This window comes from Nicotiana tomentosiformis, chromosome 3 (assembly GCF_000390325.3).
Source record: "Nicotiana tomentosiformis chromosome 3, ASM39032v3, whole genome shotgun sequence".
Classification (NCBI taxonomy): Eukaryota; Viridiplantae; Streptophyta; class Magnoliopsida; order Solanales; family Solanaceae; genus Nicotiana; species Nicotiana tomentosiformis.
The window spans coordinates 67795180-67867268 of record NC_090814.1 but is presented as its reverse complement, the minus strand read 5'-3'; the positions used below and the strand labels follow the sequence as shown (position 1 = coordinate 67867268).

Genomic DNA, 72089 nt, shown 5'->3' with positions numbered 1-72089 from the left:
ACTTGAAGCTCATTTTTTAGCCAAAAATCTGATATTTTAGAGAGAGGTGAGAGCATTTTAGAGAGAGAAATTGAAGACTTAGTCATTTATCCATCAATTCTTGTTCAAGGATTGAAGATTTCACAAGGATCTTGCTAGGGTTTCGAAGAGGTAAGAATTTCTTTCCCTAATTCTTCATTTTCGGGTTTGGAGTAAAGATGGGTGATTAATAGTATAATTCTTGGGTGTAGAGTATTATGTATACATACCAATAAGGTTGTGTAAAGATTGTTAAGTTCAAATGGTTAAGGATTGGGTTGAAAATAGTAGAAATCTTCATAGACTTTAATTGAAGATTTAAGGGTCGAGTTGGTGTTAGATTTTGGTGAAATTTGTATGGTTGTACTCGTGGTTGGATGGGCATTCATATTCTGTAACTTTTGTCGGGTTCCGATACGTGGGCCCCACGAACGATTTTTGAGTTAATTTTGGATTTTATTGGAAAATTAGTATCTCCTTATGGAATTAATTACAATGATTGGTATCGACTGAATCGAATTAATTATGGCTAGATACGAGGCTTTCAGAGACCAATTCGCATGGCAAGGGCATAACGGAATAAAGAATTACACGGGTTGAGGTAAGTAACAGTTATAAATCTGGTCCTGAGGGTATGAAACCCCGAATTTTGTGTCATGTGATTATTTTGGAGGTGACGCACATGCTAGGTGATGGGCGTGCACCGAAGGGATTGTGACTTGGTCCGTCCCGTGAAACTGTAAAGTTGAATAACCCCGTTGTTAGCTATAAGCTCTCTTTGTATTGAAGAAATTTGACTATAAATCATGTTAAAAATCATGCTTAGGCTATGTGATAGTACTGTTAGGACCCACAGAGGTCACGTACTTGTTGAATTATTTGCTAATTGCTATCTTGTGCTCAATCATGATTTTACTATCGTATCATACCTCAATCTTTCTTGATATTTGTTGATGCACTAAGTTATCTTTATTTGGGCTGATCTTTGTAATTTCTGAGAGGCCGAGAGATTAGAGAGGTGAAGGACTAAGTAAGGCCGAGGGCTTGTTAGTGAGGTAAGGATATTATGGCATGCGAGTTGTCCGTGCAGAATATTATAGCACATGAGTTGTCTGTGCAGCACATGAGTTGTCCATGCAGATTATGGAGATTGGGTTGTAGGAGCCCCTCCGAAGTATGTACACCCCCAGTGAGCGCGGGTACCCATTGAGTGTGAGTGCTGAGGGCTGAGAGCCAAGTGATGAGTTGAGTGACTGTTGCCTATGAGGCTGTACTTTCTTTGCATTTGTTGTTGCACTTGGTTGCTATCTGTCATTGTTGTGAAATCTATGAAAGATTTATATCCGGATTACATGAAATTGAATTGTATAAATTAATTTGACTTAAACTGCCGGATTTGAAAGCATGTCTATTCTTTGCTGGAATTACTGAAACTGAACTATAACTGTGTAGCTCGTCATTATCTTCAGTTCCTTAGTTATTATTGTTACTTGCTGAGGTTGTTGTACTCATACTACACCATGCACTTCGTGTGCAGATCCAGGTGTTCACCGGACATAGCGGGTGTTTACCATTTTGCGCAGTTAATTTTCAGGAGATTTTTAGGTAGCTGCCGTGTTCCGCAGACCTTGTCTCTCCTTCTCTATATCTTTGTATACTGTATTTGGTCTCAGACTATTATAGACCATATTTTCCAGACTTGTATTCATATTAGATACTCATGCACTCAATGACACCAGGTTTTGGGGAGTGTTCGTGTCAGTATTCGTGGAATTTTGTATTGTATTTTTAAACTTAAGAGAAATTGTGGTTTATCGAGATCATTGGCTTGCCTAGTACCGAGATAGGCGCCATCACGACAGGTTGGGGTTTTGGGTCGTGACATTACTCCACCGAGGTTAGTCTTGATACTTACTAGGTACCGTTGTGGTGTACTCATACTACGATTCTGCACATTTTTGTGCAGATCCAGGTGCCTCGGTTATTGTTGATTATAAGCTAGCTGGTCGAGCACTGCTGTGGAGACTCAATGTAAACCTGACGTCACATTCGCAGGCCTCGGATTCACCTTTTGTTATTGTACTTATACTATTTAATTCTATTCCAAACAGTTGTATTTAGGGGCTTTCTAGCAAACTCAATAGAGCTTATGACTTGTACTACCGATTTTGCGATTGTAAGTTGTGTATAAAGATTTATATTTCATATTTATCAATTGATGGTTGAATTTTTCTATTAATTCAGTAAGTGTATATAGAAAGCGCCTGTAAAACGATTACATGAAAAATATTAGACGAATCTTTTAAATGTTGAAAACCCAATATTGTTACACTAACATTATACTTAAAATAGCACAAACTTTTTATCTCTTAATATATAAAATCTAAACTAAATACTATGTCAATGTATAAGCTTTGATATGCAAAACTAAAAACTATGAAACAAATAAAGAATTTCGACACAAAAATAATTAGAATAAAAGTTAAGATGTCATTGTTTTACCTTTTATAGAATTTCTAAATCACGTTATTTCTCTCTTATTCATACACATGACATTAAACCAAATCTTTACTCAACTATGAAAAATGGGAACAATAAAGAGAATTAACAATACCTTTGGAGAATTTTGCTTCTTTCTACATCAATACCATATAATGAATTATATGGAACAATGGTGTCTTTTATAGAAATAATTAGCTTATTCGTTTTCTATATGGATTCTTGCAATAAATTTGAATCCCATACAAACCGGACAATAACTGAACCAAACATATTATTGTAAAAAAAAAAAAGGATGGCTACTATACGAAGCATAGAAGTAGGCGGTGAAGAGTAGAGTCCATTTTATGGAATACCATAAGTATATTTTATGGAACATGAAGTTTGGTTCCTCTATGTCTTTATTTTATGGAATACCATAAGCATATTAACCATCTGCAAACTACAAAAAGAAAAATAATTAAACATATTTGTGGAAGAATACAGTCCCATTAATAAGAAAATAAGTCTTACTATACAATGAAAACCTAAAAAATAAAGCATACCACAAGCATAGTTGAGACAAGCACATACTATTGTCCAAGAATAAGTAGGCTACCAAGAAGGAGGTGGTGAGGAGTATAGTTCAAAACGATGGAGTTCAAAAAGGAATTTGACCCAAAATCGTCTTTGTAAGGTCGACTTTGTAGGCTCGGGTATGTGTAGTTTAAATGAAAAAGATGTTCAATCTTAGGTGATTTATAATTATATCCTTAAATTATAAAAATATTTAAGGTTATAAAAATCGATTAATATTTCGGAGATAGTTTGGTCGTTCAACATTTAGCATAAATTATTCGTACTTTTATAATAATATAAATATAGATAGATATAAATATAGATATACTAGATAGTATCTCAACGTAAAAAATTAAAAGTAAGAAGCATACCCATATTTGAAATATAAAAAAATCGTGTAGAAAGACCCCCTCCTCCCAACTCCCCGGAAAAAAAAAAGGGGGGAAACAAGAGAAAGGAATATGAAAACAACATGAATAATATAATTGCTTGGAATCTTCTTTGGTCCAATAAGCCGTGCTACTAGAATAACTTCTCTTTTGGTTTTAATATTCTGCACTTCCACTCTATTTTCGGGAGCACTCAACCAGCCAAAATGTCAAATATTCCTAGCTGGTTTTCTTCTCCCTTGAGAACTATCGATGTACCATATTATCATAGTATAAACCACAAATGTACCAAATATCAATTCGTTCTGTTACTTACTTTATAAAGTAGTTTTTATAATTTTAATATTTTAAATTTCTCGAAAACAACTGTATGTTAATATTGTAAGGAATAATCTAGTGAAATTATACAGGAGATATTTTATAAAGGAAATCCGAAGCCACACTGAAAATGAGTAATTTGAATTTTTACCCTTAAGAATTGTAATGAACCCATTGAATTGATTAGTTAGTAGAAAGTTGAGATGGCTGGTGAGACGTACATGATAGTATTATATACTGGTAGATTGGGATTGTATCCATTCTATAGTACATTTTAGTTTTAGTTTTCTTACGTTGTATATATTCATACTTGGTAATAAAAGTTTTAGTTACGAAAAAAATCTAGTGAAATTGAGTTACAATATTGAGGTTTCAAGAGAATGAGGCTATTGAGTTCAAATCTTGCCTTTGCTTGTGTACTACTATTATTTTTTTAATGTTCTCACCCAATGTCCAATATTCATATTAAATTTACACTAGAAAATCAATTATTAGAGGGTAAAATATTTCCTAACAAAGATAACTTTATATTTAGAACTCGAAAATCAAGACTTCTGATAAAAAATAAAAGAGTAATTATCATATCACAACCACATTTGTTGGTCATATGGATATTATGTTGCTTGACTTATAAAAACAAATCTTTGATTTCATAGGACCAAGCTGGCAACGAGCTGGCACATTTCTTCCAAATCTATGCGTCTGAACTCTGAATATTTGACCCTTCCTCCAAAGTTACAGAACTTTCTTAATGCAACACTTTTTACTGCAACAAATTAATCGAGCTTGATTAACAACCAAAAGTTTCGAAAGGAGCACGAATTGGTTGTTATAACCACGTGTTAGCTACCAAATAACCCATTTTTTGTTGCAATAGGAGATCTTTAGTCAATCCACTCAATGTCACGATTCAAACGGGAGGTTTTGACAACCGAAAACTTGTTTCATCGTTTGCCAAGACACATACATTAGCCATTTCTTCTTGTTCCTGCAATTACTCTGTCATTGTTCTTATAAACTTATGTAAGACATATGTCTTGCTCTTGCATAAGCACTTTCAATACTTAACCATGATTAAATAATATATATTTTTACTTTGATTTGTTGACTCTTAAGATTAATTATTTTATTAGGTATAAACATCCGATATGGATAAATATTTACCACACGTGAATACCACATGTAATTTAAGATATCCACTCAGCTATTGTAAGGTTCTATTTGGTTAAACTTCTAAGTTCTATTTGTTTATTTGAATTTATTTTTTTCCAAAAGTGTTTTTCATTACTTTGGAGCTATAATTGTTTGTCTTTGGTTAAATCATTTGAAAATTACTTTTGTTTGTATTAAAAAATATGTTTATGTTTAACCAATTCTTTAAAAAAAAAAAAATTAACCGTCAAATTATGAAACAAGACAAATACAATCAATATTACAACTAATATTATTTTAAAGAAGTATTATTTATTATTAGAGCTAAGTTTTTGAATCTTAATTTAAAATACATTTTATCTTTTGTTAGATTTATGAAAAGAACGAGTGGTAGAGAGAACGGAAAAAAGTCATGGGAAGTAAGAGAAAGGGACATTGTACTAATTGTTGATTATTATTTTTTTGGAAAAAATAATTTCTTATTTCTGCTTATAAAAGAAGTACTTTATAGTTTCTTTCCAATCGTTAAAAAAACATAAGAAGAATTATTCTGCGGTTCAAAAATCCTTTTTTCTAAACATCTTCATTCTAAACATAAAAAGTCATTTTAGCTTCCTAATAAAAGTTTGGACAAACAATTTTCTTACTGGTATAAATAGAATTGTATTCTAGGTGAATGTCTATATTTTAGAGAGTTTATTACTTTGTGGCTAAGTCATTTTTTCCTATAAATAGAGGAATTTAATTGATCTCAAAATCAATAGAATTCTCTCTTTTTCTTTGCAATATTCTTTTATTTATTGTTTGTAATGACCCGACCGGCCGTTTTGAACATTTGCGTTCCGTTCAGCTATTTGAAGTCTTGAGTAGCATCGTATGATGCATTATAACTTGCGTGAATCGTCGGTTTTGGTTTTCAGGTTATTCATAATTAATTTGGAAGAATGAATTTCATGTTTGAAGTTTTAAGTTGGAGGCGTTAACCAAGTTTGACTTTTGTGTATTTGACCTCAGACCGGACTTTTGATGGTTCTGTTAGGTCCTGATTGTGATTTTGGACTCGGGCATGTGCCCGGAATTACATTTGGATATTTCTAGAAGGTTTCGGCGCTAATTGACGAAAATTAGAAATTTAAAGGTTTGGAAAGTTCGTACGTTTGACTGTGAGTTGACTTTGATGATATCGGGTTCAGATTGTGGTTTCAGGAATTTGAATAGCTTCGTTATGTTATTTGGGACTTGTGTGCAAAATTTGTGCTCATTCCGGGTTGATTTGATATGTTTCGGCACGAGTTTTGGAAGTTGAAAGATTCAAAGTTCATTAAATTTGATTTGAGGTGCGATTCGTGGTTTCGATGTTGTTATGCGTGATTTGAGGCCTCGAGTAGGTTCGTGATATGTTATGAAACTTGTTGGAATGTTTGAACGGGGTCCCGAGAGGCTCGGGCATGTTTCGGATCGATTTCGGACCATTTTTCTTCATAATTGCATTGTTGGTTCCTGCTAATATCTGGTGCACTAAGTGTTCTTCGCGATCACGAAGTTAGAGGTGCGATCGTGTAGAGGGAAAATCTGGAGCTGAGTATTTCTTCTTCGCGTTCGCGAGTAATTATCCGCGTTCGCGTAGGTTGCTGGAGATTGGGTATCGCATTCGCATAGAGTTGAACTGAGAGCTGGGACTTGGAAGCTTCTTCATCGCATTCACGTATGAGGGGGCGAGTTTGCGAAATGTGGGCGCCTATGTGCTTCACGTTCGCATGATTTAATTCGCGATCGCGTAGCATATTTGTGGAGGCAGTGTAGGTTGTTCTTCGCGAAAGTTGAGTTTTGAACATCGATTCAGAGTCAGATTTGAGTGAAACTAGTATGATTGGACTCGTAATTGAATAGGTTGTCGGATTTTGTGAGTTTTTTTGGGTTCCGAGGTGCGGGCCCGGGTTTGACTTTTTTGGTTGTCTTTGGACTTTTAATTAAATATTCGACCTTTATCGATTGGGTTTATTTTCTTTGGCATTATTTGATGTTCTTGAGTTGCTTTTAGCTAGTTTCGAGCGGAGGTCAGTACACGCGGGATGGCATTTTTGGAGCATCGTTTGGCTTGCTCGGTATTGGATTTGGCTTATTCGAGGTAAGTAACACTTCTAAACTTTGTGCTGAGGGTATGAACCCCTGAATATAAGTGTTATGTGTTTGACGTTTAGGTGACGCACATGCTAGGTGACGGACGTGTGGGCGTGCACCATGTGAATTATGACTCGGTTGTTTCTGTGGTACTATGTAGTTACCTAATCTTGTTTTTATCCATGAGATTTCTACATGTTAGAGTAATTGAGTTGTGATCCATGTTAGAAACCATGTTTAGGATATATGCTTATTCTGTTGGGACCCACTGAGGTCATATATGATGTGGAGTTATTTATTTAAATTGCAGTTACATACTCAGTCATACTCATTCATTTGCATATTATATCTCAGTCTCTGTTGCCATTTATTGATACATCATATCATCATTTTTGGGTTGATCTTCATGACATTGTGAGCTAGAGAAACTAGAGAGATTGATGACTGAGTGAGGCCGAGGGCCTGTTTGTGAGTGATATTTATGGGATCAGGCTGCACGTCACAACAGGCTTTATTGATTCATGCCATGATTGGCTTATTATAGCGCTTGGGCTGGATCTGCCTCTCCGGAGTTTGCACACCCACAATGAGAGCGGTTGCTATTAATTCACGATGGGATCGGGCTGTGCGCCGCAGCAGGATTTATTAGCGTTTGGGTTGGATCTGCCCTATACAGTGCTGAGTGACTGAGTATGTTGAGTGATTGAGCATGATAACTGGGAAGTGTGAGAGTGTGAGTACATGAGTTCATCATTGTGATGCATTGCATTTGACATGCATACTTGACATGCATGCATAGAGATGCATTTCCTCATGCTACCCGGTTTTGGTGACATTCATGATTTCACGTGTATACTCACATGTAGGCATAGAGAAGTACTTTCCTCATGCTATCTGATAATGAAATATCTTATTTATTGTTGAAAGGTTTTGGGAAAAATCACAGTTTTTCTGACTTGCTCATACGTTGGTGTTTTCGATGAAAGATTTATGTTTTACTGTTATACCTGAGAAGCATGACTATTTTTCCGTAACTGGGAACGAGCGGAGCAACATATTTTTGAGTCATTGCTTGTACTGTTTTTCTTATATTGTTACGAACTGTTCTTGGCTATTGGTGTTTGACTCTGACCTTTGTCCAAGCTCGTCGCTGATTTCAAACTAAGGTTAGGTTTGTTGCTTATTGAGTACATCGGGTTGGTTGTACTCATACTACACTTCTGTACCTTGCGTGCAGATATTGGATGTTGATGTTGTTGTGTATGGGGGGGAGCTAGATTTGAAGATGTACCTGCGTTCCGGTCATAGCTGCCTCTTGTTCTTGGTAGCTTTAGAATTTTTAATATGTTCGTGTATATTTCAAACAGATGATGTATTTATTTCATTCCAACTTTGTAAACTCTAAATCTTAGAAGTTCATGATTTGTACTACCAGTCCTTAGGAATTCTTTGTATAGAAGTTCAGTTATATTATCATTATATTTCTCAATAAATCTCAATGAATTAGATTATTATTGCTAATTGGCTTACCTAGAGGGTTGAGTTAGGTGCCATTATGACTAGTTAGATTTTGGGTCGTGACATTGTTTTATTTCACGTTATCAGCACGAGACTCTACCGTTTCAAGAAGCTCTTTGAGAACACTAAGTATAACTTTTTTTTTCCTCTTTTAACTATGACTGGTATTATGAAACGAAATTTGTTGTCCTTGAAATTTTGGGCAAAACTATATGTCATGAATGTTGGATGTTGAAATTCATTTAGATGCAATGGGTCTTGAAGACGCCATTAAAGATAAAAATAAAGCATCTACCCAAGACCGTGCTAAGGCCTTGATTTTCTGGCGCCATCACCTTGATGAATGGTTGAAAATAGAATATCTCACAGTCAAAGATCCACTTATTTTGTGAAATAGCATAAAGGAAAGATATGACAACTTAAAGCTGGTCACACTTCCACAAGCACGATATGATTGAGCTCAACTAAGGCCCCAAGACTTTAAGTCTATTATGAATACAATTAGGCGATGTTCAAAATTATTCTAAAATGAAGCTTTGTGGAGATATGTGATGACCCAGTAGGTCATTTTGAGATTTAGCCTCTATTTTTATGGTTCGAGACCTCGATTAGCTCTATTTAATACTTCTCGAGTTGCGTGCTCAGTCCGTGTCTTATTCCGAGAAGTCTTTTATGCGAAAAATTGGAGAAAATGTGAATTTTTGCAATAAGAATGATTTGAGTTGACGACTGTCAACATTTTGTATAAACGGATCTGGATCGGTATTTTGATGATTCTCGTGAGTCTGTATCGTAATTTGAGACTTGGGTGTATGCCCAGAATTGAATTCGAAACTCCATAACTTGTTTTGACTCATTTTGCTGAAAACTAGCATTTTTGAAAGTTGAAAATTACTAAGTTTGATCGTAAGTTGACTTCTTAGCTAACGGGTTCAGATTATAATGTGGAAAGTTGGAATAATTATGTAATGCTATTTGAAACCTGTCTGCAAAATTTGGTTCAATTCGGAATTGATTTGACATGATTCGGACGCTTAAAAGTGATTCTAGAGTTCTTGAGTTCCATTTTGAAATTTCATTCGTTTTGATAATAGATTTGGAAATTTACATGTTATTTTGGTGATTGGATTGTGCGAGCAAGTTCGTATGATATTATTAAACTAGTTTGCATGTTCGGTTTGGATCCCGAGGGGCTCGGGTGAGTTTCAAACGTGTTTCGGATGAGTTTGGTTAATGATAGGATTGCTGGTGCACTTCTGTTATTGGTGCTCTGCTGCAGGTATTACATTTGCGAGGTCTGGCTCGCAATTGCGAGCCTCGCTTTTGCGAACAAGTGTTCGTAATTGCGAGAAGTATGTTCGCATTTGCGAACTGTTAGTGATCGCAATTGCAATCTTAGAGTCGCATTTGCGACTCAGTATGTCCTTGAGCAGTCTTCGCATTTGCGAAGAAATGGTCCGCATTTGCGAAGGTTGGGAGTTCCAATCTGCGAGCCAAATGTCGCATTTGTGACTTCTCTGGCTCTAAGATAGGTTCGCATTTGCGATCCTTGTCTCGCATTTGTGATGTTCGCAATTTGGAACAAGATAATGTACTTGCAACATCCGCAACTCGGTAAATGAGAGAAAAATGGGACTTAGCTCATTTCTCACAATTTCTCAACCCTAAACACCCTAGAGGCGATTTTCCAAGAGACTTTTCTTCCCAAATTCATTGGTAAGTGACTTTAATCCATTTCTTTTCAATTACTCATTACATTTCATGAGATTTCAACATCAAATTTAGGATTTTCATGGTAGAAATTAGGAATTTGGGTAGAATTGGGAATTTTTGTAAAATTGAGATTTAGACCTCGAATTGAGGTCGGGTTTCGAAACAAATCACATAACTGGGCTCGAGGGTGAATGGTTTATCGGGTTTTGGTCTGAATCTCGATTTAGACCAAGCGAGCCCGAGGTTGACTTTTGTTGACTTTTCAAAAATGATCTAAATTGAACCACTTTCATTTGTGGGTAGTTTCTAAAATTATTTTGAATCATTTGGTCAATAATTTGCTAGATTTGATTGGTTTGGAGGCTTGTTCAAAAGGTAAGGTTGTGGTTGATTGATCGCTTAAATTGCGAAGTGAGGTAAGTGTTGGGTCTAACCTTGATTTGAGGGAATTAGGAACCCTTGAACTACATGTTATGTGAATTATGTGTGAAACAGTGTATATGCGAGGTGATGAGTATATATACGTTGTTGTGTTACTTGCTTCCATGTTTTCGCTACTTCTTAGTATATCTTGTTACATGCCTTAATTGCTATATGCTTATTTGACTTCCATGCCATTATTGTTACTTGTCATTTAGTTATCCTTGTATTAAATTGTCCACCCCTTCCATAATTCCATGCTTATTTGCTAATTGTCTCTGTTTGCTTTTCTTGCATATCAAAATTGCCCTATGTCTTGCTTGTTTTATAGTTTTGTAAGATTTGTTGCCTTGTATAATGTAGATCCACTTGTATGCGTTGCTAATTGGTAGTTATCGATGAGTTGGTAAAGTTGAGGCATTCGAGTTATTTGAGATTCCTTGAGTATTATGTGATTCTTCATTGTCTCGTACATTTACTCTATTGATATAGAGCTTCTTGTAAATTTTGGTTGTTGAATTGCTATTGTTGATTGAAATTATTTGGGGAGCGGGTTGCACGCCGCAATGGAAATTGAAAGGTAATGAATTAAAATGGTTGAATAAGGACGGATTATGATAATGACAAATGATGATATGGTAGGATCGGGTTGCGCGCCGCAATGGATTGTACAAGTTGTATTTATTTGTGACTATCGGATTTGCCTCGGTATTTGAGATGAGTTTGTAAGTCTTGTTATTCCGGGCTCTCTGGTAGTTGAATTTTGAGTTCGTTGTTATGAGTTAACTGCATTATTTCCATTCCTGTCTTTTCTGTTATTATTATTATTATTATTGTATACAGGTTATTGTAAGTGACCCGCCTTAGCCTCGTCACTACTTCGTCGAGGTTAGGCTCGACACTTACAAAGTACATGGAGTCAGTTGTACTCATACTACACTCTCCACTTCTTGTGCTGATATCCGAGTTGGTCTTAGCTACGATGAGTGAGGTTCGCTCGGATCTAGCTATCAGTGGAGACTTGATGTATAGTTGCACGATGTCCGCAACCCTGAAGTCCCTTTCTACATCATTTTAGTTGTTTATTTTGATTCAGACAGTTATATTTTATTCAGACCATTATCTGTAGTACTATAGATGGTTATGTATTCGTGACACCAGATCTGGGATTGTATTTGGATTTTATCGTTTAATAGTTTATCACCTTATTTCAGGCTATTCAGTATTGTTATTGTAATTAAATTTGGAATCGTTAAAAATGGTTAATAGATATACCTAACGTTGGCTTGACTAGTAAGTGAAATGTTAGACGTCATCACGATCTTGGGGGTGGGAATTCCAGAGCGTGACAAATTGGTATCAGAGCACTAGGTTGCCTAGGTCTCACGAGTCATGAGCAAGCTTGGTAGAGTCCGGAGGATTGGTACGGAGATGTTCCTATTTATCTTTCATAAGCTATAAGGCTTTAGGAAAATTTCACTTCTTTCTTTCTCTATCGTACTGTTTATTTCCATTATTGAAGTTTGAACCATTCTAATCTTATTCTCTCACAAATGAGAACTCGTACAGCATCTACCGTTGGGCAGGAGCTAGAGCCCCCTGTCGTAGCCACTACCAGGGGTAGAGCCCGGGGCCGAGGTAGAGGCAGAGCTCAACCTAGAGCACTAGAAACAGCACCCACGGTGGAGCCGCAGCCTGACTATGAGGAGGAGAACCCAGTTCAGGTCGCACCAGTCGGACCCGCTCAGGTCCCAGAGGGATTCATAGCCACTCCTGTACTTTAGGATGCTCTAGTCCGCTTAGTTGGACTCATGGAGAGTGTGGCTCAGACCGGAGCATTTCATATGGTACCAGACGTCTCTCAGGCTGTGGGAGGAGCATAAACTCCCGCCACTCACACTCCGGAGTAGATGGCTCCCCTATATCAGACTCTGACAGCTCCAGCAGATGGAGTAGTTCAGCCCGTAGTTGCTACACAGCCCGGGGAGAGGCCCGCGATGTCTTCTGAGGGATTGATGAGGTTGGACAAGTTCACCAAGCTCTTTCCTGTTCATTATAGTGGTGCACCCTCTAAGGACCCACAGGATTACTTAGACCATTGCCACGAGGTATTGCGCAACATAGGTATTGTTGAGACAATGGGGTCGACTTTACAGTGTTCCAGATGACCGACTTTGCCAAGAGGTGGTGGTAGGATTTTGAGTGGAGCAGACCAGTCGGTTCACCTTCACTTACCTGGGATCAGTTTTCACAACTATTTTTGGAGAAGTTTATTCCTTTGACTCTGAGAGGGGAGTGCCATAGGTAGTTTGAGCGCCTTCGGTAGGGTGGTATGACCGTCACCCAATATGAGACCAGATTTGTGGACCTGGCCCGTCAGTAGCTATGTTGATTCCTATAGATAGAGAGAGGGTAAGGAGGTTTATTGATGGTCTACCTTCGGCATCAGGCTTCAGATGGCCAAGGAGACGGGGGATGATATTTATTTCCAGAGGGCCATAGAGATTGCTAGACAAATCGAGATGGTTCGTGGTCAGGATATAGGGTCGACATCTGAGAAGAGGCCCCGTTATTTCGGTGATTTCAGTGGTGCCTCGTCTAGAGGCAGGGGTTCTTTTGGTAGAGGCCATCCTCTTAGGTCGATTCAGCCAGCTCTTCAGGTAGCCCATAGTGTTTTGGGCGGTCATAGTTCTTATGGGTCTCGTCTTGAGCAGCCATCATTCAGTGCACCTTCAGCTCCTATCAATGCACTACCGCTTCAGAGTTACTACAGCAGTTATCTGGGTCGTTAGGGTCAGTCTCAGCTTCAACAGCCTCAACATCCAAGAGAGTGCTTTGAGTGTGGGGTCATAGGTCACATCATGAGGTATTGCCCTAGATTGTCGAGTAGCAGACCTCAGCAGGGTTCTCATGCCATCATGCCAGCACCGGTTTCTCTACCGCCCGCACAGCCAGCTAGAGGCGGGAGTCAGATTGTTAGAGGTGGAGGTCTGGCCATTAGAGAGGGAGGCCAGTCAGCTAGGGGTCTCCCAAGGGGTAAAGGTCAGAGTGGTGGGGCCTAGCCCTATTTTTATGCATTCCCAGCTAGACTTGAGGCAGAGTCATTTGACGTGGTCATTACAGGTATTATTCCGGTTTGCCATAGAGATGCTTCAGTTCTATTTTATCCAGGTTCTACTTATTCCTACGTGTCATCCTATTTTGCCTCATATCTGATTGTGCCTCGCAATTCTTTGAGTGCTCCTATATATGTGTCCACGCATGTCAGAGATTCCATTATTATAGATCGTATTTATAGCTCGTGTGTGGTTTCTATCAGGAGCCTTGAGACAAGTGTAGATATCCTACTTCTTGATATGGTGGACTTTGATGTTATCTTTGATATGGATTGGTTGTCACCTTATCATGCTATATTGGACTGTCGCACCAAGACGGTGACCTTAGCGATGCCGGGATTTCCCTGATTAGAGTGGAGGGGGACTCCTGCTCATTCTACTAGCAAGGTTATTTCTTATGTGAAGGCTCGACATATGGTCAAGAAGGGATGTCTAGCATATTTGGCCTATGTTCGTGATTCTAGTGCGGAGGTTCCTCCCAGGGATTCAGCACCTGTTGTCCGTGAGTTTCCAGAGGTGTTTCCTGCAGATCTATCGGGGATGTCACCCGACAGGAATATTAATTTTTGTATTGACTTGGATCCGGGCACTCAGCCCATTCTATTCCACCATACCGTATGGCGCCACCTGAGTTGAAGGAACTGAAGGAGCAGTTGTAGGATTTGCTTGATAAGGGATTCATTAGACCTAGTATCTCTCATTGGGGTATGCCCGTGTTGTTCGTGAAGAAGAAGGATGGTTCGATGAGGATATGTATAGACTATCGACAATTGAACAAAGTGACTATCAAGAACAAGTACTCGTTGCCGAGAATTGACGACTTATTTAATTAGCTTCAGGGTGCCAAAGTGTTTTCGAAAATTGATTTGCGATCTGGCTACCATCAGTTGAATATTAGGCATTGGATGTCTTTAACACTACTTTCTGGACTCGATACGGCCATTATGAGTTCCTAGTGATGTCATTTGGCTTGACAAATTCCCCAGCAATATTCATGGACTTGCTGAATCGGGTATTTAAGCCCTACTTGGACTTTTCTATGATCGTATTCATTAATGATATCTTGATCTACTCCCGCAATCGAGAGGAGCATAAGCAGCATCTTAGAGTTGTACTTCAAACTCTGAGAGATAGTCAATTATATGACAAGTTTTCAAAGTATGAGTTTTGGTTGAACTCAATCGCCTTTTTGGGGCATTTTGTATCGGTCGAGGGCATAAAAGTGGATCCTAAGAAAATTGAGGCAGTTTAGAACTGGCCTAGACCTACTTCAGCTACAGAGATTCGGATCTTCCTAGGTTTGGCAGGGTATTATCGCCGGTTCGTGGAGAGGCTTTCATCCATCGCAGCCCTATTGACTAGATTGACCCAGAAGGGTTCCCCATTCAGGTGGTCGGATGAGTGTGAGGTGAGCTTTCAGAAGCTCAAGACTTTTTTTTACTACAACTCTGATGTTGGTATTGCCCACAGGTTCGGAATCTTATACGGTGTATTGTGATACATCGTATATTGGGCTCAGTGCAGTATTGATACAGGATGGCAAGGTGATTGCATACGCGTCGTGACAGTTGAAGGTTCACGAGAAGAATTACCATGTTCATGACTAGGAGTTTCTAGCCATTGTTCATGCATTGACGATTTGGAGGCATTACCTCTACGGCATGTCATGTGAGGTGTTCACGGATCATCGAAGTCTTCAGTATTTGTTCAAGCAAAATGATCTCGATTTGAGGCAGCGGAGGTGGTTGGAGCTGTTAAAAGACTATGATATCACCATTTTTATCATCCTGGGAAGGACAATGTGGTGGATGATGCCTTGAGTAGAAAGGTTGTGAGTATGGGTAGCCTTGTGTATATTCCAGTTGGTGAGAGGCTGCTAGCATTAGATATTTAGGCTTTAGCCAACTAGTTAGTGAGGTTAGATGTTTCGGAGCCTAGTCGGGTTCTTGCTTGCACAGTTTCTCGGTATTCTTTGTATGAGTGCATCAGAGAGTGTCAATATGATGACCCATATTTGCTTGTCCTTAAAGACATTATGCGACATGTTGATTCCAAGCAGGTTACCATTGGATATGATGGGGTTTTGCGGATGCAGGGTCGGATTTGTGTGCCCAATGTGGATGGGCTTCATGAGTTGATTCTTGAGGAGGACCATAGTTCGCGATATTCCATTCATCCAGGTGCCACCAAAATGTATCAGGATTTGAGGCAACATTATTGGAGGAGAAGGATGAAGAAGGATATAGTTGCATATGTAGCTCGGTATTTGAACTGTTAGTAGGTAAACTACAAGCATTAGCGGCCTGGTGGTTTGCTTTAGAGGCTTGAGATTCCTGAGTGGAAGTGGGAGCGTATTACCATGGATTTTGTTGTTGGGCTCCCACACACTCAGAAGAAATTTGACGGTGTATGGATAATTGTGGACAGGTTGACCAAGTCGGAGCATTTCATTCCTATAGCAGTTACCTATTCTTCAAAGCGGTTGGTTGAGATCTATATCCGCGAGATTGGTTGCCTGCACGGTGTGCCAGTGTCCATTTTTGATCGGGGCAAGAAGTTCACATCACACTTATGGAGGGTCGTATAGCGTGAGTTAGGCACACGAGTTGAGTTGAGTATAAAATTTCACCCCCATATGGACGGTCAGTCTGAGCGCACCATTCAGATATTGGAGGATATGTTTCGTGCCTATGTTATGGATTTTGGGGGTTCTTGGTATCAGTTCTTGCCGCTTGTGGACTTTGCCTACAACAACAGCTACCAATCATATATTCATATGGCTCCCTATGAGGCACTATATGGGAGGCGGTGTCATTCGCCAGTTGGTTGGTTTGAGCCGGGAGAGACTCGGTTGTTAGGCACCGATTTGGTTTAGGAATCCTTGGAAAAGGTTAAGATGATTCAGGATCGACTTTGCACAACTCAGTCTAGGTAGAAGAGTTATGTTGATTGTAGAGTTCCTGATGTTGCATTCATGGTTGGAGAGAGGGTTTTGCTCCGGATTTCACCCATAAAGGGTGTGATGAGGTTCAGAAAGAAGGCCAGGTTGAGTCCTAGGTATATTGGACCTTTTGAGATTCTTGAGAGGGTGGATGAGGTGGCCTACAAGCTTGCATTTCCACCTAGCTTATCTGCAGTCCATCCGGTGTTCCATGTGTCTATGCTCCGGAAGTATCACGATGATCTGTCCCATGTATTAGATTTCAGCTCAGTCCAATTGGACAAGGATTTGACTTACGAGGAGGATCTAGTGGCCATTTTAGCACGGCAGGTTCGGAAGTTGATGTCTAAGAGTTACCCTTTAGTTCGAGTGCAGTGGAGAGGTCAGCTGATCAAGGCAGCTACGTGGGAGTCTGAATCCATATGCGGAGTAGATACCCACACCTTTTCACTAGTTCAGGTACTTTTCTATATCCGTTCGAGGACGAACGTTTCTTTTAGAGGTGGATAATGTGATGACCCGATAGGTCATTTTGGGATTTAGCCTCTATTTCCGTGTTTCGAGACCTCGATTAGCTCTTTTTAATGCTTCTCGAGTTACGTGCGCAGTCCATGTCTTATTCTAGGAAGTCTTTATGCGAAAAATTAGAGAAAATGTGAATTTTTGTCTTAAGAATGGTTTGAGTTGACTACAGTCAACATTTTGTGTAAACGGACCCAGATCGATATTTTCACGATCTCGATAGGTCCAAATCGTGATAACTTGGGTGTATGCCCGGAATTGAATTTAGAAGTCCCTAACTTGTTTTGACTCATTTTGCCGAAAACTAGCATTTTTGAAAGTTTAAATTTACTAAGTTTGACCGTAAGTTGACTTCTTAGCTAACGGGTTCGGATTTAATGTGGAAATTTGGAATAGTTCCGTATTGCTATTTGAAACTTGTCTACAAAACTGATTCTAGAGTTCTTGAGTTCCATTTTGAAATTTCATTTGTTTTGAGGATTAATTCATAGATTTAGATGTTATTTTGGTGATCAGATTGCGCGAACAAGTTCGTATGATGTTATTACACTATTGTGCATGTTTGGTTTGGAGCCAGAGGGGCTCGAGTGAGTTTTAGACGTGTTTCAGATGAGTTTGGTTAATGCTAGGATTGCGGGTGCACTTATGTTGCTGGTGCTCTGCTACAGATCTCGCATTTGTGAAGTCTGGCTCGCAATTATGAGCCTCGCTTTTGCAAATAAGTGTTCGCATTTGTGAGCATGCGCTGAATTGGGTAGCTTCGCATTTGCGAAGAGTATGCTCGCATTTGCGAACTGTCATTGATCGCAATTGCAATATCAAAGTCGCATTTGCTACTCAGTATGTCCTTGAGTTGTCTTCGCATTTTGCGAAGAAATGGTCCGCATTTGCAAAGGTTGGGAGTTCGCATTTGCGACTTCTGTGGCTCTGAGACAAGTTGGCATTTGCGACCCTTGTCTCGCATTTGCGATGTTCGCAATTGCGAATAAGACATCGCAATTGCGACATCCGCAACTGGGTAAAAGAGGGGGGAAACGGAACTTAGCTCATTTCTCACAATTTCTCAACCCTAAACACCCTAGAGGCGATTTTCCAAGAGACGTTTCTTCCCAAATTCATTGGTAAGTGACTTTAATCCATTTCTTTTTAATTACCCATTATATTTTATGAAATTTTAACATCAAATTTAGGATTTTCATGGTAGAAATTAGGTATTTGGGTAGAATTGGGAATTTTTATAAAATTGAGATTTAGATCTCGAATTGAGGTCGGATTTCAAAACAAATCACATAACCGGGCTCGGAGGTGAATGGGTTATCGATTTTGGTCTGAATCTAGATTTTGATCAAGCGAGCTTGGGGTTGACTTTTGTTGACGTTTCAAAAATGATCTAAATTGAACCTCTTTCATTTGTGGGTAGTTTTTAATGCTTATTTTGAATTATTTCGTCAATAATTTGCTAGATTTGGTTGGTTTGGAGACTTGTTCAAAAGGCAAAGCCGTGTTTGATTGATCACTTAGGTTGGGAGTGAGGTAAATGTTGGGTTTAACCTTGATTTGAGGGAACTACATGTTATGTGAATTACGTGTAAAACGGCGTATATGCGAGATGATGAGTGTATATGCGCTGTTACATTACTTGCTTCCCTATCTTTGTTGCTTCTTAGTATATCTTGTTATGTGCCTTAATTTCTATATGCTTATTTGACTTTCATGCCATAATTGTTACTTGTCATTTAGTTATCCTTGTATTAAATTATCCATCCCTTCCATAATTTCATGCTTATTTGCAACTTGTCTCTATTTGCTTTTCTTGCATATCAAAATTGCCTTATGTCTTGCTTGTCTTATAGTTTTGTAAGATTTGTTGCCTTGTATAATGTAGATCCACTTGTATGAGTTGGTAATTGGTAGTTATCGATGAGTTGGTAAAGTTGAGCATTCGAGTTATTTGAGATTCCTTGAGTATTATGTGATTCTTCATTTTCTCGTACATTTACTCTCTTGATGTAAAGTTTCTTGTAAATTTTGGTTGTTGAATTGCTATTATTGATTGAAATTGTTTGGGGAGCGAGTTGCACACCGCAATAAAAATTGAAAGGTAATGAATTAAAACGGCGGAATAAGGACGGATTATGATAATGGCAGATGATGATATGGTGGGATCGGGTTGCGCGCCACAACGGACTGTACAAGTTGTATTTGTTTGTGACTGTTGGATTGGCCTCGGTATTTAAGATGAGCTTGTAAGACTTGTTATTCTAGGCTTTGTGGTAGTTGAATTTTGAGTTCGCTGTTATTAGTTAACAGCTTTATTTCCATTCCTATCTTTTCTGTTATTTTTATTATTGCGTACGGGTTATTGTAAGTGACCCACCTTAGTCGCGTCACTACTTCGTCGAGGTTAGGCTCTTGCTATCAGTGGAGATATGAGGTATAGTTACACGACGTTCGCAACCCTGAAGTCCCCTTCTACATCATTTTTGCTGTTTATTTTGATTCAAACAGTTATGTTTATTCATACCATTATCTGTAGTACTCTAGACGCTCATGTATTCGTGACACCAGATCCGGGATTGTATTTGGATCTTATCGTTTATTAGTTTATCACCTTATTTTAGAATGTTCAGTTTTGTTGTTGTTATTAAATTTAGAATTGTTAAAAATAGTTAAAAGATATAGCTAGTGTTGGATTGCCTAGCAAGTGAAATGTTAGGCACCATCACGGTCCCGAAGGTGGAAATTTCGGGTCGTGACAAGATAATATCAGTGACTATGATATGCTTGAAAAAATATTCACAACGTTTCATACCTCCAATATGGTCCTGCAACAGCAGTATCGAGAGAAAGATTTCAAGAAGTACTCTAAGTTGATTTCTCTTCTCCTTGTGGCTAAACGAAATAATAAGTTGCTCAAGAGAAATAAAAATAATCGACCCACTAGGTCTACACTATTGCTCGAACTGAATGAGGTTTATTCCCATTATGCTAAACGTGAAAAAGGTCGTGGCTAAGGAAAAATATTTTCTGGTGTTAATCATCTCCCAAAGAATAATAATCACCAAAAGTGAAAAGGGAAAGACAAGAAACCAAAAGCAAAGGGTTCAGAAATTGAATGTTATCGTTGCGGTAAAAAAGGGCATTGGTCAAATATTTATCGTACACAAAGACATTTGGTTGAGCTTTATCAAGCATCTCTAAAGAATAAAGGCCATGAAGCTAATTTCATCTCTCACAATGAATTTGACATCACCCACTTGGATGTGGCAGATATTTTTTGAGTACTCTGAAGGAAAAATAGACCACTTGATCGGTGATGGATTCGTGGTTAAAGATGATTTAGTAGTTTGATTTTTATTTTTGTCGTAGTAGCTAGTGAATAATCATCATGTAATCACAGTTCTTTACATGAGTAGTAGTCATTAGTATTAATTAGTATTATTTATTTTATGGAATAGTGTTAGTTCGTTTTGATTAAATAGCTCTAGTATTCGTTTTAAATAATGTTTCACTAAAGGTACAGATACATTTCTTATCGCTTCTTATGTTGGAATGGACTAAGTACTAGTATGTTCATGTGTGCGGTAGCAAGCCAACAAAGCTAATGGTAAATGTGTAGCAATAAAAGTACACAACAGTTGCACTAGCTAATTTCCAAGAAAATAAATCGTACTACAATCGGATACTTAAGGATGGGGATGTTAGCTATTTTTTCAACTCGGTGGGAGAAATTCAAAAATAGCCAGATTTACAAGTGGTCATTCAAAAATAGTCATAATTTTAAAAGTAATCGAAATTTAGCCACTTTTCATGTAAATATAAATTTGAACGAAAATACTGTTCAAAATTCGGAAAAAAATCTTCAGATGTAAACGGTCAAAATCATGCTTACCCGATTTTGTATGGTTAATCGAGACCGAGGTGGCAAATCGAGGTTCAATCCCAAGTTATATTGGATCATTACATGAATAAATATTGCCTAACTCGTGATTCAAGGATCGATCGAGATCGAGATCAGCTAAGATCGAGACCGAGAAGGATAGGGATCTAGCGAGATCGAAGGAAGCCTGCTAAGTCGAATAAGAGAAAGCTGAGAAATCCGTGATCGGGCGAGGATTGTGGCGAAGATCTCGGCATATATCAAGTCAAGACCGGTTGATTAGCCAATCAAAAGATTTTCTTCTGTATTTAGAATTGTACCATATGTAGAACTCCTCTACTATATAAAGGGGGTTCCATCATTTTGTAAGGAGATTCACGCATAACAAAGCAATATAGTACGTTTTCTCTCTTAAGCTCTCTTATTCAGTTATTCGATTCTTGCTTTTCAATAATATACTTAGTTGGTTCGAGGGCGACCTAGCTCGAGGGCCAAAGTTGCGCGTCACATTGGTTTGCTTCATATTTCTCACTTTGTGCCAAGTGAAATCACATATCCTTAAAACCACTCACAAACTTAATTGGTATCCGATTTTAAGGGTAAATAGTTTGGCGCTCACCGTGAGGCTAAGGATAATAGTGATTGCCTGGTGCTAATTTTCATAACACACACTGCTTTACACTTGTTCTTGTAAGCATTTTTTATTCTAGGATCAGCATGTCGAACTCTCAAGCAGTAACCGCACACATCGACAATGGTCTTGGTTTTCATGGCAAAAACGACAACGTAGCCGCCCCAGGAAATAAAGTGCCTCCAGTTGATCTCGAGGGAGTACCAGTTGCAGACCCCATCGACGTCAGTTCCCATGTTTCCCTGAATGCAAATCTGGGCGTCGACCCCGAAAATAGCATCCGCAGAGACGTTCGATCAGAACGCACAGGGCGGCGAAGAAGGCGGAATCAACCTTTGAATAATATTTGAAATGTTGCAGGCTCAACAAGTTGCAATAGCGCAACTTCATAATCAGAATCACGCACTGACTAGGGTCGAACCCGAGCCATCACAGGAAGTTGTTCGCAGGGCCGAACCAGTGCCAGGGAGGTCAAATGTGAATGAGTCAAGGACCGACCCCGCTATATTGAAAATCTTCAAGGAGCTGACAAAGAGAATTGAATCGGGGGAGAAGAAGATTGAAGCGAATGACAAAAAAATGGAAACATATAACTCCCGAGTTGATCAAATTTCGGGGGCACCAGCGATTTTGAAGGGTTTGGATTCAAAGAAGTTCGTACAAAAGCCCTTCCCCCCGAGCGCGGCTCCTAAGCCTATTCCGAAGAAATTCCGCATGCCATAAATTCCCAAGTATAATGGAACTACCGACCCCAGCGAGCATGTCACTTCTTACACATGCGCAATAAAGGGGAACGATCTAGAGAACGATGAGATCGAGTCTGTACTGCTGAAGAAATTCGGAGAAACTTTATCAAAGGGGGCGATCATATGGTACCATAATTTGCCATCTAACTCCATTGATTCTTTTGCCATGCTTGCATATTCCTTCGTCAAAGCACATGCCGGAGCGATAAAGGTCGAGACTAGAAAGTCGGACCTCTTCAAAGTAAAATAGAAAGACAACGAGATGCTCAGAGAATTCGTATCCCAGTTCCAAATGGAGCGTATGGATCTGCCCCCGGTCACCGACGATTGGCTCATTCAGCCTTTCACTCAAGGCCTAAATGTACGAAGTTCGGTAGCCTCACAACAGTTAAATCAGAACTTGATCGAATATCCAGTTGTAACTTGGGCCAATGTGCATAATTGGTACCAGTCAAAGATTAGGGTCAACGATGACTAGTTGGGGGCTCCTTCCGGGTCCGTTTATCCAAACAGGACCATCGACAGAGTTAAAAGGGATATTGACCGGGAACCACGGTCAAACAGAGATCGATATCAGCCATACGATGGAGATCGGAGAAACAATGGGCCTGGACGTAACCCCGTTTGAATTGATAGAAGAAATGATCGAGGATAGAGCTCTCGAGGCTCATGAGTAAGAGCAGTTTTGACAGAAATGTCGAACCCAAAGAAGCACCACGACTATCGGAATACAACTTCAACATTGATGCATCAACTATTGTATCGGCCATTTGGCGCATCAAAGACACCAGGTGGCCCCTACCTCTGCATATTGATCTGACCCAGAGAAATCCTAATCAAATGTGCAAATATCATGGCACCCATGGTCATAGAACAGAAGATTACATACAGCTGAGGGAGGAGGTAGCCTGTTTGTTTAACGAAGGGCATCTTAGAGAATTCTTAAGTGATCGGGCTAAAAACCACTTCAAGAACAGAGATTAGACAGAATGAGCAAGAAGAGTCGCAGCACGTGATCCACATGATTGTTGGAGGAATCGCTATTCCTCAGGGGTCCATATTCAAACACACCAAGGTGTCGATCACGAGGGAAAAGCGGACTCGAGACTACGTACTGGAAGAGACCTTGTCTTTCAATAACAAGGATGTAGATGGGACCTTACAACCCTACAATGCCGCACTGGTAATATCTGTCCTTATAAATAAAATTCAAGTTAAACGTGTTTTGATTGATCCAGGTAGCTCGGCCAACATTATTCGATCGAGGGTCGTAGAACAACTCGGCCTACAAGATCAAATTATGCCCGCAGCCTGAGTACTTAGCGGCTTCAACATGGCAAGCAAAACTACCAAAGGTGAAATTACTCTCAGCGAACGTGGACGGGACCAACCAAGAAAAAATGTTCCATGTGATCGAAGGTGACATGAGGTATAATGCCCTGCTTGGAAGGCCTTGGATCCATAACATGAGGGCAGTACCCTCGACCCTTCACCAAGTTCTGAAGTTCCCGACATCAGAGGGAGTCAAAATAGTGTACGGGGAACAACCCGCCGCCAAGGAGATATTTGCAGTCGATGAAGTGATAGTGGTATCGACGCTATTATCAATGAAGGGATCAGATTCAAAGGGAAAGCAGGAGGCCAAATAGCAACCACAGACACCGGCCTTGGCCCAATTACAGAAGCAAGGGATCGACGAGGATGACGACTATTGGATCCCTCGATCCTTCATAATTCCTGATGACTCCGACACCACAAATCGACGGTCGAAGATCTGGAACAAGTCACACTGTCCAAGCATCAGCCCGAACGAAAGGTATACCTGGGCACGGGGCTAACCCCCGAGCTCAAGAAAAAACTTATTCATTTCCTTAAATGACAGGGATCCCACCAGAAATTACCACTCACAAACTGAGCCTGGACCCTAAATTCCGCTCGGTGAAGCAAAAAAGAAGGCCCCAGTCCGAGGTCAAACATGCCTTCATCAAGGACGAGGTAACCAAACTTCTCAAAATAGGATCCATTCGGGAAATAAAGTATGCCGAATGGTTAGCAAACGTAGTGGTAGTCCCTAAGAAGGGAAACAAACTTAGAATGTGTGTAGATTATAAAGACCTGAATAAAGCATGCCCCAAGGAGTCTTTTCCTTTGCCTAATATTGATCGTATGATCGATGCCACGGCCGGCCACGAGACTCTCAGTTTTCTCGATGCCTACTCCGGGTACAATCAGATACAGATAAACCCGGAGGATCAGGAAAAGACATGTGGCACCTACTGTTATAATATAATGCCATTCGGTCTAAAAATTGCTGGTGCAACTTATCAACGCCTAGTAAACCGAATGTTCGAAGAATAAATAGGAAAACTAATGAAAGTTTATATTGATGACATGTTAGTTAAGTCCCTGCGAGCAGAGGACCATTTAAAGGATTTGCAGGAGACTTTCGATATACTGAGGAAGTACAATACGAAGCTCAACCCCGAAAAGTGTGCATTTGGGGTTGGCTTGGGCAAGTTTCTTAGTTTCATGGTGTCCAATCGGGGAATTGAGATCAACCCCGATAAAATCAAAGCTATCGAGGATATCACGGTAGTGGATAATGTAAAGGTTGTGCAGAGGCTGACGGGGCGGATAGCCGCCCTAGGATGATTCATTTTGAGATCCTCAAATAGGAGCCACCAATTCTTCTCGCTGCTTAAGAAGAAGAACAATTTTGCATGGACTCCGGAATGCTAGCAGGTCTTGGAGGAACTAAAGCGGTATTTATCGAGCCTGCCGCTGCTTCACACCCCGAAAGTGGACGAACAGTTTTACCTGTACTTGGCAGTCTCGGAGATAGCGGTAAGTGGAGTCCTAGTCCGAGAAGAACAAGGTATGCAATTCCCTGTCTATTATGTTAGTCGGACCTTAGGTGAGGCCGAAACTAGATATCCATACTTAGAAAAATTAGCGCTTGCTTTAATAAGCGCCTGTAGAAAACTGAAACCATATTTTCAATGTCATCCAATATGTGTTGTAACAACTTATCCTCTTCGAAATATTTTACACAAACCCGAGCTTTCGGGTCGATTGGCGAAATGGGTCGTAGATATCATTGGTTACGATATTGAGTATCGACCCCGAACCACCATCAAGTCTCAAATCTTAGCAGACTTCGTAGCTGACTTTACGTCGGCCCCCGTACCCGAGGTTGAAAAAGAACTACTGATAAAATCGGGTACGTCTTCGGGAGTCTGGACCCTCTTTACGGACGGTGCTTCGAACGCGAAGGGGTCCGGATTAGGCATCGTACTAAAATCACCCACAGGTAATGTAGTTAGATAGTCTATCAGAACTATAAAATTGACTAACAATGAGGCCGAGTATAAGGCCATGATTGCAGATCTCGAACTAGCTAGAAGCTTGGGGGTGGAGGTCATAGAGGCTAAGTGTTATTCCCTCCTCGTGGTAAACCAAGTTAACGAGACTTTTGAAGTCTGAGAAGACCGAATACAGAGGTACTTGGATAAACTACACGTGACTCTACATCAATTTAGAGAATGGACCTTGTAACATGTACCTCGAGAACAGACAACGAGGCCGACACTCTTGCAGACTTAGGTTTATCGGTCGAAGACGACTAACTCAACTCGGAGACTATCGTACAACTGATGAGATCGGTAATCGAAGAAGGTCACGCCGAGATAAACTCCACAAGTTTAACCTGGGATTGGAGAAACAAGTACATAGAGTACTTAAAGAACAGGAAGCTTCCATCAGATCCAAAGGAGTCGAGAGCTCTGCGCACAAAGGCAACACGGTTCACTTTGTCCGAAGACGGAACGCTATTTAGAAAGGCATTCGATGGACCGTTGGCAATATATTTGGGACTGGGAGATACCGACTACATCCTACGGGAAGTTCACGAGGGCACTTGTGGAAATCATTCTGGTGCCGAATCGCTGGTCCACAAAGTAATCAGAGCAGGGTACTGTTGGACCGATATGAGTAAGGATGCAAGGGAGTTCGTTCGAAAATGCAACAAATGCCAAAGGCATGCGCCCATGATTCATCAACCCGGGGAACTAATCTACTCGGTCATGTCCTCATGGACCTTCATGAAATGGGAATGGACATCGTTGGCTCTCTCCCGTCCGCCCCAGGTAAAATTCAATTTATTTTGTCTATGACTGATTATTTTCTAAATGGGTTGAAGCACAGGCTTTCAAGAAAGTAAGAGAAAAGGAAGTTATAGACTTCATTTGGGACCACATAATATGTCGATTCGGGATGCCCTCCGAAATTATATGTGATAATGGAAAACAATTCATCGGTAGCAAAGTAACAAAATTTCTCGAGGATCACAAGATCAAAAGGATCATATCAACATTTTATCATCCCAGCAGGAACGGACAAGCCGAATCAACCAACAAAACCATCATCCAAAATCTTAAGAAGAGATAGACAGACGCCAAAGGAAAATGGAGAGAAATACTACCCGAGGTTCTATGGGCACACCGCACAATATCGAAATCCAGCACCGGAGCAACACCGTTCTCGTTAGTTTATGGCATCGAAGCTCTGATCCCGGTCGAGGTCGGAGAACCTAGCATCAGGTTTCGATATGCAACAGATGAGTCAAATAACGAGACCATGAACATGAGCCTAGAATTATTGGACGAAAGACGCGAAGCCGCTCTCGTCCGATTGGCTGCTCAAAAATAGCGGATCGAAAGGTACTACAATCGAAGAGCCAATCGTTGACATTTTAACATCGGGGACTTGGGGCTAAGAAAAGCCACCCTCAACACCCGAAATCTGAATGAAGGAAAACTGGGTCCAAACTGGAAAGGACCGTACCAGGTTCTCGAAATCATCGAAAAAGGATCCTACAAGCTCGGCACGATGAATGACGAACAACTGCCAAGCAATTGGAACGTATCGCACCTAAAACAATACTACTGCTAAGGTACGACCCCTTTCATTTTCATTTATATTTTAAACAAACCCTTGCAGGTGTTCGACCAGAAACAACGATGGATTCTTCGACACGAAGCCTTTAGGTCTGAAAGTACGCGTTGTACTCTTTTTCCCTTAGACCGATTTTGTCCCAAATGGGTTTTCCGGTGAGGTTTTTAATGAGGCAACCATTGATCGTGCTAAATTAGAACAATTTAACAGTATCCGAGGTTTCTTTACAATCAATCTTGAATACTGGGGGGAATTGCCGTCGAATGTCAACTTTGATGCGAAGAAATTACTTCATGGCAGCAGGGTCTCGATAGGAAAAATTTGCAAGGGCCAAACGGTCAAATGAACCATGCCCGCGTAGTTTGCTCAAGCACTGGCACAGAACATGTACGCATGTATAATCATTTATAGAGAAAATTATTTTTATTTGCCGATATCTCATGCCTTAGAAAAATTTTTCTACTTAACAATTTTATACTCTCGATCTATTATGTAAACAGGCTTAAGGGCCGACTATAACCAGAGTTCAGATAATTACCCCTACTCTCGGGGACTTCCGTCCGAAAAATAAACGAGATTGAATCATTAAAACTCCGAGATCATAAGACCTTTTAGGCAACCCTCGATTTTTATAGGACACGGCCACCCCACTCAGGGACTGACACTTCGGGCAAGCTCGAAGTAAAATGGGAAAATAAGCCCAAGGGGCAAATCCCGAACTAAAAAGGCTATGGCCGAATTAACATGATTCGGAGACGTCTGAATTCCGTAACAAAATATGCCTTTGAATTCCCTCATAAACCCGGTTAAAAGGGCTACCCCCGGCAAAATCATAAAAGGCTTCGATAATATCAAGCCTCGAAAACTCTAATGAGTACAAAACTGTTCGAACTCCCGAACAGTTCCTTATTGCATGCTAAGGCATTACAAGTTTTACAAATGCAAATGATAAAAAACTTTTTCAAGCCGAAAAGGGGAGAAAGCCATAAACAATATTTTTACAAAGGCTATATCGGCCTAATACAAAAGCCTAAGGACTGTTTTTGCTTTGAGTTCGAGAGATGATCCTCGCTCAAATAAAAAACCTAAGGGTTACCTTACTTCGAGTTCGAGCAAGCACTCACTCGATTGTAAAGTCTAAGGGCTATACTAGTTTGGTTTCAATCAAATTGTCTAAACCTCGGACCTTGGAATACAACTTCATAATTTTATAAGGTAGAAAGGAAGAAAGTTTTTATATATATACACATCAAAAATCATTTACAAAGGCAACATGGCCCGATCGAATTTCTCTACAAAAGACCGAAACGGTCTTAAAAGAAACACAAAAAATACTAAAGGACTTAGTCTTCTCCAGGAACAACATCTTTGCTCTCGAGGCCTTCTTCGCTTTTATATCCGCTCATACTCCCAGAATCATCATCATTAGGAAAGGCCAACACTCTGGCTTCAGCTTCGAGCTCCTTAGCATTCTCGATCTCGGCTGTAAGATCGAAGCCACGAGCATGGATCTCCTCGAGAGTCTCCCTTCGAGACTGGCATTTAGCATGCTCGACAACCCAGTTTGCTCGAGCCTGAGCAGCTTCGGCAACCTCCCTTGCTCGAACCTGAGCAGCTTCAGCATCGGACCGGTAGACGACCACCATTGCATCAGCATTAGCCGTGGCCGTTTTGACCTCCGATTTGGCCGCTGCAAGTTCTGTGGCCAGCCTCTCTCGATCGGAAGTTACTGAACCCAACCGAGACTGGAACTCCTCAATTTTCTTGGCTTGCACCAAGGCTTTCTCTTTCAAGCTTCGGAGTGGGGTCTCAATCGAGGCCAGTTGAGCTCAAGCAGCTTTCTTTTCTGAGGCAAGGCGGTCCATGTTCTTCTTCCATGCCTCGGCCTCTGCTTTCATTGCGTCCACTTCCTCACGAAGCTACCCGATCGCATCAAGCTTTTGCTGGACCTGTGGGACCGAACTATTAGCCACTACGCCCGAGTCAGTGTCATCAACTTCAAAGATTCTTTTTACCTGCTCGGCTAGATCAGCTTGTTCTTTCTGAGATGCTTCTAGCTCAACCCAAAGTCCTTTTGCTTCCCCTTCTCTCTACTCACTGAGAAGCTTGAAGGCATCTCTCTCCTCAGTAAGCCCTCGGTTTTTGGCTTCGTACCGGCTTAGCTCCCCTCGGGATAGGAAGAAAGCCTCGTGATGAAGCACATAAGCCTACAAAAATAAAAAGAAGGAATTATACAAGGGGAGAAAAATAAAAGTATGAAAATTGACAAAGCAAATATGAACTTACCCGGTTCAGGGCCTGTTGGGCTTTGTTGAAAAGACAAGGCGGTCCCACCTCGTCCATCTGGGCGTGGTCTTCTTCCGTGATCAAACATCGGAGGTAGCTAGCCACCCCTACGGGGGCAGCAAGAACCCAGGCATCCTTCGGGACCGTGATAACAATTGTTTTCTTACGCCCGGGATCGGCACTAGAGGCCAGAAACTGATTGGTCAGTTTAAAACTCGAGGAAGCCTCGCCCAAGCTCTTCTTCGGAGCCTCCAAGTCATTCAGACCGGTGACATCTTCTACCCCAACAAAATAACTATGGAAAGGATCTTCCTCTCCATGGGCTCCCTCCCCGTGACAAGTCTCCACGGCCTGAGCGTCGCGTATCATCAACTCGAAAAATGAAAGAAACGAGGGGGAATCCCCGATCTCTATTGCCCCAAGTGGGTCTTTTGGGGCGGCCCCTCCGTTTTGGGGAGCCTCAAGCCCGATTTCTGCACCGGCATCCACTGCCTCTTCAACGGTCTCTTCGCCCCGAGATAAAGCATCTTCGATTTCTCTCAGCTCCGAGACTTTGGCCAAAGTCTCCTCCTCGACCTCATCAATACTAGACAGAGCAGTATCAACTCCCACCGATTTTGAAGATCTCCGAATCTCGGTGCTAGCTCACGCATGGGCCACCAACCCGGAATCATCTTCTTTCTCTTCTTCTTCTTTTTCCCTTAGTCTTTGGACTGACTCCATAGTCAATGGCATTGTGTTCCCCTTTGGTTTACAGGCTGTTCTCTTCTTAGGTTTTTGACCCTCGGAGTTCGAGGCCCTTTTCCTCTTATTCTCCTTCACCGGATTCAAAATAGATGGTGAAAGTTCTTCATCACCGGGCAGGGGTCTCATAATCGTATCCTTTCCGAGACCTACAAAAGGAGAAAGTAAGTAAACTCATGTTTGAAAAGATGCTTGAATAATAGGCAAATCGGTAAATCAGGAAGAAGGCTTACCATGAGTACGAGCCTCCCACCGACCTTTTGACAAATCGCTCCATGTGCGCTCGACGTATGTTGACATCGAAACCAGGTTCCTAACCCAGTTCTCGAGGTGGGGAACCGCACCCGGCATCTAAGCAACGGGTGCATCGAGAAAAACACTGATAAGAAATGATGAAGAAGTAAAAATAACGAACAGAAATTAAAGACGGAATCATACTTACGCTTCATATTCCACTTCTCAGGAAATGGCATACTCTCAACCGGGATTAGGTCTGTGGTCTTCACCCAAATGAACCGGCCCATCCAGCCCCAATCTTTGTCTTCATTTATACCCGAGATGAGCGCCTTGATGGCCCGGCATTGAAGTTTTATCAGCCCACCTCGATCGAGGGCTATATAATCTTATGAGGTGGTCAAGGGTGAAGGAAAGCCCGTAGATTTTGCTCACAAAGAAACGGAGCAGTATCACGATCGTCCAGAAAGAGGGGTAAATTTGGCCGAGGGTCACCTGGTATTTCTTGCAGAAGTCTACGATAATCTGATCGAGGGGACCCAGCGTGAAAGGATAAGTGTAAACACTCAGGAACCCTTCCACGTGGGTGGTGATCGCTTCTTCTGGTGCCGGTATCACAACCTCTTTGTTTCCCCAGTTGTAATCTTTCTTCACCTGGTCGAGGAGGCTTTTGGGTATCGAGCATATATATATATATCGATATCGGCTCGTATCGACCAGGAACCAATGAGGTTTTCTCGACCCTAAAGTCGGAATCTATGACACACACCCCAAGAATAAGTTCTTCAAGGCGTAGCTCCACCACTAGTTTCTCGCCGGCCGGCCGAGATGAGGAAGCAGTCTCTTTTTGCAGAACAGTTTTAGAAGTTTTGGCCATTTAGTTTTTGTAGGCAAAGAAGAATGGAGACTGAAGTATTTGGTGTTTTAAGAAGAACAAACAAAGAAACTCAAAAATTTGAAGGAAGCTTTAAAGAAGGCAAAGAACTATGGAGATTGGAATGAAGAAGATTTGAAAGTAAAGTTTGAAATAATGAAGAAGGAGGCTATTTATCATTTTCACAACGACGGTTCAAAATTGGTAGTGGCCGACCGTCGACTGACGCGCATTAAATACCTGGAAAACTGTACCGACGAGATGTTTTGTCACTTCTACTGCTTATGTCACGCGATTACGTCATGATCGAAGGCTCAAATTGTTTCTTGTCATTACTATCCAAAAAATGAGGGGACTTTCTGTATACGGTCAAAATCGTGCTTACCCGATTTTATATGGTTAATCGAGACCGGGGTGGTAGACTGAGGTTCAATCCCAAGTTATATTAGATCGTTAAATGAATAAATATTGCCTAGCTTGTGATTCAAGGATCGATCGAGATCGAGATCAGCTAAGGTCGAGACCGAGAAGGATAGGGAACTAGCGAGATCGAAGGAAGCCTGCTAAGTCGAATAACAGAAAATCGAGGAATCCGTGATCGGGCGAGGATTGTGGCGGAGATCTCGGCATATATCAAGTCAAGACTGGTTGATTAGCCAATCAGAAAAATTCCTTTTGTATTTATAATTGTACCATATGTAGAACTCATCTACTATATAAAGGGGGTTCCAATCATTTTGTAAGGATATTCACGCATAACAAAGCAATATATTACGTTTTCTCTCTTAAGCTCTCTTATTCAGTTATTCGGTTCTTGTTTTTCAATAATATACTCAGTTGGTTCGAGGGCGACCTAGCTCGAGGGCCAAAGTTGCGCGTTACATTGGTTTGCTTTATTTTACAGTTAATTTCTAACTTCAATTCTTATATTTCTCAGTTTGTGCCAAGTGAAATCACATATCCTTAAAATCACTCACAAATTTAATTGTTATCCGATTTTAAGGGTAAACAATAATATACTGGAATTCCAGCATAAGTATACTGGATTATACTGGAGTTCCAGCATAAGTATACTGGAACTCCAGCATATTATAGTAGAGTTCCAGCATAAGTATACTGGAACTCCAACATAATATACTGGAGTTCCAGCATAAGTATACTGGACTTCCGGCATAATATACTGGATTTTCAGTATAATATACCGGTCCAGCATAATATACTGGAAGTCCATACACAGGTGCACCGATCTCCAGTATATTATGCTGGAATTTTTGTGTTGCAGCAAAATAGCGGCTATTTTTCAATGACTTTGCAAATGTTGGCTATTTTTGAATGACCAGTCCGAAAACTGGCTAGCCCGTGCTATTTTTACAATAAAGTGATTTCATTAAGGAAAACTTACACAAATGTCCCAAATAAGTCTCAACTTACCAACCTCTAGCTATTAGTCATAAACTTACCAAAACTAGTCAAGCACATATAAAAATTGAAAAACCAAATAAATAAGGTTCTTTCTCTCAAAGAACCACATGCAAAAATCACCTTCCATATTTTTAAGCGTGATTAGCAACATTAGCTGCAAGAAGGAAAGAAAATTTCATGGATGAGGTAGCAAATAAGGTGATGAAATACAAAAATAAAATATACAATATTTCAAAAATCTAAGCAAAAAAGGAACTTTTTCAATGGGTATAGTTGAAATTCATTGAAAACATATAAATAAGTCAATATATAAAATTTGAGGAAGATTGGGGGTGATTTGGACTGGGTTTTTTTAATCAAAATTCGTAATTAAATCGAGTTCAAAAAATTCTTCTGTGACACATGTATCAAACATGTATCACGCATGTATCTCACACACATGTATACATGGATATACATGTGATACACAATTGATACAAATATGATACATATGTGATACACATATCATTTTTTTCATGTTCAGTTTTTACTTCGAATTTTCAATTCAAACTATCTCAAAACTTCACCAAATCATCCCAAAACTGAGATTCAAGCTCCTTAAGATGTACCCAATCTATTTTAATAACACCCACTCAAAAGAAAGCAAAATATTTGACATAATTTTTGCTATAAATAGCTAATTGGCTAATATTAGTTATATTTGGCTAATATTATTAATATTTTATGAATTGGCCAATTTTTGTAATGAGCTACTTATAAATGGACATAGCTGGTAGTTTCCTTTTCATTAATTACTTTTTCAAACAAAAGGAACGTTTTTGAGTTGCTGTTATGAATTCAGGAAAAAACCATTATGGGATATAAAACTTTGTATAATTAATGACTCATAATGTGCATCGAAAGTATTTGATTTTAACGATTTATACATTGTTCAGTTTTATTTTGTTATGTTGAACTAATAGGCCATGCATGTGAAATACAATTTGTGGTAAATATAAAAGTAAATAACTTATACATGTAAATAAATTTACTGTAGTTGTATTAGCCATATGTGTAGTGTACTTATAATTGCATTATTTTTAGCTACGTAATTATTTGTACATAATCAGAGTTTGCTCGAAATTACATTAAAAGGTCATTATTGAACAATTGATTTAACTTTGTTTCTTTTCCTTTTTATATAGAAATACTAATGTTTATTCGAACATTTATTTTTGTATGTCAAACCATGGGAAGCAATTATGGATATCTCTCAAAGTAAACTTGGATCAAAGTTCAATTGTAAAAATATTTGTTTAATTGATTCATGTACGACACATACAATATTCAAAGAGAAGAAATATTTCTCTCATTTAAATGTGTAAGGCAAATGTTACTAGAATTTCTGGTAGCAGTAATTTAATTGAAGGTTGTGGAAGAACTACTATAACTCTGCCTAGGAGAACAATACTTATCATAGATAATGCAATATTCTCCTCCTAGGAGGAACTTGTTGAGTTTTAAAGATATCCGCCGAAATGGATATCATATTGAGACAATAGATGAGAATAATCTTAAATATATCATCGTTACCAAGAATGTCTCTAGCCAGAAAAGGGTTATTGAGAAGTTCTCATCTTTGTCGTGCGTCCTGTGTTGGACAAGAATTAGTGCAATTGAGGCACATTCTATCGTAAACCGAAAGGTTACCGATTCCAATACTTTTGTACTTTGGCATGATCGATTGGGACATTCTCGATCAATTATGATGAGACGAATTATAAAAAACTCAAATGGGCATCCATTAAAGAATTTAAAGATTCTTTTAATTAATGAATTTACTTGCATTTCTTATTATCAGGGAAAATTAATTATTAGACCATCACCAACAAAGGTTGTAATTGAGTCCCCTACATTTTTGGAAGACAAAACGGCCTTCCGACCACTTAAACTTGTACCGGGTTGCCAATCCGGTAAACGAACTTATAAGTTTTTCAATTTAGCACCTCTACTTTACAGAATAAGGAGTAATAAATGCCTCTGACCGTTGACTATGCATACATAGAAGAAATATTGTTGATATGGCCAAACTACGTGCAAATCACACCTAAATGGCGCGTGAATGCAGTAATTTTAATAGAAAAGTCTTAAAATAAACAAAAATATATAAATAATAACAAAAGATAGAAAATAATAAAAAAGAAAAATTCAGATCCCAACACTTCCTCCCACCTCCTTCATTCCCACCCCTTTACGCCATTCTTTACGTTTCTTATCCCATCCCTCACCCCAACTTTTCCCCCCCATGCCTCTTCATTCTTTTCGTTATTAACCTTTAGTTGAAAGTAATAAGAGCTTCTTTTTTCAATCGAGTATAGTTTTAGAGAGAATAAGGTAACTCACAACTTGATTTTCGGTAGAAGAAAATCGCATCGATTTCTTCGATCTGGTCATTACTCTGATGGTGATGGATGATTTTGTGACGAAGTTCTGGCGAAAAAAGGCTCTTTTCTTCACATTTAAGTGTTTGGAGTATTTATTTTTGTAGTATGGTTTTGTCAACGAAGGGGGTGATTGTGGTTTATGGTTAAGGTCACTATTAGAAGCTTTCCGATCTGGTCAATGCTCATCTCTTTTTCTTATTTTAGAAAAATAAATAGCGGTAGGGGTGAAATATCATTTCTGATATGTTTCATCTGTGACAATGGGCTGGGTGGGAAGGAAGTTTTGACGGAGATAGTGATTGAGGTGATTGTAATCAAATAGAATAAGATGTTTGGGCAGATATGATTAACAAAATAAGTAGGCAACACAGAGAGCGAACTATTCATCGCCGACTAGAGACATTACAAGTTTATTGCTAGTTTATGAGTTTCTTACGGGTCTCAATTGTGGTGGAGGAGAAAAAAAAGAAAAAAAGAAATTAAAACTTTGACAAATTAGAATTAAAAAGGTGGGACCTAAAAATTACACATGTCAAATTATGAAAGGTTAATCATATGATATGTCAATTGTGTCATAGAAATTGAGGGACACGCTCAGACCTATGTGTTTATTACTCCTTATTCTGTGAAGTAGAGGTGCTAAATTGGAAAAATTATAAGTTCGTTTACCGAGTTGGCAATCCGGTGCAAGTTTAAGTAGCAAGGAGGCCGTTTTGCCTATATGAAACGTATACAATAGGATATTTATGGAATTCACCCACTTAGTAGGTCGTTTAGATATTTTATGGTGTAAATAGATGCATCTTCTAGATGGTCTCGTGTGTGCCTATAGTCATCTCGCAACCTAGCGTTTGCAAAATTAATGGCACAAATAATTCGACTACGGGCACAATTTTCTGATAATCCAATTAAGTCTTTTCGACTTGATAATGCTGTTGAGTTTTCATCCCAAGCATTTAATGATTATCACTTATCAATTGGGATAAAAGTAGAACATATTGTAGCTCATGTTCACACTTAAAATGGCCTTGCATAATCTTTGATTAAACGTCTGTAATTGATAGCAACACCGTTACTCATGAAAACGAGATTGCCCACTTCTGTTTGGGGTCATGCCATTTTGCATGCATCAATGCTAGTTCGTTTCAGACCGATAAATTATCATAAATATTCCCCATTGCAGTTAGTTTTGGGTCATGAACATAATATATCCCATTTAAGAATTTTTGGATGCGCAGTATATGTGCCTGTAGCACAGCCACATCGCACTAAGATGGGTCCCCAAAGAAGGTTAGATATATATGTTGGGTTTTAATCACCCTCCATTATTCGCTACCTCGGAACATTAATAGCAGATTTGTTCACTTCTCGATTTGCAGATTGTCAATTCGATGAGACTTTTTCCCCAAAATTAGGGGGATAAAATGGTGAGACCAAACGAATTTTTTTGTGAAAAAAATCCATAATTGTCTTATCTTGATCCACATGCCTCTGTTTGTGAAAAAGAGATGAAAAAGATTATCCATTTTTATAGAAAATAGCAAATTAAGTGCCAGACGTATTTACGGATCTGAAAAGGATAACAAAATCACATATCCCTCAAAAGAATATTCCAATCCATATTGATGTCCCTATTGGACAATAGTGCTATAGTTAATGAGTCAAAAGCACGCATAAAGTGTAGCAGATCATTGGGTTCTAAGGATCGAAATCCTATAAAACAAATGATCAAGATGACACTATGAAAGAGTCTCATAAAGAAATTCATGATTTAACCAATTTTGAGATTCATGAGAAAATTACTGAGCTTGAGACCCAAGAAAATAAGGAGCTATCAATAGATCCAATCGATATTGAGATGAACTTGAATCGATTGGATATAGTGGTGGATTATGCCTTTGCATATAATATTGCATCTAGAATTATGCAAGATAGTGAGGATCTTGAACCTCAATCTGTTGGAAAATGTCGACAAAGATGTGATTGGCCAAAATGGCAAGAAACAATCCAATCCAAGATTGGATTCACTTGCAAAACACGAAATTTTTAGGCCTGTAGTCCAAACACCTAATGGTGTTAAGCATGTTGGCTATAAATGGGTCTTTGTACGTAAGAGGAATAAGAAAAATGAGGTACAAAGATATAAGGCATGTCTTGTTGCATAAGGATTTTTACAAAGACCCGATGTCGATTATGAAGAGACATATTCTCTTGTTATGGATGCAATAATATTTCGTTATCTTATTAGTTTGTTGTCCATGAAAAGTTTGACATGCATTTAATGGATGTGGTTATAACCTACCTTTATGGTTCACTTGATAATGAGATATACATAAAAATTCCCGAAGGATTTAAAATGCGTGACACACATAATTCAAAGTCCTAGAAAATATTTTCAATCAAATTGCAAGATCTTTGTATGATCTAAAGCATTCAGGACGAATGTGGTATAACCACCTTAATAAGTATTTATTTAAGAAATGTTATATAAATGATGTCATTTGTCCATGTGTTTTATAAAGAAAAAATATCGGAATTTGTTGTACTTGCCGTATATGTTGATGACATAAACCTTATTAGAACTCCTACAAAACTCCAAAAGGCAATTGCTTATTTAAAGAAGAAATTCGAGATGAAAGATCTCGCAAAGACAAAATTATGTCTCGGTTTGCAAATTGAACATTTGGCAAATTGAATTTTTGTTCATCAATCTGCCTATACAAAAAATGTATTGAAACGGTTTTCCATGAATGAAGCACATCCGTTACGTACTCCGATGATTGTTCGATCACTTGATGTGAATAAGGATCCGTTCCGACCTCAAGAAAAGAATGAAGAGTTTTTTGGTCCTGAAGTACCATATCTTAGTGTAATTGGTGCACTAATGTATCTTGCTAATACTACAAAGCTTGACATGAATTTTTCAGTTAATGTCTTAGCAATATATAGCTTTGCTTCTGCAATAAGATATTGGAACAAAATCAAACCCATATTGCGGTATCTAAAAGGGACTGCCGATATGGGCTTATATTATAGAAATAAAGGCAATCCAGATCTTGTTGGTTATGCCGATACTGAGTATTTATCTGACCCACACAATCTCAAACAGGCTATGTGTTTACATGTGGAGATACTGTTATATCTTGGCGATCGACTAAACAATCAATCGTGTCCACTTTATCTAATCATGTTGAGATAATTGCTGTTCATGAGGCAAGTCGAGAATGTGTGTGGTTGAGGTCTATAATATATCTTATTCGAGAAAAATATGGTTTGAAGTGTAACAAACTACCCACGATTTTGTACGAAGACAATGTAACATGCATAGCCCAATTAAAGGGAGGATTCATAAAAGGAGATATGACAGAAAATATTTTACCAAAGTTATTTTTCACACATTATTTTCAAAAGAATAGTGATATCAATGTGCAACATATTAGTTCAAGTGATAATATGACCGATTTGTTAACCAAATCTCTACCGACTTCAACATTCAAGAAGCTAGTGTACAAGATTGGGATGCGAAGGCTCAAGGATGTAAAATGATGCTCTCCTCAGAGGAAGTTAATGCGCGTTGTACTCTTTTTTCCTTACAAAGTTTTGTTCCACTGGATTTTTCTTTCAAGGATTTTAACGAGGCAACTAAAAGACGCATTTCTAAACATGTTTACTCTTTTTCATTCACTATAGTTTTTTTCCACTGAATTTTATTTTAGTTAAGGGTTTAACGAGGCACATTAAATGTTATTCAAGGGAAGTGTTATGAATAGAATTGCATTATAGGTGGATGTCTATATTTTAAAGAGTTTGTTACTTTGTGACTAAGTCATTTTTCCCCTATAAATTTATCCCATTGTAATTGATTTCAAAATCAATAGAATTTTCTCTCTTGTTCTTTGCAATATTCCTCTTTTATTTCACTTAGTTTATTTTATTTGGTTTTTCTTATTTTCTTTATTGTAATTGTAATTTTTTTCCCCTCGACAACGTTAACGGTGCAGGATCCGAGCGACCACACGCTGTCATAGATCCACGGAGCACAGAATCAAGCATATCAATTTTCACTTTTTCAGTTCCTTTGCTGCACAAAATAACTCTCGAAAAACCAGCAGATCAATCCTCGCTCGTTTACCGGCCCGTCTCCCTCTTTCATCGATCGGAGATCGGTGCGTTTAATCGGAAGTAAAGAGGATGTTCAAGTTTTTGAAAGGCGTCGTCGGCGGATCTGGAACGGGACTCAAGGATCTGCCTTACAACATCGGCGAACCTTATTCCTCTGCTTGGGGATCTTGGGTTCACTGCCGTGGGACCTCCAAGGTTAGTTCTCTCCGTTTTCCTCTACTCAATTACGCAGTTATCTTATCTCATTTTCATTTATCCGAGCTGATAATTGCTTTGGTTTGATGTTTTATTACCAGTTTCCTATTATCAGTGCACTGCCCTTCCGCAAGTGTTATAGTTTTAATTGTGGAATTTATCACGTTTACTTCTGAACATGCTTAAGAAAAGATTAATTTTGTTTTACATAATGGATCGTACTGAAGACTACGAATGCATTGGAATTTTAAATTATGGAACGTAGGAGATCTTTCAGGCAGAATTTAGGAGTATACTTATACTCTATTTCTGTTACTTTGCTAGTTCTTAGGAGTTACAGGTTAGCTGCTGGATTGATTCATAATAAAAAGGCACTATCCCACTATACTCAGGGTGGCACAGCTAGTTGGGTAGATCTATTCTGGTTTTCACTTGGACATCTCTTGAATTGCATTTTGCTCAAGTGCATTATCTGATTGCTGAAAACTGTCTTATACTTGTGATAAACAAGTCTGACTGAGAGATCTTCTTTAAGCTGTCTAGTGAAGAAAAAACACATGATCATATTGCAAAGCACTTAATAGTATCTTCAAGCCACTTATGTGGTCTCATGCATCATTAGAGGCCAAACTCTATTTGTGCACAGTTTTTGGGGATAGTTTCCTGTGCTTGCTCTTTTTGGAGATCATATTCATCCATGTAACTTGTGAAATTGACTCAGTTCTAGATCTTCTGTTGTTTTCTCTGCTAGCATGGTATGTACTCTAGGAAATGTTGAGGGTTCTTTTTAGCTTCCTAATGCATAAGAATTTCTTCAACCTATTTATCCCAAAAACAAAAATAGAAATAAAGAATTTGTACGATCTATGGCTCCACTTGGGAACTCTAGCCTTGGAATTGAATTTGAGATTTCTAGTCAATTTTCATATTTTTTTTTTCCATATTCATGTACATGATATGGATTACTTGTTTTTGGCACACCCTGTCATCGCATGTCACTCTCCAAGCTTAAGAAAAAAGAAAAAATAGAAAATTTTGGTTTAACCTTGATTATATATTAATTATTTGAAGATAATATTTAGATCAATAGTTCAAGTGGCAAAGGTTGAGGGTCACAAGTTCGAGCCCTGCGCAATGTGAACTAAGCCTGGTATTTAAGTGGAGAAGAGGGGTGACCCATTGTCCTCGAGATTTTGAAGGCTGCGGGTTGGTCCTAAGGGTTTGCCCTAGATAGATCTCAGTCATTAAAAAAAATCTTGATCGATATTCCTCATTCGCGCATATCTGAGAGGAAGCTTTCATGGCTGTTGTTGCACTCCTTTTAGATCGCTTAGGACCAACCAGAGACCATGAGAGAATTGACCTTCCTTGCCTGCCTATCTTGAGAAAGAAATGTTTTTATTGTTAAGGCATTAAAGTTCTTCAACCGAAAATTCTGAGAGATGCGACGATAAATGTCTAAGACGGGGCGAATGAGTAGCTTCTCTTCTACATTAGGCTAGATTGTACACTCTTACTTGTCCACTGTCCATTAGTCGTTGCTGCGATGTTGGTCGTTTTCTTTATGGAGCCTTTGGTGGATGTGTTGATGCCTAACCATTTGGGGATATTTTAACTTTCTCATCAATGATTAAATTGTTTCGCTGCCATTTTGATCTGAACATGTCTTCTAAGATGGTTTGTTGAAGTCCTTGGAGGTCAAAGGAAAGTGATGCATCCGGTCTGCATCTAGTGAGACGGCACGTTACCTGTTCCTTATCCATTTCTTACTTTTCAGAATAATATTTCTTCCAAATTACATGAAACGCACGCATACAGTTAAAAAAATGATGTTTTGTTTCTTATTCGGTAATCTCATCTCCCCACACTTTTCTTGAAGTTTGGTGCTCTGATAAATTCAATGAGACATAAGTGAATTTTAGATGATTACTGATTTAGTTACTAATTACTGTCATCATGGTCTTGAAATATTCTTGCATGTAGTTTTTTTAACAATTATAGGACGACACAAGAGAGACGTTATAACGTGGCCTTTAGAATCTCCAAATATGTTCATTCTGTAGTTTTATGCATGAAACGAGGTGTGCAGGGAAAAAATAATTCTTAATCATTTGGTCTGCCTGTATTTTATTTTTCTTGATTTTATCCGGTACTAGGATCCAGCTAATAGATGTTTCATTACTGCAAAGATACATAATCCACAGGAAAGTTATTTCTCTCAAAATGGTCCACGAATAAAGCCTCTTATCTGGAAATGAAATTTTCAAAAATGAACTCTCATAGTGTTTAGAACGAATCTATGCTGATGCTGGGTGGGTATCACTTCTTACTACAATAATTTTCAATTTTTTGTTTTGTTTATGGCCGTATTTTTGAATATGATATGAATTATTAAAGATATATGCGTGAGACACAATCTACTAATTAATCTAATTCTTTCATGTACCCCACTAGAAACAGATCACAATTTCATTTTATAATATCTCAGGGACTAGATTGTGTAATGACGGTACTAAAAATTAATACGTGCCTAAAGTGTATGATCATTTGTTAAATGGACCATATCGAGGAACACTAAAAAAAAGGTTTTCACCTTAATCATAAACAATACTTTGCTACCATATTACAATTTTTTTAATGGAAGATTGTATGATATTATTTTGATTATTCTTATGAAATTCTCTGGAATAAACATGTCAGTCTCTTCCCCTGTTCCATTCAGAAGTAAAGGAAAAAAAAAAAAGAGAGGAGGAGGAGCCGAAGGATAACAGCTTAGTGAGTGAGCTCCATAAGAAAGGGTGTTTATGCAACATAATCCTTGTTGCTTTAAAGCATCAACAATAATTGTGCCTCAACCCCAAGCTAGTTGGAATTGGATATACGAATCCTCACTATCCATTCCACTCCCATTTGTACCCGCTTCATTTCACTCTGCAATAGTTTAGGTTTCTCTATTTCAAGAGTTTCTCTTAGATTTCTATTGACATACCTTCTCTAAACTGACTAAAAATTCCTAGCAAAAACTGGACCGAAATAGGTGTATCATGATTAAGCCTTATCTCAATTAGTTGATATCGCCTATATGAATCTTTTGCTTCTAATGTGTTCTATTTTATTTTATTTTCTTCGAAAAGTTACTTCCAATATGTTCTATTTCGACTTAGTCTTATGGATCAATGCTTGTTGCTTAGCCATGAATAATAAATCCTTATGTGATGGAATTGTGACCCGTGAGATTCCTTCTGCTTAAATACCTTAATGAACCGGTAGCATATAGAATGCTTTTATGCTTATCCCAAAAGAGAAAAAAATGAATGTCGTCCTCTTCTGCATGCAAATAGGGAAGTTGATCTTTTCTCTTATAACAGGATGATGGCACTCCTGTCTCAATATTTGCACTTACGGGGAGTAATGCAAATGATGGACATTTAGCTGCTGGCCGAAATGGAGTCAAGCGACTTCGCACTGTAAGCTAATTATTGGTTGTATATTGGGAGTACAATTAGACTTTGCATTATATTGTATTTGGAGTACTCTTTTCCCTTTCATCAGAGTTCTTCTAAATGCCAGTTGTTTTTCTTTTCAGGTTAGGCATCCAAATATTTTGTCATTTCTTCACAGCACCGAAGCAGAAAATTTTGATGGTTCTACTACCAAGGTTACCATCTATATTGTTACTGAACCTGTCATGCCACTCTCGGAGAAGCTAAAGGAATTAGGATTAAAAGGTACCCAGAGGTATGAATGTACTTTGGCTTCTTTTCCACTCTACGATTCCGATGCTTGATTGCCTGACTCTCTGTGTTCCAATAATGGGGAAATATGGTAGTTCTGTGACAGCAATTTATCGGAATATATGATGTTATGTGCTTATTGCCTATAATTGGAATCTATATTCTTTTTTTTTTTGATAACCGTGGTGTACGGGCCAGCTTGCGCGCACCTCGACTAATTCCACGGGATACCTGGCACCTCCCACCAGCAACAGGTACCAGGTAACTCTATCCACCAAGGCTTGGATAGATGGGAAGAAATCACCTAGTATTTGCCTCCGCTGGGATTTGAACCTGAGACCTCATGGTTCTCACCCACTTCATTGACCACTAGGCCACACCCCTGGGTGCTGGAATCTATATTCTTTTATTTGGCATCTAGCCCAGATTCATGAGGAATGAATGTGGTTTTAGACTGACAATCATGTATCTAGTGGTATTTTTCTGAGAAGTTGTTGCTTCTTTGAGCAAGGTTACATTTTCTATGTAAAAGAATGGTTGAGATGTTGACCCACAGAATTGTTTGTCAGGCGGTTTTAAGAAGTGCTAAAGGTTCCGTTTTTTTGTTGTTGTAAAGTTCCCTTAGTTTTGGTGTTAAAAAATTGTTCTGGATTTTATTCGATTTATGCAAGGATGCTAGGGAGTGGAAGTTTTTTTGCAAGTTGGGGTTATCATATTTTCTCACCCATGTGTTTGTATATATTTTTATCATCCTTCTTCTTATGGCCTTGGAAATCAAAATATCACGAACAATTGAAGTGGCTTCTTGTTTTTGTGGTTGTGCATGTTGGTCGTAAGTTTTGCTCATGATTCATGCTCTTTATTTGAAAAATTAATGTTGTGAACTCTATGTCATAGGAGGGGGTGATTCAACCTGGGCATGCAACAAAGTTATCCCCAGTAATTTGTACTGACCAATTTTTGGAATTTGTTAGCTCTCTTGTTCTATATTGAGACATTGTATTGGGGCATACAATGCACTCTTGTATTTTGTTCTTTTGTAATTCTGCCTCTTGTGACCTTGCATCCCCTTGATGCCTTTTTAATGAAACACATTACTTCCTCCAAAAAAAAAAAAAGAGGCATGCAAAATAATTATTCCCACACATGCAAGACACAATGAGTCACAAAAGAGATTTGTATTAACAATTACAATAATATTTCCAAAATAGATTGGTTTTAACATTTACAAAAAATACTAGTAGTCGTACCCGCGCGATGCGCGGTCAATATTAATTAAATTAAATTGTGATCGGGCTTGTTTGAACATATTAGATCGTATCGCTTTAATAAATTTCAATTGTTATCTTATTTATCAATATGATATACCCAATAATAAAATCTCTATTAAATTAAAGAGACTTATATAGTCATTGAATAACTTTTTTGTTCTATATTTTTCTCTTTATTCTATTATCCAATGTTTAGTATTTTTACATTGTTAATAGAAATTTTTATTAGCAAATTATTTTGTTTAATATTTTTTTCTGCTCGCTTTTTTGTAATTTAAGAGAAGATATATATTTTATTAATCTTGAAATAGTTTTTATTTTAAATTTTATTATGTTGTTGTCAATAATATTATCTGAATTTTAATGAATAAAATCTCTATTAAATAAAAGAGACTTATATAGTCATCGAATAACTTTTTTTTTATGTATTTTTCTTTATTATATTATCCAATATATAATATAATTGCATTGTTAATAGAAATATTTATTAGAATATTACTTTGTTTAATATTTTTGTCTCCTACTTTCTTTTTGTAATAGAAGATATATATTTTATTACTCTTGAAATATATTTTTTATTTTAAATTTTATCCTACTGTTCTCAATAATATTTTCTGAAATTTAATGAATAAAATCTTTATTAAATTAAAGAGACTTGTATAGTCATTGAATAACTTTTTTGTTATGTATTTTTCTTTATTATATTATCCAATATTTAGTATTATTGCATTGTTAATAGAAACTTTTATTAGCATATTACTTTGTTTAATATTTTTGTCTACTACTTTCTTTTTATAATATAATCGAAGATATATATTTTATTACTCTTGAACTATTTTTTATTTTAAATTTTATCCTATTGTTCTCAATAATATTATCTGAATTTTAATGAATAAAATCTCAATTAAATTAAAGAGACTTATATAGGCATCGAATAACTTTTTTGTTCTGTGTTTTTCTTTATTATATTATTCAATATTTAGTATTATTGCATTGTTAATAGAAACTTTTATTAGCATATGACTTTGTTTAATATTTTTGTATGCTACTTTCTACTTTCTTTTTATATAATAGAAGATATATATATTTTTATATTTTAATTTTATTCTATTATTCTCAATAATAGTTTTTGATTAAATAAAAATTTTATTTTTAAAAGAAAAACAAAAAATATTAAAAAACAAAGAAATTTTGAATTGACAGTTTTTATTTTTTGTAATTTTAGTTTTTTATTTAAAAAAAATTTAAAAACTCCAGCTTGAAACTACTCTCCAATTTGAATGGACTGTTTTTTTTTAAAATTTTTGTTTTTTATTATAAAATATTTTATTTTATTATTTTATAGATATTTAAATTCAAAAAAATAACCAATAACTAATTATTAACTAAATAACTAATTATTAATTACTTATGCCATGTGGCTTTTTTCTGGTCTGCCACTTGGCTTAAGGAGAGGGCTTTTTCCTCTCCTTTTAATAATATATAAATTATATGCTCTATCCGTTTTTTAATCTTATTTCACTTGGGAGTGATTATTGAGTCAATATTTTGTTTTTTGAACTGGTAAGATAGTACTTATATTAAAATCAGAGATCTAGCGCTAAGATTATCGAGTTAATACTTAAAAATACATATTCTTTATTGTTAGATTGGGGAAGTTCTGGGGTCCACAAACTTTATTCATTTATGGGAAAGCCTAAAGGAAAGGGGAAGAAGTAGTTTGTCATTTTCTTTAAACTTGAAAAATTATTTTAAGTGAATTAGGTATCTTCAGACTAAAAAAAGGGTATCTGCCACGGGGGCTTAGTCTAGTGATAAGAGTGCAACATTTGATGTGTCGGTTAGGCACACGTCACGGGTTCAAACCCTGCCATAGACAAAAAGTCTGGTATTTAAGTGGAGAAGGGTGGAGGGGCAGGCCCATTATCCACTGCCCGGAGCCTTGCGCGATTGGCTCGGGATTTCTCAGTTATCGAAAGAAAAAAAAAATCTTTGGGCATGTTACTATCTTTTTAATGTGATTTTGGTTTGAGTTATTTTAATTTTGGTGAATTGAGGTCAAATGATGTTAAACAAATCAACTTTTGAAGGGTTCATCTCAATTGATATTATTAATCACCATGGTATTGCGGCACTTTTTGTTGGATTAGCTGTAACTGAGACAGACTGCTGATTGGTTGGCTGTTTAGTTGTGTGCTTGTGTGTGGTTATGCCTTCATATTTTGATCTTGTAAATCCCTTGGCATCTAGGATACCACTGTAATCCCCATGTCTCTTCAACATGCTATTTACTTTTGACGTCTGTTTAATGCATCTCATTTGATGTGGCAGAGATGAGTATTACGCTTGGGGTTTGCATCGAATAGCCAAAGCTGTTAGCTTCTTGAATAACGACTGTAAACTTGTAAGTCAATTATCTAATGGAATTGATTTGCTTTCCCTGTTGAAGGATCACATGTACCAATGTTCTCTGGAAGTGATTTGGATGTTTTGACTATTTGGCTAAATATGATATTGCTCCGTAGGTTTGTTTATTGATGCATCTGAATATTGAAATGGTTGAACTGCAGTGGCTCTGTACATTAGATGTTTAGATGCATTTGTTGTATCCTTAAGCTTTATAATTTAGTCCTTGGACATGGCAGAACCTGGATATTGGAAGAGGGGCCAGCTTATACTGTAATTGGAGGAAGGGAAACTTTACAGGAAAATTTTCAAATTTTTTTGGAGCTAGGGTATTTTTCTCAAGGAATATTATCAAAAGACGTAGACTTTTAGAGACCAAATGTTAAAAAAATTGAAAAGCTGGGGTAAACCATCCGCTGCCTCAATCTCCACCCTTGGTTCTTGGTGTGTCCCAGTCTCCCAGAGCCTGTCAACCCCCCCTCTCCCCCCATAAAAGCAAACTCTACCTGATTACTCTTGTGTTTGATGGATTGTTTCAACGTGTGCTTTACCCTTGCAGGTTCATGGCAATGTTTGCGTGGCTAGTGTCGTCGTTACTCAAACTCTAGACTGGAAGTTGCATGCCTTTGACGTTCTTTCTGAGTTTGATGGGAATAATGAGTCTTCTGTTGGACCAATGCTGGTAACCTCTGATTCAGGATTAAATTAGTGGAGTTCTTTTTAAGTCTTCATATCATATTATCTCAATTTAAATTCTGAACAGAATAACAAGGGTTCTTTCTAGACCCTGCCACTTGTTAGTTACTTACTTTCTTCTGTTCAAGCGAAGTACATAATGAATTAATTATCCTTAAATATGAATATCTTTTTCTATTTTCCTCTTAGCTGAAGAATTGTAGTTTTCTTTATTCGTGCAGTTTTCTTCAGTTGCATTGATTCTTATTGACCAAATTGTGCTGTAACATTTATGACTTAAAAATTATTTATTTTTTTACCTTTTGTTTTTGTTTTCAGCAATATGATTGGCTTATTGGTGCACAGTACAAACCCATGGAGATGCTCAAGTCTGATTGGATGTCAATCAGAAAATCTCCTCCTTGGGCTATAGATTCTTGGGGTTTGGGTTAGTCTCTGTATCTGTGGTTTCAGATCGTGCAAGCTAGATATCTTCTTTAATTTGACAAGTCATTAGTTTATATTTCTACACTTAGGTTTCACATTTGGGCATTTAAACATTGTTGTGGTGGCCTGTCAATGTTACTGGCCTTATCATTTAAAACTAGAAAGCACTTGGTTAATGACTAAATTCCATACCCTCTTTCAGATCGTTGTTGCGATGCATTTTGAGTTTTTGTTTACTTTTTATTTTTCTTTTTGGGGGGGGGGGGGGGGATCACAATTTTTCGATGCAAATGGATGTCAGCTTTTTGAGTAGTTTTTGAAATGCTGCATAGGTTCTTAAATTTCTTTCTTCCACCATGAACTAATCTTTTGCTCTGGGGGTATTGTTAGGCTGTCTTATCTATGAACTCTTCTCTTGTACAAAGTTGAGCAAAACAGAGGAGTTGCGGAATACTGCATCCATTCCAAAGGTATTGCTGCTAAGTTTCTGGTTTTCATTTGTATTCTCTTGACTCTTGTTATATTCTTGTATCCGGTCACAATTGGCTTATGTTCCTGTCTCACAGTCTCTACTTCCAGATTATCAACGTCTCTTAAGTTCTATGCCTGCTCGCAGATTGAATTCATCAAAACTTCTGGAGAATGGTGGTAATTATCCTTGTTTTGATTTGAGTTTGGTGTTTAAATTTCCTTCTTTAACTCTCTGAACTGCTTACATGGTATCACTATTAACTCTAACTTGCTATATTGTTAATTATTATTTTTCCCAATGGATGTTATGATTGCTCTATGTGCATCAATATATGTTACACGCCATATAATTGCTGTGCTGGTCTGGGTTAAGTCTTTCTAACTGCGGATATTAGCTCTAGATACGTCTGATACTTTGCTTTGACTTGCTTCTGAGTTAATGCTTCCCATCAGAGACTCACATTGAAGTGGGTTTATCGTTCTAGATATCGGAAAATGTCTAGCGATCACTTTTGTTTAATTTGTCAATCAAAATTGTCAGGAGGTGGAATGTAGTATTTGCAGTCTGTTATGATTTTTTCTAACTTCCTACCCTCCACTACATATGAAGAAAAGGTCAACATATTCTGCATAGTTCACATGAAACAGCTGTATTTGTGTGTTGTTTTCATGGTTAAAGAGTAATGTGGAGATTTTATGACGTGGTAGTCATGGTGTGGTCCTAACCTTTAATTAATATCTATCATTAACAAAGTTAATCATGTCACCTATTCCTTTTTAATTTCTCGTCAATTTTGGTTTAGCCTACTGACCTTCTCACAGAGACTTTTTGTTGTAAATCTTTATAGCCAGTGGAGATAGCTAAATGAAAGTGGAATTTCTACTTACACATTTGCTTAAATGTATATATCTCTCCTGGTCTGTGTGTGTTGTATCTTATCTTCCAAGTTTTGTCTATTCCTCGAGTTTTAATTTCTTCTCTGAACCCTATTCTGTTTCCTCTTTTTTGACAAGTCTCTGAACTCTATTGTATTTTCTTTCTGGACTTTTAGTCTAGCTGAATCAGATTAGTTTTATTTGAGTTGTCTTACTGAAGTTCAGCTTCTTATGCCTGTGTTATACCTCATAATCAGCTGGTGCTTCCATTATTCATTCATCACGTGAACAATATTTTCTATGCCTATGTTCTTCTTAATTTGCTGTTTTTTCAATACAATTGTTCATTCAGCATGTGAACAAAATTTGCTTTTGCTCATCTGGTATGCTTTTGTAGTTATCCCTCTGGGTTTATCCCAAGTGTTGTTTCTTTTCTTATATGTATCTTCCTTGAAGTCTTATCATTACTCTGCTCTCTCTAATGTTAATGTATCATTCACATGTTGGATCTCTTCTAATGTTGCTAATCATACATCGGCAGAATATTTCCAAAATAAGTTATTGGAGACCATACAGTTCATGGAAATTCTTAATCTCAAAGACAGTGTTGAAAAGGACACTTTCTTCCGTAAGCTTCCGAATCTTGCAGAGCAACTTCCGCGTGAAATTGTGCTGAAGAAGGTATTCCCAATTTTTTTCTAGCACGATACATTTTGGTTCAATGTGACGTGTGTGAAATGAAAGCAAATCAAACAATGTCTTGTTGCAGTTGCTTCCTTTGCTAGCTTCTGCATTAGAATTTGGTTCAGCTGCTGCACCTGCTTTAACGGCGTTGTTAAAAATGGGTTCTTGGCTTTCAAATGAAGAGTTTAGTATCAAGGTTGAACACTTTCCATCTCTCCCATTCCTTCCTGATATTAAGTATTTTCTTCATCCAGCAAAATGATCACATCTTCTCTCGCGGGTTTTCTTTTGACTTACATATCAATGCTATGCCTCTAATATAGGTGCTGCCAACTATTGTAAAACTCTTTGCTGCCAATGATCGCGCTATCCGAGTCAGTCTACTGCAGCACATTGATCAGTACGGGGAGTCATTATCTTCACAAATCGTTGATGAGCAGGTATGGGACTAGTGAATGCATTTTTGTTGATACATTTCGAGCACACAATTACCCTTTTTGAAGCACATGTCCAAGAGACAAAAAACCTCTTGCACTTACATCGTGGGTATGGCTGATAATACCATGGGTATGGCTGATAATACTTTTGATCAGGTGTATGCTCATGTGGCTACTGGGTTCTCTGACACATCTGCATTTCTTCGGGAGTTGACGCTTAAATCTATGCTTGTGTTAGCTCCTAAGGTATGTGCATTCTCTAATATGTCCTTTTTTTGTTATTTCAAATTGCTGGTAACTTTTCAACTTTTGGGATAAGTTTTACAAATGGGTCAGAACAAAATGTTAACACATAACTGGGTACCTGAACTGAAGCATTTATTTGCTTGATAACTTGACACTTTCCTCGAGGTAGTTTTCATCCGGGCAATAAGTATTTCTTGATTCTAAGCATCCACATGCCACTCTAAATATCTATATTACTTTAATTGGTCATCTAACAGCACTACCTACGCCCCCAGGTCTTTGGTCTAGAGCGCAGGGCGTGATGTCTGGGTTAGGCGCCTGTCACGGGTTCGAACCTATAGACAAAAACCTGGTATTATAGTGGAGAAGGTAGAGGCAGGGGTCAATTATCCACCGAGTTTCGAACCTTGCACCACTGGCTACAGGGATCTCTCAGTTATAAAGAAAAATGAAAGAAAGCACTACCTATATGGAGTGCCAGAGGCGGATGCAAATATGCAATGTATCGGCAACGGGTTGAACTGAACCTAGTACTTTTGAGGCGGAGCATATTTATGTATAAAAATTCACTAATAATGCAATAAATAGTAATATGAACACACAACTTCAAATAATACAATGAGTTCAATGCTAAAAATCTTAAAGGTTGAACCTATACATGATACAACTTAAATCTTAGATCCGCCTCTGTGGAGTGCCACAAAAAAAGTAAGATGTTGATCTTTAGAATGGTTATTGGACTGTGTACTACAATTAATTCCGGATTAAAAAATATGAATTCGGGTAAAAGAAGATGTGATAGCGGCATATAACATGCATGTTGCATAATAAACAATCAATATTGCATGACACACTTCTTCCATCCGTTAACCTATGCTTCTTTCTTCTCTAAATTTGTATCCATCCTTTACAAAACTAAAATGATCATATGTTATGTCGTCCTTGCATTGAAGGAAAAAGGTCATTTTTAAAACATGCTAATTACAGTTACAACAAAAACAATTCAGAAGTTGGTCAATGTGTTTCTAGCACATGTCCAACACTTGATCTATCAAATGGTATCTGACACGGATATATTGTTGTTTTTAAAATCTTCATGCTTTACCAGTTATAAGCAGCTGCATCTTGTGTTAATTTCCTAGGATCTTTCGAACTGATATTGTTCCTTTAAATTTTCATTGCAGCTGTCACATCGCACTATATCGGGGTCTTTGTTGAAGTATCTCTCCAAGCTACAGGTATGCATCTTAGGTGCAAAACAACTATTTTTTTTTTTGTGCAAGTTTAATTTCTTTGCCTCATAGTTTCTTGTTCTATTTGTTGTTCATTTAGGTTGATGAAGAACCAGCAATTAGAACAAACACTACCATATTGCTTGGAAACATAGCCAGTTACCTCAATGAGGGGGTAAGAAGTTACTTGTTTGATTCTGATACAAGTGCATAATTCATATAAGTGAATAGATATTTTCAAATGTCTAAGGGGTTTGCTTTATATTGATAACACTTATGTGTAAAGAAAACATTAATGGGCAGATTCTATTACAGTTCCATTTTAATACTTTTCCAAGGCTTCTTTTCCGTTGTGATGGCAACTGATGGTTCTTTTTGTGTGTAGACGAGGAAAAGAGTTCTAATAAATGCGTTCACCGTTCGTGCCTTGCGTGATACATTTTCACCTGCTCGAGGAGCAGGTAGGAACATATATTTGACTTCATATTGCTTAGCTGAATGAATCTTCTTGAGTTGATATTTTTCAGTGAGAACTTTTGTCGGTCTTGCGACGAACTTCTTTAACTTTGATTGCCATTTGTATTCCTCCTTTCCTCTATTCATATTAATGGATGTAAATATTCTGTGGCAGGTGTCATGGCGTTGAGTGCTACTAGTTCTTATTATGACGTGACTGAGATTGCAACTAGAATTTTACCTAATATTGTCGTACTTACCATTGATCCAGACAGGTATTCTTCTGTATTAGTAGTTTATATTTGTTGTTTTCTTAATCCTTATGTTTATACTACATTACTTTAGCACTTCTCTTCCAGATTATTTTAGCACGTACCGTTAAGGAAAAATATTTATGAAACTCTTCCCTTTTTCCTGATAATAGAGTTATTTTGCTGGGTCTAAATATGATTTGTTCTTACTTTCTTGAGATGTCAGAGGTTGCTCTCATATATCAAAAGATGTCAGAAATTGCTATCATATATCAAAATGTACTATGCTTAAAAGTAGTTAAATACAGCTTGCAATTTGTAATAGTTACTCTGTGATGCTGTTTAAGAGTATTTTGGTTAATGCTCAAAATTTAGGAATGTAAGCGAGCTAGCAGTTTAAAATGGCAGTGGTCCCTGTCTGTCTTCTCTGTTGGTCTTGCTTGCTATGAATTAGTGATTATGATGCCAGGAGCTACTTTAAACGCCTATATGCTTGAACTCCATGGATGTGTTTCTGTTGTTTGTATTCAGTTTGGATGTTTTCTTATGGGAGTCCTTGGTTTAGGCTATTGGTATTGGATTGCTGTGATTGCTTGTATCCTTTGTGGATACATTAATGTTTAGACTGGTTGAGTCAGTTCTCCAATCTAAATTAGTGGCGCAATTATGTGTTCTTTGGCTGTCGTGATGCTTATAGACATTGCCGTATTGGTAAAACTTTAAGAAAACAAGACATTTGCAGTAGAGGATCGGTTTACTATCCACCAAGTTCTGAAGCTGGATGCCTGGAACAATATGGATTTGTTGGTTATCAAATATAAAGTTTAGCTGTGTTTACTTTGTGAAGCCTCTAGCTTGTGCTACTGTGCTAGTGCCAAAGCCAAACTGAATCTACAGATGGGACTTCAAAACTTCTTCCATTTCTTCTACTCCGTCTGTTCCATTAGTTTGACTTTGTATTATTCTGGTAGTTTAAGGCTATTAGGATAATGATTGAAAAGTTAATTTGATAAAGAAACATCACATATAAAGGTAATTAGTTAAACAGATAAATTAATGTGCATTCTTAAAAGTTGGATCAAATAATATCGATGGAATGCTGTCAAACATTTTTGGAATGTCTCAAACTGGTAAGTGTCTAGAAATTAGGAGGAGGGAGTATTTGCGTGGGATATTTATTTTCCCCTGCCCAGATGGCATTGAAGATTATTTGATGTTTATTTGCTTGATCTTACTTTTTGAACCTTTATTGTGTTTGAGCGAATGACTCATTCTGAATATTTCTGCAACTCGTTCTGTGTATCTCTGCACATACACTCCTGGTTTCACTGCTCCCTTTTTGATGAAACAGCGATGTCCGATCAAAAGCATTCCAAGCGGTTGACCAATTTTTGCAAATAGTCAAGCAGCACCATGATAAGGTATATATTCTTCTTGATTTTTGTTTTGTGGACATAATGTTTTCTATAGTCTTGTGTTTAAAAGCTTTCTTTCTGTGAAGTTATGGTGAGAGATCACTAGATGATATTACCTCGTGGGTTAACTTTTGCGCAACCACATAAAGGGCAAAAAAGAAAAAAGGATTTCCCCTTTGAAGTCATGAACTGTTCAGCTGGCATAGACTGCCCTTGTTCTTATCCAGAAGAACAACAGTTTCTTCTTCTTGTTAATCCATGCGGTCATAAACTGCTCAGCGGGCCATGTCGTTCTGCCATTTGTTGGGGAGCTTTTTGCAGTTTACCTGGATAAACCTTGACATTAGGCTGCCTTTAGCTGCGTGAAAATTTTCGCGTTTGTTCAGAAATATTTTTTTACGTTCAACTTAGGGGCTCATGTTTGTTTATTTCTCTTGAACTCTAACCTTTTACCACATTGGTGGGCTTTTTGGGTAAAATCAACATATATTTCTGCTGTTATGACTATTCCAGAACTATATTACTGGCTTGCATGAGTTTTCTATATGTATGAATTTTGTTCTTTACTTCTTTTCATGGTAGTCAATATCTCCTCCCATCAGTGCCCCATCACTGATTCTTTGTTGCATTTTCACTTATAGTCAATCCTCCCTTCCCCTGACCATGTATAATATTTTTGTTTTGGGCATATACAGACAAGCACCGGGGATACCAGCACTACAAGCATGGGAACTTCATCAATTCCTGGGAATGCGGGTTTGCTTGGGTATGCTTCTGTTCTTATGTGTTATGTTGCTGCTATTTCAACATTTGACCACCATAACTCTGATTTGGATACAAGCTGAAACAATCAAATCTTAGAGCTTATTCACCTGAATTTGGATATAATTATGGCAAAAGAATATGTTAACTTGTAATTCCAGCGTTTTGCTGTGATTATGGCAATTTGAAGGGCATTGATTGTGCATTAGTGAATTTTTAGTGAGAATTACTACTAGAAATGACGATGTAATGAAATATTGTGGAATTTCAATGTGATGGTTACGTAAGCTGTACAATTTCCTTTTCCATTATGCAGTTTGCATTTTTCTTTCCTGTCTTCTTCAATAGTATGCCTTCATTGCTTTGATGCAGTTGGGCTATGAGCTCTCTGACCCTTAAAGGTGGCAAAACCCCAGAACAGAGTTCCAATGCTCCAGCTAGTGTGCCTGTTGCTTCTGCAGTCTCCGATGCTAGCTCAAGTATGCCTCTTGCCAATTTTTTTTAATTATGCTACTGCCCTTAGTGGATAACCGAGATTATTGTCACATTGCTTATTTCAAAAATGAGTTTTATGCTTATGATGATGCCTTTGTCTCTGGAATTGCTATTGATATTGATTCTCCAAATCACATAGTTGCAGATAGTTCGAGTATAACACCGGTCCATATAAGTTCACGAGCAGATGTGGCAGATCATCCTGTACCTGTATCCCCAACGTCAACTGATGGATGGGGAGAACTTGAAAATGGAATTCATGAGGGTAATGGCAGTGACAAAGATGGTTGGGATGACATTGAGCCTCAAGAAGAGCCAAAACCATCTCCTTCTCTGGCAAATATTCAAGCTGCTCAAAGACGTCCTGTCTCTCAACCAAAACCACAAGGTAGTAATAATGCCTGATAAATTCGAGTGCAAACAAAAGCTTACATCTAATATATACGTCTCTAGAAAGATTCAATTCCTTGGTTCGTGTATAACTAAAGGCAAACGCATGCGTATCCACATACAGTGAGAATCAAAAATCCCTGGGGGTTTCGCTGGGTATCAAATTGCGTATGACTGGGAGGATTTTTTCTGCATCCCCCCCCCCCCCCCCCCCGCGCGCGCGCGCCAAATAATAAGGAAAGAGAAGGAGAGAACCACAATGGTGGAATTAGAAAAGGAAATAAAAGACAAGAAATTGGAAGCATATGATTTGATCATCAGGTCAACTAATTTCGTTTCTTTAATGTTTGCTTCAGTTACTGGTTTGAGGGGTAAAACCACTTCTAAGATCAGTAAAGATGATGATGAAGATTTGTGGGGTTCTGTAGCTGCTCCTGCTCCAAGAGCAACTTCTCAGCCATCAAACTCGAGGGCAAACAGAACAGTTAATGATGACGACCCTTGGGCTGCCATAGCAGCCCCAGCTCCTTCGGCAAAACCTTTGAATGTGAAGAGAAGTGGAGCACTTGATGACAATGACCCTTGGGCTGCTATTGCAGCTCCTGTACCAACTGCCACAGCGAGACCTTCAATTGGGCGAGGCCGAGGTACCAAACCTGCGGCTCCTAGATTGGGTGCGCAAAGAGTAAACCGAACATCATCTGGAATGTAAGTTACAAAAGTAAAACTAGGCTCAGCAGTATTTGAGGTAATCCTGTAAATTTTTTTGCCCCCCAGGCGGCTAAAGTTCCGACTGAAATATATGATTGAAAGTTCTATAGATGTGTTGTATCATTAGATTCCTCAAGGACAATGGGATGTGTAGTACTAATTTTCTCCTGGTCAAAACACTGAATTTCTTCTCGTAAGAGAAGTAATCAATTCCTTGTAGATAGATGTCATTACTTTTGGGCATTAATATTGAAAGATTGGTGATTTTCTTTCGCCCGATGGCGACTAAATCTATATCGCTTGTTCGTCATTACTCCGCAGTATCGCTCCTGTACCCCTTCCCCTTTTATTTGTGTGTGTGGGGGTGGGGGTGGGGGGGGGGGGGGGGGCGTTGTTTGTTTTGTTGTCTGTTCTTTTTCCTGTAAGCTTTATTTTTCAATTTTACCAGTCTCCAAAAGACTCACATTATGGTGAACCTTGGTCGGAATGTTGAACACATTACTTCCAATTTCAAGTTAAGGCAATTTGTAATTGATGGCGAACCTTTTTCCTGCGACTAGGGGTGTTCATAAACATCTTAAAACCGGAAAACCGAACCAAATCGACCAAAAAAATGGATACTTTTTTGGATTGATTTGGTTTTGGATTTGAATTTTAAAAACCGATCAAATTTGGTTTGGTTTTGGTTTTAATCAAAAAATAACTGAAAAAATCGAATCAAACATATTATAGAAGTAGCTATTTTAAATTTATTATTTTACCTATATATGTATATTTTTATACAAAGTTTCTAAAATTTATTGGTACATATTAATGGTTTGCACTTTTAGTCTAGTTCTTTGCCTTTATAATAATCTAGTTTGTTGCCTTTACATTCTAGCTTGATTGGTAGTTTTCTCTTGCTAAGTACAAGAATTTATTTCATGTTAAAAATAATTTATTTTTAATTGAGTTCTTTAATTATTCATCACTATTTGATTTAATTATCGTCAATATATCTTGGTTACTGATAGATTTCTAAAAGAGTAATTGGTTTGATAATGTTACGATGAAAATGTAGTTGTCGAAATTTGTGTTTGGTAGTGAAGGTCTCATATTTAAGAAAAAAACCGATAAATAATCGAAAAACCAAAAAAATCTGACATAATCCGAATCTGTAAAAAACCTGACTTAATTGGTTTGATTTCGTTCTAATATTTAAAAAGCTGATTTACTTGGTTTGGTTTCTTTTTAGGGAAAAATCGAACCATGAGCACCCATATTTGCAACTAGGGGTGTTCATAAAAACTCAAAAAACCGAACCAAACCGAAAATCGACCCAAACCGACCAAAAAAATCGATACTTTTTAGGTTTGGTTTGGTTTTGATTTTAATAAAAAAAATAACCGAAAAAACCGAACCAACTGACTTTTAAATTTATTATTACACACATGTATATTTTTATATAAAATTTCTCAAATTTTATGGTACATATTACTCATTTGTATTTTTAATCTAGTTCTTTGCTATTATAATAATCTAATTTTTTGCTTTTACATTCTAGTTTGATTGGTAATTTTTTTTTGCTAAGTACAAGAATTTATATCATGTAAAAAATAATTGATTTTTAATTGAGTACTTCAATTATTCATCACTATTTGATTCAATTATCATCAATATATCTTGGTAAATGATAGATTTCTCAAAGAACAATTGATTTGATAGTGTTACGTTGAAAATGTAGTTGCCGAAATATGCGTTTGGTAGCGTATGTCTCATATTTATGAAAAAAACCGATAAATAACCGGAAAAACCGAAAAACCGACAAAAATCGAATCAATAAAAAACCGACTTAATTGGTTTGGTTTTGTTCCAATATTTGAAAACCAACTTACTTGATTTGATTTCTTTTTATGGAAAAACCGACCCAAACCGAACCACCCTACCCGCAACACATGAATTTTGCTTCTAATTTGTCAATGTAATAGTAAAGTCACGAAATTATTATTTGTCAAATTAAAGTAACAAATTTTACCTAGTATATCAGTAAGGTCAATTAAGCAAATTTTACCTCGTATAATAGTAAGGTCACTATATTTTACCCTATAATAGTAAATTCACAAAACATTTTCACATTAAATTAATTGAACTTTTATTTACTATAACAATAAAATCACAAATTTTACTTATTATAACGATAAAACCTGGCACCTGCCCATCAAGCTGATTCTACTATTATAAGGTTAAGTTTTAGCGGGTAAATTTTGCTATTTTGCTGTGACAAAAAATGATTGTAACTTTACTATTACAGTTGGTGGAACTCAAAACCGTGAAATTAACTTCTTTTCTTGTATGCAGACTTCTCAATCTTCCGAAGAAAAAAAGAGTTCAGAAAAACAAACGGCATCTACGAAGAATTGTCTAAATTTTGAAGTTTAACATGGAAAAATATCTCAAGAAATTTAATATAACAATTTAGGTAAACAAAGAATATATTCGAAATAAAGTTATTCTTCCACCAAATTATCTGATTGAGGAGCATGGTTTCCTGGGTTGTTAGCATTTCTTTATCATTTGTCTTCTAATATTTTTTATAATGCTAGTGTCCGTCCAGCTTGTGTGTACCTCGACTATTTTATCGGATAGCTACTACCTTCTATCAACATCGGTTAATAGAACATGAACCAGGAGATAAAAAACTGTATTGAACGTATTTCGGTTCAGCAAAAGTTTGTCTCCCTACGATCCAAAAATCTAGTAACCTGAATCGAACTGACTGAACCAACCGGATTGACACCCTTATTCGGTCTTGTGGCCGGTGAGAACGAATCTTGAATCAGCCTCTGCCTGCGACAGTGACTCTTGTTAAATGAATTAGCCTTGGAAATAGAGCAGGAGAGACCACAACAATCCCCGATCTTAGGAAGTTCTGACTTAGCTTTCCCAGTGGGAATTGGTGCATCGTCTGTCAATAATATTAATGTATCGCGAAATGTAAGATTGATCAGCAGTCTTAACCATTCAACATGGCAAATCAATGCTCCAATAGGGTGACACTCGAGTCCACCTCAATTTTGAAAATGCAAGTTTCCCTCTTACAGCCTAGTTAACGCACATGTCCGTTAACTAGGTAAAGAAACTATTTCCTGTGCTTATCTCATATTGCCTCAGTCTCATAATCTCCTTCGTTTTTCATGATAATTCTGAGACTTTGGAGTGTCTCATATATCTCAATTGTCCTAGGGGATGATGAATCACTTGAGAAGAAAACATCAAGTTTATTTTTCACCTCAATCCAACTACATCCAGGGCTCTTCTTCAAACCTTTCTGCCTCATCAAAGCCCTCAAACTTGCTGCTTCTTCCCTCCGCCCAGCTTCCACATATAGATTTAAAAGTTGAACGTAATTGCTACCTCTGTCAGGTTCCATCTTCAGAAGGTTGTTGGCAGCTATTTCTCCAAGCTCTACGTTTTTATGGACCCGACAGGCAGACAAAAGGCAAAGCCACACGCCGCGGTCAGGTTCCACCACCATATTCTGTATGAAATTATATGCATCATTCAAGCGTCCAGCACGGCCTAGAAGGTCCACCACATTAATGTAGTGGTCCATTTGAGGTTTTATTCCATACTCTTCCATTAAGTGAAATAGTTTAAAGCCTTCATCCACTAAACCAGCATGGTTGCAAGAGGAAATTAAGGAAAGGAAAGTTATGCCATCAGGCTTGACTCCGTCTTTCCTCATTTCATTGAACAAGTTGATAGCTTTAGTGCACTTACTGTGAGATCCATACCCTGCAATCATTGTATTCCATGTTACTATGTTCCTTGTGGACACGCACTGGAATATACGCTCTGCATACTTTAAGCATCCACTTTTTATGTACATATCAATTAGTGCATTTTCCACTTGATTGTCTTCTAGAATTTGATGCCTTATTTGGTAACAATGAATTGCCTTTCCTTGAATCAGTATCGCTAAAGATGAAACAGCAGCAAGCGCATTAGTAAGTGTAACAGAGTCCGGATACAATCCTTGCTGCACAAGTTGAGGAAGCAGATTTAAAGAGAGATCTGGTAAGTCATTTTTCGAATAGCAAGTGATCAGAGAGTTCCAAAGCACCAAACTCTTATTAGGAACACCAGTGAAAACCTTTCCAGCTATCTCCGGCTCGCCACAATTAGAATACATATCTACAAGAGAACTGCTTACTGAACAATCTAATTCTACTCCACTCTTGACTGTGATTCCATGGATAGAGCAACCTAATTGTAAGCTTTCTAGTCCTGCACTAGCATTTATCACCATTGCCATTATATCAGCATCTGGATTAGCATTATCAGTCTCCATCTCTTTATATGTTTCCAATGCCTCCTTGAATTTCTTATTTTGACAAAGACCTGAGATCATCGAGCCCCATGCAACCACATCCTTCTCCTCCATTCTACTGAAAACTTCAAGAGCCTCATTTAACATTCCACATTTTGAGTACATAGTCAGTAGAGCACTTTGCAATGCAATGTTATTCTGTATTGGTTTCTTTATCAGTTCACCATGAATTGCCCTAGCTAAATCATAAGATTCGGTCATGCTGCATGATATAAGAATATTTGACAGGGTGAAAGAATCAGAAGGAATGACTCTTGATTGCATCTCATTATACACATGCAGAGCATCATCGCCTCTGCCATTGCCTACATAAGCTGAAATCATAGAATTCCACACTTCAACCTCTTTATCTAATACAGAATCAAAAGCCTTGTCTGCATCTTCCAACATTCCAACCCTTGCATACATGGACAACACCGATGTACAGACATAAGGATCATCCTCAAAACCCATTTTGACAACATCCGAATGAACATGCCTGCCGAAATCTATATCTTCACCCTCAGAACAAGCCTTTATAGTACTAGAATAAGTTGTTGACATAAGTTTGCAGCCCCTATTCTTAGCTAAAGTATATAATTCCAAGCTCTTTCTCCATAATCCATTCTCGCATAACCCCCGAATTAATGCATTCCACATTACAATATTGTCCTTGTCTTCTACACTCTCAAAAATGCACCAAGCATCTCTTGGCCTACCACAATTAGAGTACATATCAATCAATGCAGTAACCACAAAAGGATCATGACCGAAAGAGTTTCTAACAACATAAGCATGAACTTCCTCTGCTTTGGCAAAATTGACACGACCATTAAACAACCCCAAAAGAATACTAAGAGAGTACTCATCAGACTTGACACCAAGCTCTTGCATTCTTCTAAACAAACCCATACACTCCTCAGTAAGCCCATTTCTGATATACCCATCTAGCATAGCATTCCATATAGTTACATCCTGAACCAAATCTTTACATTCAGAAATAAAATCAAACACTTGGACTGCACTACAAAGTGACCCACATTTCACGTACATGTTGACGAGGGAAGTGATGATAAAAGGGTCATATTGAAGACCCATTTTGATGATTGTGCCATGGATTGTTTTCCCAGTATGAAGATTTGGAAGAAAGGCGCAAGCTTTTAGGAGAGCAGGAAAAGTGAATTTGGAGGTGTTGAGAGGAAAATGAGGTTCTTTAGAGTAGGCTAAGAGAGCTTCAAAATGGTTTCCTTGTTGGATAAAAGTTTTGATTTTTGAATTAAGCCAAACAAGAGAATGGATTGGATTCAGAGTGGAAAATACACGGTATTTGAAGCAATGGAAACGCATAGCATCTCATCCTCCTAAGTTCAGCAAATGTCACTGACAAACGGGAGAAGGTGGACTTTCTCCTCTGCGCTTCAAGCGGAAAATATGTTTTAATTTGTTTCTGTGTGTTGTAAAGATTGATTTAAGTGAAAAGGCAAAAAAATATAGATATGCGTGTGTGAAATGGTTTTCTTTGAAATTATAACATATACAGTGTGCAAATACATATGGTGAGAATAGTATGTATCAAGTAAGATTTTTAATTTAGCGACTTTTACATATATGTTACGGATAGAACATTAGGTGATTTGAATTTTTTTAAAAATAGTTTGTTATATTTCAGATTTCCATCAATTGACTTAAAAAAAAATTCATGACCCAATATAATTAGATAAAATATTGTGAGTTAACAAAAAATTATGTAATAAAGAAACTAAGATAATCCATCATTATAACAATTTTATCTGGCAGTATAGTGTAGACTGTAGACACATCAGGAAAGATAGAAAGTCATTTTTTTTTTTTTTTTGGCTAATTCAATTTTCATAGAAATGCTCTTTCTTTCGGACAGGAAATCATATATTGCATAGAGAGAACCTTTATAAAAAATACAACGCATTACAGCCTTAAGGTTAACTTTCTCTTCCAAATTCAAAGAAAAACAAACAACAGAGGGGAAAAAACAAAGAGGTTTGTCATTGAATGTCATAAAATCGCTTGACACAGAATAATATGCGTCTTGATACTTCAAAAGTGATTTGGTTTATTATAAGAAAAGATACATAATGGCCTCAAATTTAAATGACAGCTAATACTACTCAATAATTCACTAAACTAAATTAAATGACAACTCCTAATGTTCAAAATGATTATAACAAAGGAGAAAACATAACTTCCAAAAGGTAAATCTACATGATTTGGTTAAGGAAAACTAAGACAAGTTATATTTGCCTTAAATATGTGAAAGCATAGTCCTAACTCCTAAGGTTTTACACTAACATTAGCGTACTATCAGATTACAAAAAGAAAAAAAATCAGCTGACAGAACACTCCTATGCAAAAAAATTGAGACTACAAATCAAGAATTGTAAGTTCCTTCAAATATAGTCATTCAAATAGTGTTATTGATGACTAATTACAAGCTCCAGCTTGACTCGAATTTTTAAATCATACTTGGGCATGTATAACTATTAACGTGGTGAAAGAACTCAAAGACAGATTTGGTCACAACCATATAACTTGGAGACTGTCAGCTGAGACGAATCTAAGATTTATACTTAGATGGTTTAGAATGAATCTAATACTCGCACAAACGTTAAAATTTTTGCATATGTACTTATGGCGAGCCGAAAGCAATAGATTCAGATTTAAGTTGAACCCATGGAACACGCTCTATGTTCGCCTCTGACTGTCCGCACTGTGCAGCCACTAAACAGGCAAAGATCCTTATGATAGCATCTTAATTTTGAGGCTCAGGGAGCAACTACGCCATTCACGGGTTGTATTTGTGTTAAGCAGCTATCGTCATCTTTCTAATGCCAGTGCCTTGTTTAAACTTCTTCAACCTGCATATTAGAATCAAAACAATTGGCAGTCAGTAATACAGGTTGTATAAAAGTGTTTCTAGAGTCATATTGACATGAAAATGTCCCTTTTAGAAATTGATTATTAAGCATGAGAGCAACCTGAGGGAAATTCATCAACTCAAAAACAGCTTTTGTGGGCGTTAGTTCGTTGTCGATAATCCTTGCAACTGCTGTTAAAACTGGCATTTTAACCTTGTACTTTTGCGCTAAAGCAATCACAGCTCCAGCTGTTGTAACCCCTTCAGCTACCTAAAAATGTAGTAGCTGTTAAGGAGATAGAACAGACAAAACCACAAAATGCCACAGCATCAATATTTTTTTATACCTGATTCATTGAACTAAGTATATCGTCAAGTTTTTCGCCCGATCCCAGACGAACTCCAACTGTTCTGTTTCTTGAAAGGCTCACAAAGCATGTGAGCATAATATCTCCAGTTCCTGATAGACCAGTTAATGTTGTTGACTTTGCACCCATCTTTAATGGAAAGAGATTAGTGTCAACCAGTATTTTAGGATAAAGATAATCAAGCATTCAAGCTGATAGTTCTAAATCACAGCTTGTTCAGAAAATATGAACACGTCGACTTGATGCTTGAATCGATAGCAGCAAAAATACTTGGGAACAGAACACGGAACCTTTATAGCAGTGCCTAATATCTCATACATGGAATTGATGCTTGAATTATAATAATCAGTCAAATAGCTGTTTGAAAGTCATGTGGAAGATTAATAGACGGAAAATGCAGAAACTTCTAAGATGTGATTAAAGCCAACTAACCTTTGTTGCCAACCATCGAATTTCAGAGCAACCTTGTGAAACAAGAGCAGCCATGGAATTGTTACCAAGATTTAGTCCTTCCACAATGCCAGCTGCAATTGCCAACACATTTTTCAATGCACCTGCAATTTCAACCCCTGTAACATCACTGTAACATCAGGAGTTACAAGCAAGCATTTGGAGTGCAAAACCTTTACAAATGTTAACTTTGTTCGAACGTACTCCAGACACTTCTACACATAGTAGGTAACCAGGACTAGGTGCAACCAGACCATTTATCCCCCCTGGAATCCAACAGCAGAAATTGCATTAATTACAGTGTATCTAATTTTGTACAGAGGAGAACCCTCTGCACAACTCTCCTGCCCTCCAAAAGAAAGAAAGGGTGACACTGGATCTAGCATTGCACGCTGAAGAAAGCAGTCTTCTTTTTTTTTTTTTTTTTTTCATTTATCAGCAGAACTTCAATACAATCCATAATAGTTTGAAATATATGCTCCTCCGAAACAGATGAGATCCAATCAGACAAAAGACATCAGAGCTTTAACAATTAAAACTTTATAAAACAAAACAAAAACTTTGACGAGTTACTTATTTTTTTAGAATCAAACTTTAATACTTCATAATATTTCATAATGTTGCTTATAGAACAAAAGAATTCTTATTTCCAGCTGATGATCCTTCAAGGTTCAAGAAATCCACCCAAAATATCCAAGGTAGGATAACCATCAAACATATCCTATTAGAGCACTACAATGTTGTGTTTCTCTTGAAGATATGGGAAGACAGAAAAGGGGTGTCAAGAAGTCCCTTAGCTGTAGTGGTAAGATTCTATGATAGACTTGCAATCAAAATGTTACTGCTCTGATCACTGATTGAAATACCTTGATGTGTTGATTCTCAGGTTTCTACAAGCCATAAGTTGCTGAACGGAATTTGCCATCTTTTTGTCTTTTGTAGCTACTACCATTGCTGCACAAGCAAAGCAAGGCTTATTTTTGAACTTCAAGACAAAATAAATTCTCAAAACAGTCCAAACAACCTGTTGGTAGTTCATTCATCAGCTCTAGTGCAAAGGAAGGACCAGAAAGAGCAACATAGGGTTGGCGAGGATTTTTCAGTGCTTTGGGAATTATCTGAGACATTGTTCTTAATGTGTTTAGCTCCAAACCCTTGCTGAGAGATATGAAAGGCAAGCCTGGATCAACATGGTTGGCAATTTCCTCAAGGAAGGATGAGCTGAACTGCAATAAGATATAATTGGTAAATGCACCTCAAGGTCAAACTAGAGAGATCAAGCAATTCAGAATAAATGGACAAACTTCAGCTTCAAATCCAAGCAAATAAGAACTAGGACATGAGATAATAATTTTGCTTCCATGGTTCCAGCAGAGTTCATAGCACTATAAACAATGTTGAACTAAGAAAACATAAAATATACCTGAACAGGTACAGCATGGAAGCAAAAATCTGCACCTAGCAGAGCAGCTTTTGCATCTGTAGTTGCAATGACATTTTCTGGTAGCTTGTGCTGTGGAAAATATTTACTGTAGCAAAAGAGAAAGGAAAAGGTTACGAAGCAAAAAAATGATAAGAAATACCTAAACTGGCAAGCTTTGCCTATTAACATGAAAACCCAGCAGATCAAGAACATCTCTCTCTCTCTCTCTCTCTCTCTCTCTCTCTCTCTCTATATATATATATATATATATATGCACTCGCCACCCTTTTTATCTGATGGACTGAGTGGAATTAGCTGGGAGTTTGGGTCCCGTTGATAGCTATGCTTCTGTTTATGTTAAAAACCTAAAGTATATACAAGACCAGAATTAACGTCAAAAGCTCACCAATTACGGTGTTCCTCGTTTATTGATCGACAAACTTGAGGATCTCTTACAAGCATATTCACTTCCAACTGGGACTTTCTCGTTGCAACATGAGCAGCCATTGCTGTTCCAAAAGATCCACCTCCAAGAACCACTATCTAGGACCAACGGATATTAAAAAGTGTATCAATCAGCACTAAAATTAAATTCACCCAACCCAAGAACCATCAACAAGGGGGAAATGGAAGAAAAGAAAGAAGCCAGTAAACTTAAGAACACAGTTTTTCAACTTCTTTCTTTCTGCAGCAGGGGTGGGAGGCATTTCATTTCTAATTACTTGATGATCTAGGGATTAATTGAAGTTGAAAGAAGGATACCCCCTTTTCGTCGTGGATTCTCAGGGGTATTCTTGAATTAGAAATCATAAGTGAGCGGCTAGAGGGAACCTTTCAGGTTTTTAAACTTTCTTTCATATCTAAGCAGAAAAAATTCAAAAGTAGTTCTACCCTCCAGTGAAAATAAGTAGAAAAATGTTCATGTTCTAGACTAAGCATTTTAAGATGTGCATAAAATGGGAAAGGAAATTACTACAATGCTGAAGCATAACATAAAGAAGTCAAACCGTAATAGGGCACCTAAAGAGGGGGGGGGAGGAACACTGCAATGTTTAAACACAATAAGAAGCAAAGATGCCAATGCTTCTAGTACACACAATATTAGCAATGAATACAATTTCTGTAAGAAGATACGAGAACTAAGCCAAACAAGTATTTACTATTTAGCTTGTGGTGATTCTCTTAGGTTGATTAGAAGTCAGTCTAAGCTATTTTACTGCCACCTTTTCTTGGCTCTAATGTCAATGTTGATACATCAGTGCTCTTAATGGAGAGTTGGAGACCTTTGTTTTTATGTTGCTTTTCTTTTTTATAGAATTAATAAATTGTTTCTGCTTTTAGAGTGGGAAAAGAATAAAAGAAGGAAAATGGATAAGAAAGTAAAAATGAAAATCGTTCTCAAGGAAATACTATCAGTAAAAAGAATTTCTATTTCTTGCTCATCATAGGCAGTGGAGAGAGATACTTACTCCTGTCTCATTTTGTCATTCTCACTTCCGATATATGGAAATTTGTTACTACAGGAAATTTGCTAACTAACTAGTTTCTCTTATCTTCCCATTGAAGAAAATAATAATAAAAGGCAATGAAGACATAAGTTTACTACGGAAAGTTCAAAGGGAAACCTACTTATCCAGATGCAATTAATCCTTGCTTGTAAATCACACAGTTTTTTCATGCATACTTCCGTGATATAGCCATTCCCCATTCATGTGGGGGATTGTTGAGGTTTTATTTTTTAAGATGTAATATTCTTAAAATGAGGGTGAATGGGAAATGGAGGGAAAATGAAATTTTGAGTAAAATTTTAAGTTTCCCCCTCTTAACAATGAGACATTGTCCCATATTGGAAGTGGAAGACATTTTTGGTGGGTATATATATAATTGCTCTTCTTGTAGCTCTTAAAGAGTTAAGAAGAAAGCAAGCCTCGCGCCGTCGTCGTCGTCGCTCGCTCGGCTCGGCTTCGGCTTTGGATTTGGATTTGGTCAAATGATCGATTGATTGATTAATTTTTTGGACCAAATTTATTTGTTAATAGTAAATATTAACGTAAGATTATCCGTATTTGTAAACGGATATTTTCCAATCCGTGTATTGATAATTTGGCAGCCGGATAATGGTCTTCCCACCATGAAGTGCTTGCTCCACAAACATGAAGTGCTTGCTCCACAAACATGTAATGCTTGCTCCACCATGAAGGGTGGACGTTTGGTCTTGCACTCCTTCTTGGCTGCTATATATATGAGCAGCAAATGTTGAAGAAAGATACTCAACTCGGCTATACATTGCACTCCTTCCTCTCAGAACTTCCATACGTTTTTCTGAGTATATACTCCTTCGTTCTGCATTGTTTTTAACTTCAAACAAAGCAACTGTAAGTGTGATTTGCTACCGAACTTTGTGTTCGCCGAAACACTGGGGTTTGAAGTACCGCTACACCAGTGTGTTATTCGTTCTATCCTGGGAGGAAATAATCCATTACCTTGGGTACTAGGAGGGGATTAAATTCCTTAAGGAAACACTGTGAATTCAGTGGGCTCGAATTTATTATTATTGTTTCATTACGTTAACTTATATTTTGCAGAATTAATATTTACAAATACAGCAATATTGACCGGGAATAACAATCTTAAGGAATTTAATATTTATTTCTGTACTTGTGTTATTCTTATTATTCTGCAAACTAAAACCTTTGTGGTTTGTGTACTCCCGTTTTGGAGAGTTAAGCCTTCGTGGCGTTTTGTTGGATATTAAAATCTACGTGATTTTTACTCCAGTTTGAAAACGTGTATTAAACGTTTGTTTGTGTCATTCTTTTCTCTAAAAGATGATGACTGAAAACGAAAACCAAGCTGTTCCGATGGCGACTGCCAACGCAACGACAAGCCGAACACCGGCGTTGGCACCGGCAGAAAAACCCGAAAAATTTTCCGGGATTGATTTCAAACGCTGGCAGCAGAAGATGTTCTTCTACTTAACTACGTTATGTCTACAGAAGTTCATCAAGGAAGATGTTCCTGATCTGCCGGATAAAACTCCAGATAATGAACGCTTTCTCGTGATTGAAGCGTGGAAGCATTCTGATTTTTTATGCAAGAATTATATTCTTAGCGGACTGGATGATAATCTGTATAATGTATACAGTAGCATGGAGACATCCAAAGAATTGTGGAATGCACTTGAAAAGAAATATAAGACTGAAGATGCCGGGATGAAGAAATTCGTTGCCGCAAAATTTCTGGACTACAAAATGATAGATAGCAAGTTTGTTATTACTCAAGTCCAGGAATTGCAAGTGATTATTCATGATCTACTTGCTGAAGGTCTTGTAATCAACGAAGCATTCCAAGTAGCAGCAATGATTGAGAAGTTGCCTCCGTTGTGGAAGGACTTCAAAAATTATTTGAAACACAAACGAAAGGAAATGTCCCTTGAAGATCTCATTGTTCGGTTGAGAATCGAAGAGGACAATAAAGCTGCTGAAAGGAGAGGCCGTGGAAATTCAACAATAATGGGAGCAAATATTGTTGAAGCTAACAAAAAGAGGAAGAAGGCTTCTGGTCCGAAATACAACCCAAGCAAGAAGCGGTTCAGTGGAAACTGCTACAACTGTGGGAAAACCGGACACAAATCTACGGAGTGTCGTGCTCCGAAGAAAGACAAGAAAAGGGGTCAAGCAAACATGGTAGTAAACCATGATGATGTTGATAACTTGTGTGCCATGCTCTCTGAATGTAACTTGGTGGAAAATCCTAAACTGTGGTGGTTTGATTCAGGAGCCACTCGCCATGTTTGTGCAGTTAGAGAGGCTTTTGCTACCTATGCTCTTGCTGAACCCGGAGAGACAGTTTATATGGGAAATGCTTCAACAGCAAAAGTTGAAGGATATGGGAAGGTATTTCTAAAAATGACTTCTGGCAAGGTCATGACTTTGAACAATGTCCTTCATGTTCCCGAAATGAGAAAGAATTTAGTCTCTACTGGACTTCTTGTTAAGCACGGTTTTAAGTGCGTTTTTGTATCCAACAAGGTTGTAATTAGTAAGAATGAAATATTTGTGGGAAAAGGTTACCTCACCGAGGGCCTTTTCAACCTAAATGTAATGGTTGTTGAAAATAATAATAATATTTCAGCTTCTTCTTACTTACTTGAGTCAAATGATTTATGGCATGTACGTTTGGGTCATGTCAATTATAAAACCTTGCGGAAAATGATTAACTTGGAAGTACTGCCCAAGTTTGAATGCGAAAAATCAAAATGTCAAATATGTGTGGAATGTAAGTATGTTAAACATCCTTATAAGTCAGTTGAAAGGAATTCAAATCCTTTAGACTTAATTCACACAGATATTTGTGACATGAAGTCAATACCATCTCGCGGTGGAAAGAAGTATTTCATAACTTTTATTGACGATGGTACTCGATATTGCTATGTTTACTTACTGAATAGTAAAGATGAAGCAATAGACGCATTCAGACAATACAAAAATGAAGTTGAAACGCAACTTAACAAGAAAGTAAAAATGATAAGAAGTGATAGGGGTGGTGAATATGAATCTCCTTTTTAAGAAATATGTTTAGAATATGGAATTATTCATCAAACAACAGCCCCTTACACGCCCCAATCTAATGGGATTGCGGAAAGAAAGAATCGCACATTAAAGGAGATGATGAATGCGTTGTTGATAAGTTCTGGTTTGCCACAGAACTTGTGGGGGGAAGCCATTCTTACGGCTAATCGAATATTAAATCGAGTGCCCCATAGCAAAACACAATCCATTCCTTATGAACAATGGAAAGGAAGGAAGCCCAACTTGAATTATTTTAAAGTGTGGGGGTGTTTGGCAAAAGTGCAAGTTCCTAAACCCAAAAGGGTAAAGATAGGACCGAAAACCGTTGATTGTGTTTTCATAGGATATGCGACAAATAGTAAAGCATATCGATTTCTGGTTCATAAATCAGAAAATCCCGACATTCATAATAATACGGTTATAGAATCAGATAATGCTGAGTTCTTTGAAAATATATATCCGTATAAAAAGGAATGTGAGTCGTTTGGTGAAGGATCTAAACGACCTCGGGAAGAAACAAAAGAAAGTACATGTAATCAGGAGAATCCAAGACGTAGTAAACGTCAAAGAACGTCTACTTCATTTGGACCAGATTTTGTGACTTTCTTATTGGAGAATGAGCCTCAAACATTTAAAGAAGTTATGACTTCTTCGGAATCATTGTTTTGGAAAGAGGCAGTCAATAGTGAAATAGAATCCATATTTGGGAATTGGTTGATCTTCCTCCTGGAAATAAACCTTTGGGTTCTAAATGGATTTTTAAGAGAAAAATCAAAGATGATGGCACTATTGATAAATTCAAGGCAAGGCTCGTAGTCAAAGGGTATAGACAACGAGAAGGTCTAGACTACTTTGATACATACTCTCCAGTTACAAGAATTACGTCCATACGGATGTTAGTAGCATTAGCTGCAGTGTATGGTCTTGAAATTCATCAAATGGATGTTAAGACGGCCTTCTTAAATGGAGAGTTGGAGGAAGAAATTTACATGGAACAACCTGAAGGGTTTGTGGTTCCAGGTAAAGAAAAGAAGGTATGTAGACTTGTTAAGTCTCTTTACGGACTAAAACAAGCACCCAAACAATGGCATGCGAAATTTGACCAAACAATGTTGTCAAATGGTTTTAAGATAAATGAATGTGATAAATGCGTGTACATTAAAAATGTTCCAAATCACATAGTCATTGTTTGCCTATATGTGGATGATATGTTGATAATGAGTAATGACATTGCCAACATAAATGCTACTAAGCGTATGCTCAATAGCAAGTTTGATATGAAAGA

At 37.7% G+C, this 72089-nt stretch overlaps 3 protein-coding genes across 5 annotated transcripts; 1 reads left to right on the top strand and 2 right to left on the bottom strand.

The window, feature by feature from the left end:
* The first annotated feature begins 39500 nt into the window (after positions 1-39500).
* Positions 39501-57064, top strand: LOC104114685 (uncharacterized). 3 transcript variants are annotated; one of them, XM_070197076.1, is made up of 21 exons: positions 39501-39795; positions 43164-43262; positions 43382-43533; positions 47132-47204; positions 47766-47888; positions 48221-48329; positions 48719-48798; positions 48895-48976; positions 50217-50356; positions 50445-50555; positions 50683-50799; positions 50953-51042; positions 52227-52280; positions 52375-52449; positions 52660-52735; positions 52906-53005; positions 54333-54402; positions 55092-55162; positions 55531-55638; positions 55836-56041; positions 56400-57064. In XM_070197076.1, the coding sequence occupies exons 1-21, from the start codon at positions 39670-39672 to the stop codon at positions 56753-56755; spliced, it is 2418 nt and encodes an 805-aa protein (XP_070053177.1). In that variant the 5' UTR covers positions 39501-39669; the 3' UTR covers positions 56756-57064. The 3 variants fall into 3 exon arrangements, with proteins under 3 accessions (XP_070053177.1, XP_009623483.1, XP_009623482.1); XM_009625188.4 differs by having other exon boundaries at positions 39502-39795; positions 55531-55637; positions 55799-56041; XM_009625187.4 differs by having other exon boundaries at positions 39503-39795; positions 55531-55637; positions 55793-56041.
* Positions 57065-59126: 2062 nt separating this feature from the next.
* LOC104114684 (pentatricopeptide repeat-containing protein At2g40720) lies at positions 59127-62603 on the bottom strand. Its single transcript, XM_009625186.4, has one exon. It carries the CDS (start codon positions 62447-62449, stop codon positions 59891-59893), a length of 2559 nt encoding a protein of 852 aa, XP_009623481.1. The 5' UTR covers positions 62450-62603; the 3' UTR covers positions 59127-59890.
* A 903-nt stretch (positions 62604-63506) lies between these two features.
* LOC104114683 (glycerol-3-phosphate dehydrogenase [NAD(+)] 2, chloroplastic) lies at positions 63507-67197 on the bottom strand. Its single transcript, XM_070197075.1, has 8 exons — positions 66640-67197; positions 66234-66339; positions 65835-66036; positions 65677-65764; positions 64793-64940; positions 64340-64489; positions 64114-64263; positions 63507-63993 (listed from the first exon to the last, which is right to left on the bottom strand). The coding sequence occupies exons 1-8, from the start codon at positions 66738-66740 to the stop codon at positions 63979-63981; spliced, it is 960 nt and encodes a 319-aa protein (XP_070053176.1). The 5' UTR covers positions 66741-67197; the 3' UTR covers positions 63507-63978.
* Between the last annotated feature and the right edge of the window lie 4892 nt (positions 67198-72089).

Coding starts and splice junctions, on each gene's coding strand:
- LOC104114685 (XM_009625187.4), top strand. CDS start 39,670: ATGTTCAAGTTTTTGAAAGGCGTCGTCGGCGGATCTGGAACGGGACTC. Junction 50,556..50,682: donor ATGAAGAGTTTAGTATCAAG/GTTGAACACTTT, acceptor CCTCTAATATAG/GTGCTGCCAACTATTGTAAA. Junction 56,042..56,399: donor CTCTCAACCAAAACCACAAG/GTAGTAATAATG, acceptor TGTTTGCTTCAG/TTACTGGTTTGAGGGGTAAA.
- LOC104114684 (XM_009625186.4), bottom strand. CDS start 62,449: ATGCGTTTCCATTGCTTCAAATACCGTGTATTTTCCACTCTGAATCCA.
- LOC104114683 (XM_070197075.1), bottom strand. CDS start 66,740: ATGGCTGCTCATGTTGCAACGAGAAAGTCCCAGTTGGAAGTGAATATG. Junction 66,037..66,233: donor TCCATGCTGTACCTGTTCAG/GTATATTTTATG, acceptor ATCTTATTGCAG/TTCAGCTCATCCTTCCTTGA. Junction 65,765..65,834: donor GATGAATGAACTACCAACAG/GTTGTTTGGACT, acceptor TTGCTTGTGCAG/CAATGGTAGTAGCTACAAAA.